The sequence below is a fragment of the Eleutherodactylus coqui genome, chromosome 11 (genome assembly GCF_035609145.1).
Source record: "Eleutherodactylus coqui strain aEleCoq1 chromosome 11, aEleCoq1.hap1, whole genome shotgun sequence".
Classification (NCBI taxonomy): domain Eukaryota; kingdom Metazoa; phylum Chordata; class Amphibia; order Anura; family Eleutherodactylidae; genus Eleutherodactylus; species Eleutherodactylus coqui.
Genome location: NC_089847.1, coordinates 120,642,910 through 120,714,998, shown reverse-complemented (window position 1 = coordinate 120,714,998; position 72,089 = coordinate 120,642,910). Strand labels below are relative to the sequence as shown.

The window sequence follows — 72,089 nt, the reverse complement described above, 5'->3', positions numbered from 1 at the left end:
ACAAAAATTACAGAACCACGGTTACATAGTAATCAATTGATGGAAACAATAGGGGTGAGGGTCCTGCTCCAACGAGCTTACATACTACAAGTAATGGGGGGATACAGAGGGTAAAGGGGCTGGCGGTGTGCACAGTATGGCGAGGTGGAGAGTGAGCGATGCTATACACATAGACAATGGTCAGACATTTAGCCGTGTGACGGCAGAAACGGTGTGACTGCAGGAGCGGTTTATGATGGCTAGCAGGGATTGCAGTCAGTAGGTCAGGGAGCATGTTATCAGGCAGAGTACAGAGAGGTTTTTTTCTTAGGGAATGCGGTATGCCTCCCTGAAGAGGTGCGTTTTTAGAGCACGCCTGAAGTTCTGCGAGTCCTGGATTGCTCGGGTAGCCTTTGGTAGTGCGTTCCAGAGGACTGGTGCTGCTCTGGAGAAGTCTTGGAGGCGGGAATGAGAAGTTCGAATGAAAGCGGCGCTCAGTCTGGTTTCGTTAGCAGAGCGGAGAGCCAGGGCTGGGTGATGGATTGAGATAAGGGAGGCGATATAGGGGGGTGCTGCACTGTGGAGGGCTTTGTGGATGAAGGTAGCGAGTTTGAATTGAATTCTGTATTTAACGGGCAGCCAGTGCAGTGACTGGCACAGGGCAGAGGCGTCCGAGTATCGGCTGGACAGGAAGATGAGCCTGGCTGCCGCATTCAGGATGGACTGGAGAGGGTAGAGTCTGGTGCAGGGGAGGCCGATCAGCAACGAGTTGCAGTAATCGAGCCGGGAGTGGATGAGGGCAACAATAAGCGTTTTTAACGTCTCCACAGTGAGAAAAGAGCGGATAGATATGAGATAGATAGATAGATAGATAGATAGATAGATAGATAGATAGATAGATATGAGATAGATAGATAGATAGATAGATAGATAGATATTAGATAGATAGATAGATAGATAGATAGATAGATATGAGATAGATAGATAGATAGATAGATAGAGAGATATGAGATAGATAGATAGATAGATAGATAGATAGATAGATAGATAGATAGATAGATAGATAGATAAGGTAGATAGATAGATAGATAGATATTAGATAGGCAGATATTAGATAGATAGGAGAAAGATAGATATTAGATAGGTAGATATTAGATAGATAGGAGAAAGATAGATATTAGATAGATAGATAGATAGATAGATAGATAGATAGATAGATAGATAGGAGATAGATAGATATGAGATAGAGAGATATTAGATAGACAGATATTAGATAGATAGATATGAGATAAACAGATATTAGATAGATAGATATGAGGTAGATAGATATTAAATAGATAGATATTAGATAGATATGATATAAATAGATAGATATTAGATAGATAGATAGATAGGAGATGGATAGATGGGAGATAGATAGATAGTGAGATAGATAGATATGAGATAGATCAGATAGATACATAATAGATAGATAGTTAGATAGGAGATAGATCAGATAGATAGATAGATATGAGCTAGATAGATATATAGATAGATAGGTATTAGATAGATAGATAGATAGATAGATAGATAGATAGATAGATATAAGATAGATAGATATTACTGATAATAGTGAAGGACATAAAGTTGAATTCCCAAAATTGGCCCACATGAGATGTGTATATTTGTCAGTACTGACTTCTCCACCAGTGAGGGTTAATCCCTCTCACAAGAGACACCTCATAATTACCGGCAGAACACTCTCTTTGAGGACGGGGTAGATACATGTTTGAACTGGTAATGGCTCTATAATTGAGGAGGGTGGCTGTATTTCGGCAGGGAGATCCTTCTCCTCCACCCTCCATATTTTTTTATTGTTGTACAAATTGCAGTTTCCTCTTTTCATTAGCCCGCACTCTAACCTATCAATGACTGAGGTCTCCGCTGACTGACACATTCCAGCCTCAATTACTACCAGATGGGATTCACGCTGAGGATGGTACATTCATCTTCCCACATTCTGTGGCACATAGTAACCAGTGCTGCAGAGATCGGAGAGGTCCTGTCCAGCAGAGGCTAGTCAATAAGAGAATATCCCATCACCATGCTGATAATTGTCCAGTTAATATGGATATGATGTGTAAAGAGGTCGGCTGCACTTCTCCCTGTGTAAAAAGGGAGGTATGCAGGCTACCAACGATTGCAAAATGAAGACCTGTCTTGTTTCGGCTTCTCTGCACGACTCGCTGCCGGACAATGTCAAATGCGGATGGGCCGCGAGAAGGACGGCTTCCATTGACTTTAGTAGGATCTGTCCATGCGGGAACTGCAGGAAAATGAAGCATTTTGGTGTCCGCTCGTGTGCATGAAGAATCATTTTTTCCATAGCATGCTATGGAGGGTTCTTGCTGAGGAACCTGGAGGTTGACACCCACTCTTTGGGATGAACTTGAAAGTTGGGTCAGGAAACATGAACAGCGTCCATCTTTTTTTCAGAGAAATCACCAGACTTTGCAAGATGAATGGAGGGAAATACCAGGTGAAGTAACTGGTCAACGATCTGAGTAGGGCATTTGAGTCTGTTGGATGAATGGTATGGCATGTCTCACCTCGCAAAGAGGTGCTTGTAGATGATACAAACAAGCATGGTTGTTGTTGTGACCGCGGTGGTGAAGAGCCACTGTGTGGAGTGCAGGGTTGGAGAAAGAGGTTGGGTGCTGCCAACAAGCATGAGCTGTGGAAAGCCCTGAAGTCTCCGAGAAAGTGGTTGGGTTCAGCCAAAAGCAGTGAGCTGTAAGAGAACCTTGGAGCCTCCTGACCGTGGAAGTAGATCGAGCTCGAGTCAGTGACTTGCTGTATTTCTGAGAGGTTGGAAGCCTTGCTACCTAATAGACTGTGAGTACATAGCCCCATGTACCAATCAGTGTGACCCTGGGCACCACTCCAGACCTGTTGAGAACGTTATTTGATCCCGTAAAGGATTGAAGGCCAAGACTGTGTTGTCAAGTTCTAAAGACTGTGTTGCCAATTTTGTTGCCAAGTAAAAATTGTTACTGTTACTGCAACATTTGTTCCATCTCTTAAAGGGAACCTTTCACCTGCCTAAACTTATGGTGCTAATAGTTGGGGTGACAGGGAGCCAGATGATGTATTTTTCATACTTACCCGTATATGACTTGTATAGGATAGCACGCACATGGGACTTTGAAAATAGTCAGATTTGCGGCCGACACATGGACTACACAAGTGGGCCCTGTGGGAACCAGAAAGCAGGTGAGTCTGAAAAACACAGTTGGCTCCCTGTCACCTCACCTAACAGCACCATAAGTTAGTGCTGCTGTGCCTTTTAACTTGCCTGCCTGAGGGGTCCCACACCATACATTGGCCAAATAACACCTCTAGACAGTTGTGTCAATAACCATACTATATAACAATGGTCAAATTAAAACACAAGCTACAATAAGGGCACACAAGGGGGGCCATTAACAAAAATTAGCTGATACACTTTCCCAAGGTATAGGATATCCGCTATAGGACAGACAGACATAAAATGGTGTGTTGGGGCATGTGCCCTAGATGTTGACCACGGGGACCCAGTATATATGATTGGTTATTACTGGGTGGTGGCCAAGACCACGGGCCCCTTCCTATGTATTCCCCATGTGGTGTCAGTCCATATTGGACATCTGAGAGGCTCACAGTGGTAGGTGCTTGAGCACTTATCTACTGTAAACTCCGATATGTAGAGTGTGGACCAAGTGACAGCGCATCTAGGTTATCGGAGTTGCATATTTAGTATTTACACTTCAACGTGTTTCTCCACAGATTAGGCGGGTCATCAGGAAGTAAAATGAGCCCTGTGAAAGACTGTTTTAAGTCTGTAGTGTTTTAGTCACTAAAGTCATCCAAGGCCCAAATTCAGGCCATAAAAGAAGTAGCCTTGGGGAAGCAGGCTGCTTGGATGACGTCATCTTTTATTCAAAAACTTATGAGGATCATCTGCTGCACCTGAGAGACGGTTTCCAGATTCTAGTGGATCATGGTCTCAAAATAAAGCCCTCCAAATGCCATTTGTTACAAACACAAGCCGGTACTTAGGTCATGTTGTTAGTGCTGACGGTGTGTATCCTGATCCAGAAAAGATTGATGTAATCAAACATTGGCCCACTCCCAGAACCCTGAAAGATGTCCATAGGTTCCTGGGGTTCGTAGGCTATTACAGAAGATTTTTTCCTAATTTCGCCCATATAGCTGCGCATTTGCAAGAGGTACTAAAAGGACATTCTAAAGAACCTCATAAGAGACCTCTACTTATTAAATGGGAAACTGAACAAAACAGGCTTTCCAGATTCTGAAAGAAAAATTAGTCACGCCCCCAATTCTAGCATATCCAGACTATACTCTACGTTTCAACCTGTATACCGATGCCAGTCTTGCAATAGACTACTCCTCTGAGGAAGTTCAGTGGGAAGAAGTAGAAATGCCAAATTTTGGAGTTCATCAGGCATGACAACTTTGCTACTCTACTTCAAATTAATCCCCCAATCCACCAGATTCTTCTGATACTTTTCAGAAACGGCTCTTGTTGCAGCAAGATAGTAGGACTTTTGGTGAATTACAAGAATATGTATTGTCTGGAGCCATCCCCAAAGGAATTCTTCGTAAATCTTCTGATCTGGAACTGCAACATTTATGGAGGCAGAGGAAGAAACTGTTACTGGGGAAAAACCTCCTCTTGAGAAATTCTACAGACCCTGAATATGGCAACCGTATTCATCAAATGCCGGTCTCCCACAGGGATGCAAGTCAAGTGTTGATGGCATACCATGACCAATCAGGACATTTTGGTGTACATAAGATGAAAGCTACAATTAGGCAGCGCTTCTACTGGATTGGAATGCGAGATGTCATTGAGAAAAGGTGTCAGGAGTGTACTGTCTGTGAAACACATAGAAGAGCCAAAATGACCAAAAAGCCGCTCTTCATCCTTTCGTTGCCAGCAAACCTCTAGAGCTGTTAGCTATTGATCACCTCAAGACAGAGACAAGTTCCACAGGATATAACTATGTGCCCACATTGATTGATCCCTACTAGAGATGAGCGAACGTACTCGTCCGAGCTTGATACTCGTTCGAGTATTAGCGTGTTCGAGATGCTCGTTACTCGAGACGAGTACCACGCGATGTTCGAGTTACTTTCACTTTCATCTCTGAGACGTTAGCGCGCTTTTCTGGCCAATAGAAAGACAGGGAAGGCATTACAACTTCCCCCTGCGACGTTCAAGCCCTATACCACCCCCCTGCAGTGAGTGGCTGGCGAGATCAGGTGTCACCCGAGTATGTAAATCGGCCCCTCCCGCGGCTCGCCTCAGATGCGTTGTGACATAGTTCAGGGAAAGTGCTGCTGGTGCCGGAGCTGCTATAGGGAGAGCGTTAGGAGTTATTTTAGGCTTCAAGAACCCCAACGGTCCTTCTTAGGGCCACATCTAACCGTGTGCAGTAGTGTGGAGGCTGCTTTTTGCAGTGTTGCACGTTTTGGTTTTTTTTGTATATCGGCCGTGCAGAGCATTGCTTCCTGCAGTAATTTTACATTGTCCAGGGCCAGTAGTGGTGAGGCAGGGACAGAAGACATATTTAGTGTAGGCAGTGGGCCTTTCCAAAAACATTTGGGGAAAAAAATCTATTTGGGCTGCCTGTGACCGTCCTCAGTGTACTGGGTCTCTGCTGGGGGTAGTTGTCCTAATTCATACGCAGCCAGCTAAGTGTTACAGCAGGCTTGCGCAAAATTCTTTCCTGCCTCTGTGTTGCCTCTTACATCACCGCTGTATTCCTGTCCATGTGTACTGGGTCTCTGCTGGGGGTAGTTGTCCTAATTCATATGCAGCCAGCTAAGTGTTACAGCAGGCTTGCGCAAAATTCTTTCCTGCCTCTGTGTTGCCTCTTACATCACCGCTGTATTCCTGTCCACAAGTGTACTGGGTCTCTGCTGGGGGTAGTTGTCCTAATTCATACGCAGCCAGCTAAGTGTTACAGCAGGCTTGCGCAAAATTCTTTCCTGCCTCTGTGTTGCCTCTTACATCACCGCTGTATTCCTGTCCACAAGTGTACTGGGTCTCTGCTGGGGGTAGTTGTCCTAATTCATACGCAGCCAGCTAAGTGTTACAGCAGGCTTGCGCAAAATTCTTTCCTACCTCTGTGTTGCCTCTTACATCACCGCTGTATTCCTGTCCACAAGTGTACTGGGTCTCTGCTGGGGGTAGTTGTCCTAATTCATACGCAGCCAGCTAAGTGTTACAGCAGGCTTGCGCAAAATTCTTTCCTGCCTCTGTGTTGCCTCTTACATCACCGCTGTATTCCTGTCCACAAGTGTACTGGGTCTCTGCTGGGGGTAGTTGTCCTAATTCATACGCAGCCAGCTAAGTGTTACAGCAGGCTTGCGCAAAATTCTTTCCTACCTCTGTGTTGCCTCTTACATCACCGCTGTATTCCTGTCCACAAGTGTACTGGGTCTCTGCTGGGGGTAGTTGTCCTAATTCATACGCAGCCAGCTAAGTGTTACAGCAGGCATGCGCAAAATTCTTTCCTGCCTCTGCTGTGCGTTCCGTAAGCGAAGTCAGCCTCCAACCACAGGCCAATAAGCGGCACATTTAATTACAGCTTTCTGTTTCTGTACTACTGGTAATACAGCATGCTGAAGGGTAGGGGTAGGCCTAGAGGACGTGGACGCGGGCGAGGACGCGGAGGCCCAAGTCAGGGTGTGGGCACAGGCCGAGCCAGTGCGGTGGCCAGGGGTAGAGGCAGGGCCAGACCGAATAATCCACCAACTGTTTCCCAAAGCGCCCCCTCGCGCCATGCCACCCTGCAGAGGCCAAGGTGCTCTAAGGTGTGGCAGTTTTTCACAGAGACGCCTGACGACTGACGAACAGTGGTGTGCAACCTTTGTCGCACCAAGATCAGCTGGGGAGCAACCACCACCAGCATGCGCAGGCATATGATGGCCAAGCACCCCACAAGGTGGGACGAAGGCCGTTCACCGCCTCCGGTTTGCACCACTGCCTCTCCCCCTGTGCCCCAACCTGCCACAGAGATCCAACCCCCCTCTGAGGACACAGGCACGAGTGCCTACCGGCCTGCACCCACACCCTCACCTCCGCTGTCCTCGGTCCCATCCAGCAATGTCTCTCAGCGCAGCGTCCAGACGTCGCTAGCGCAACTGTTTGAGCGCAAGCGCAAGTACGCCAACACGCACCCGCACGCTCAAGCGTTAAACGTGCACATAGCCAAATTGATCAGCCTGGAGATGCTGCCGTATAGGCTTGTGGAAACGGAGGCTTTCAAAAGCATGATGGCGGCGGCGGCCCCGCGCTACTTGGTTCCCAGTCGCCACTACTTTTCCCGATGTGCCGTCCCAGCCCTGCACGACCACGTCTCCCGCAACATTGTACGCGCCCTCACCAACGCGGTTACTGCCAAGGTCCACTTAACAACGGACACGTGGACGAGCACAGGCGGGCAGGGCCACTATATCTCCCTGACGGCACATTGGGTGAATTTAGTGGAGGCTGGGACAGAGTCAGAGCCTGGGACCGCTCACGTCCTACCCACCCCCAGAATTGCGGGCCCCAGCTCGGTGCTGGTATCTGCGGCGGTGTATGCTTCCTCCACTAAACCTCCCTCCTCCTCCTCCTCCAACGCAACCTCTGTCTCGCAATCAAGATGTGTCAGCAGCAGCAGCACGTCGCCAGCAGTCGGTGTCGCGCGGCGTGGCAGCACAGCGGTGGGCAAGCGTCAGCAGGCCGTGCTGAAACTACTCAGCTTAGGAGAGAAGAGGCACACGGCCCACGAACTGCTGCAGGGTCTGACAGAGCAGACCGACCGCTGGCTTTCGCCGCTGAGCCTCCCACCGGGCATGGTCATGTGTGACAACGGCCGTAACCTGGTGGCGGCTCTGCAGCTCGGCAGCCTCACGCACGTGCCATGCCTGGCCCATGTCTTTAATTTGGTGGTTCAGCGCTTTCTGAAAAGCTACCCACACTTGTCATACCTGCTCGGAAAGGTGAGCCGGGTCAGCGCACATTTCCGCAAGTCCAAGACGGACGCTGCCACCCTGCGGACCCTGCAACATCGGTTTAATCTGCCAGTGCACCGACTGCTGTGCGACGTGCCCACACGGTGGAACTCTACGCTCCACATGTTGGCCAGACTCTATGAGCAGCGTAGAGCTATAGTGGAATACCAACTCCAACATGGGCGGCGTAGTGGGAGTCAGCCTCCTCAATTCTTTACAGAAGAGTGGGCCTGGTTGGCAGCCATCTGCCAGGTCCTTGGAGACTTTGAGGAGTCTACCCAGATGGTGAGCGGGGATGCTGCAATCATTAGCGTCACCATTCCTCTGCTATGCCTCTTGAGAAGTTCCCTGCAAAGCATAAAGGCAGATGCTTTGCGCTTGGAAACGGAGGCGGGGGAAGACAGTATGTCGCTGGATAGTCAGAGCACCCTCATGTCTATATCTCAGCGCATTGAGGAGGAGGAGCATGAGGAGGAGGGGGAAGAGACAGCTTGGCCCACTGCTGAGGGTACCCATGCTGCTTGCCTGTCATCCTTTCAGTGTGTATGGCCGGAGGAGGAGGATCCTGAAAGTGATCTTCCTAGTGAGGACAGCCATGTGTTGCGTACAGGTACCCTGGCACACATGGCTGACTTCATGTTAGGATGCCTTTCTTGAGACCCTCGCGTTACACGCATTCTGGCCACTACGGATTACTGGGTGTACACACTGCTCGACCCACGGTATAAGGAGAACCTTTCCACTCTCATACCCGAAGAGGAAAGGGGTTCGAGAGTGATGCTATACCACAGGACCCTGGCGGACAAACTGATGGTAACACTCCCATCCGACAGCGCTAGTGGCAGAAGGTGCAGTTCCGAGGGCCAGGTAGCAGGGGAGGCGCAGAGATCAGGCAGCATGTACAGCGCAGGTAGGGGAACATTCTCCAAGGCCTTTGCCAGCTTTATGGTTCCCAGCAAGACTGTGTCACCACTCCCCAGTCAAGGCTGAGTTGGCGGGAGCACTGTAAAAGGATGGTGAGGGAGTACGTAGCCGATCGCACGACCGTCCTCGGTGACGCCTCTGCCCCCTACAACTACTGGGTGTCGAAGCTGGACACGTGGCCTGAACTTGCGCTGTATGCCCTGGAGGTGCTTGCTTGTCCTGCGGCTAGCGTCTTGTCAGAGAGGGTGTTTAGTGCGGCTGGGGGAATCATCACGGATAAGCGTACCCGCCTGTCAACCGACAGTGCCGACAGGCTAACACTCATCAAGATGAACAAAGCCTGGATTTCCCCAGACTTCTCTTCTCCACCAGCGGACAGCAGCGATACCTAAGCAATACATAGGCTGCACCCGCGGATGGAAGCATCGTTCTCTATCACCATCAAAAACGGGGACCTTTTTGCTTCATCAATCTGTGTATTCTATTCATCCTCCTCCTCCTGCTCCTCCTCCTGAAACCTCACGTAATCACGCCGAATGGGCAATTTTTCTTAGGCCCACAAGGCTCAGTCATATAATTTTTGTAAACAATTTTTATACATTTCAATGCTCATTAAAGCGTTCAAACTTTCACCTGAACCAATTTTTATTTTAACTGGGCTGCCTCCAGACCTAGTTACCAATTAAGCCACATTAACCAATTTTTTGGGGCCCTCGCCTACAGTGTAATCCAATAAATTTTTTGCCCACCTGCATTAAAGCTGACGTTACATCAGCTGTGATGGGCAATGCAATGGGATATATTGATGTACCGCCGGTGGCTTCCTGGCACCCACCCATGCTGTGGGTCCACAGGGAGTTGTAACTGCATGTGTCTACTTCTAAAGAACCCCAGTGTGACTGGGGCATGCAGTGTGGGCCGAAGCCCACCTGCATTTAATCGGACGTTACCTCAGCTGTGATGGGCACTGCAATGGGATACATTTATGTACAGCCGGTGGGTTCCAGGGAGCCACCCATGCTGTGGGTGCACACGGAATGCCCATTGCGGAGTTGTACCTGCCTGTGACTATTTATAAAAAACCGCGGTCTGACTGGGGCATGCAGACACCTTGACAGAATGAATAGTGTGTGGCACATAGGTTCCCCATTGCTATGCCCACGTGTGCAGCTCCTGATGGCGGTGGCACAGGATTATATTTCTCATTGCTTCTGTACAGCATTGTGGGCTATCGCCCCGCCCCTTTTAAAGAGGGTCACTGCCTAGCCGTGCCAACCCTCTGCAGTGTGTGCCTGCGGTTCCTCCTCATGGCAGACGCACTTATAAATAGACATGAGGGTGGTGTGGCATGAGTGCAGCTGAAGGCTGCGCAGGGACACTTTGGTGTGCGCTGTGGACACTGGGTCGTGCGGGGGGGTTGGGCAGCATGTAACCCAGGAGAAGTGGCAGCGGAGTGTCATGCAGGCAGTGATTGTGCTTTGTTGTAGCTAGTGTGGTGCTTAGCTAAGGTATGCATTGCTAATGAGGGCTTTTCAGAAGTAAAAGTCGTTGGGAGGGGGGGGGTCCACTCTTGCCGCTATTGTGGCTTAATAGTGGGACCTGAGAACTTGAGATGCAGCCCAACATGTAGCCCCTCGCCTGTCCTATCCGTTGCTGTGTCGTTCCCATCACTTTCTTGAATTGCCCAGATTTTCACAAATGAAAACCTTAGCGAGCATCGGCGATATACAAAAATGCTCCGGTCGCCCATTGACTTCAATGGGGTTCGTTACTCGAAACGAACCCTCGAGCATCGCGATAATTTCGTCCCGAGTAACGAGCACCTGAGCATTTTGGTGCTCGCTCATCTCTAATCCCTACACTAAATTCACAGTGGCTATCACAATCAAAGATGTAACTGCAAAAACCACCGCCGCCATTGTATGGAAACACTTCATCCTTTGTTACGCTTGCCCAGACAAAATTCTGTCTGGATCTGCGTTTGATTCTCAACTCTTTGGTGAATTATGTGATGTCTATAAATGTCGAAAGTTGAGAACCACTGCGTACCATCCACAAGGAAATGGACTTTGGGAGAAAGCCAACCAAACAATATTGGATCTGTTGAGAACCATACCCCATCACCAAAGACCTCATTGGCCTGCTTTGCTTTTGGAACTGATCTATACTTACAGTAATACTCCACACTGCTCCACTGGATATACTCATTATTTGATGTTTAGACGACAAGAAAAGTTACCTGCGGATTTGAGAGTGGAAATCCAAGTCACGGGAATCCAAGAGGGCATCTGCTACGTCTAGAGGAACGCAGGTTTCATCACCAACACAGAAGATGGTTCTTTACTGTAAGAGCAGTGAGACTGTGGAACTCTCTGCCTGAGGACGTGGTGATAGCAAAATCCATAGAGGAGTTTAAGAGGGACTAGATGTCTTTCTAGAATGCTATGATATTACAGGATATAGACATTAGGTGACCAGTGGGGATGATGATCTCAAATGTTGATCCAGGGATTACTCTGGCTGCCATTATGGAGTCAGGAAGGAATTGTCTTCCTCTGGACCAACAAGTTGAAACAGGCTGAACTAGATGGATATTGTCTTCATTCAGCCTAACATACTATGTTACTATGTTTATGTTACCTAAAACTGAATGGGTGCAAGATCATCAGTGTCATCTCAAGGAGGCTCAATACATTGTGGATACTCGCTTAGAGGATGTACGGAGTAAACAAGCTAGAGACTTTCACAAGAATACCCATGCCCCCACTACTCAAGTTAGAGATCAAGTAGGGCTATGCAAAGAACATTGTACAGGAAAACTAGATTCCCGATGGGAGTTGCAGCCATACATCATTTCAGCCGTGCCTTCCCTGGAGAAAGGACTCTATCACATCACGCGGCATAAAGGGCGTTCTCAAGTGGTGCACCGCAACTGTTTAAAAATGTGTTTGGCTACCCCATCAGCATCTGAATACACTGATTCTAGCATTGAAAAAGAAACAGAGACCATAACCCCGTCGGACACTGTATGTCCGTCCCCATTTGATTTGACTAACCAGATGTTGTGGTATCAAAATCCTTTTTTCAAGACTGTTATCTCTGCCACCACCACAACCACCTCAAGTTCCCGCACCAATTTTACCACCACCTACCCCATCTGTGCCACGAAGGAGACTATCAGGGATACCAGTTTTACAGAGATCAACTAGAAGCACCCGTGGACAACCACCCCTGCATTCCAAGATTAACATTGCTAACTTTGTTCATTGATTCCTATGGAATTTCAAATATCTTTAATTTATTGAAACAGTGTTTATCAAGGTTTACTCCCTGAGAGAGATTATTATTTATTATTATTTACTGCATTAATTTGGTTTATTGAAAAACTGTCTGAATGTGGGGAGAAGAATAATCTAAGGACCCCATAGATAGCTGGCACTTAAGACTCCATCTTAACCCAACATATTCCTTTAAGTGTACTGGCAAGTCTCAGAATCCCTAAAATAATGTGCTGTCACTATTTCCAGAAGGTACACCTTTCCGTCTCTTAGACCTTGCTTCACGTCGTGGACAGCTATGTATTAAATAGGGGGGAACTGTAGTGGCCCGGACGGTCTTACAGGATAGTCACGTACGCATAAGTTCAAAAATACATGGTTATGTGCTCCTGCAGAGACATAGAAGGTATCGTCTGGTGGAGAGACCCTGTCTGCCTCCCCTTCTTCTCCGGCTAAAACTAGTCTGCCCAATAACAGCTTGCTCCGGATTGGCTGCTGCCACAGAAAACCCCTCATTGGTAGAGTAAGGGTGAACACCCACTTGTGTTTTTCTCACGCATTTTTTTTCACGCGATATGGCTGCATTTTTTTAACACGATTGTCAATGGGACTTTCTAATGTTAAAAAAGCATCGCACAAAAAATTGCAAAGCACCAACTTGCAATGCGTTTTTAACCCTTTCCAATCCACTGTCTGACCTCTAAAGACATTATGATTTAAGGCTGTACAGCTCCGATGCTGGAAGACATCCGTCGGGGTTCTCTTACTGTATATTGCCAGCCTCTCTGCTGTCGGTGCCTATCCAACGTGTCACCTCATGCAGTACCGGCTTTAGCCAGCAGATAGCGTTGTTGTATAATGGCAGAAAAAGTTTAAGCCCCCTAGGAAAACCAGGATACAAATTGGATTGGAAAGGGTTAACATTAGAAAGTCCCCTTGACAATCACGTTAAAAAAACGCAGCCATATCGCGTGAAAAAAACGAGCAAGAAAGACGGAAGTGGGTGTTCACTCTTAGGAGGAGAAGGTTCAGGCGCAGGAAAGTGAGCAGGATGAGACAGGATGTGAAGTAGGGTTAGAGAAAAAGAGCGCGAGTAACAGGTGGAAGTAAAGGAGGAGTTAGAAGAGAGGTTGGAGGTTGTCGTCGGTAGGTGGACAAGAGAGGAGGTGTGCAGCCGTGCTACTGAAGCAAATGATGCTGGAACGGAGAGTATGAGCTCAAAAAGCTACAGAATCAAGTGCAGTGTAGAGGAAGGACAGAACTAGGAAACCAACTACATAACAGTGAGTTGTACGAGCCCCTGTAAATGAAAAGTCAGGAAAAGTGCAAGCAGCCCTATCCTAGTTACTCCATTTTCTGCTAAACTAATCCTTTGGAAACAAACCCTCAGATAACGTAGACTGGTGGGATTCTTCTTTGAATAACCTTAGATCAAAAAAAGAGCATTGAAGTAAAGCTGAATGTGTTATTCAAGCATTCAGAGCATCGTTTATTCAAATGTATGTCAAGTCTGTATCGCTGTAAGTTGAACTGTTAATACATGCCTTTATAAAAAGCTAGTAAACTGTGTACCTTCAGTTTGCTACAGAGGTACTTAGACTCGTTTCAGGTATTTCCAAACCATCAGGTGGAGTTCACTCACCAAAGGTACTGGCGTCACGTGACAACATTGTTAGAACTGTTACTGCCATTGCACCCTGTTTCACAGAGCTAGGCCCTGTTACGTGCTTTTGCCGGGAGATATCGCAGAACCACCCGTGACATCCATCTTGTTTTCGCCGTGGTCATCCCTGCAACTTCCAGTCTCCGGCTCGGACACAGCAAAGGGAGAGGGGAGGACATGATGGAAACCTTCATACATGTTACGGAGGGAGAGAAGGAAGGAAAGTCATGATGGTAACCTTTATATATGTTATAGGAGGAGAGAAGGGAGGGGGGACATGATGAAACCATTTATATATGATACAGAAGGAGAGAAGGAAGAGGGAGGACTTGATGGAAACCTTTTATATATGTGTGCTATTAGGTCAGTGGGGGACGGAAGCGGTGCAGACTGCAGTGACCGGGATGTGAGTATAAGCTGTTTTTAATTTTATTCAACAGCCTGCACATTGGTCCCAGGGCTCAAGTGGCCCACTGCAATTTCTCTCTGGGGAGTCTAGGGCCAATTGGCCCTGTATTTGGCATTGTATGGGAGTATAAACATTGGGGTGTTGACACCCAATCAGTAACTGACCAGCCTGGCCAGTAATCAAGTCTAAAGGCCAGTATTTACTTCTTTACCAGGCATGTTAATGGCCAGTAAAATATTGATGCCAGCTGAGATCACCTGTGGCCAGGCAGCAATCCTGCACCATCCAGTATGTCACTCGCTCTGTCTAGCTTCCATTTGGCTGCCACCATTGTAAACAGAAGCAGATGCCGGGAGGAGAAGTTAGGAGTCACGGCCTCTGATTACAATAGCAGCTGCTGGATGGAATCTAGACAGAGTGAGTGACATACAGGGTGCTGCCTGGCCGCAGGTTCAGGGTAAGTAGGGCACAGAATGAGGCCCTATTACTATTGGGGGCCACTGCTGGCAGCACTGTTACTTTTTGGGCTACTACTGAAGACATTGTTTCTTCTGGGGGCCCTAATATTATTGGAGCCACTACTAGGGACACTGTTATTATTGGGAACACTCCTGGGGCCATTATTACTATTTAGGCCACTACGGGAGCACTGTTACTATTGGGGCCACTACTGGGGTTACTGTTACTACTGGGGCCACTTTTGGGGGCACTATTATTACTATGGGAACTGTTACTATTGGGGTACTCCTAGGGGCTCTATTACTATTGGAGCCACTACTGGGGGTACTGTTACGATTGTGGGCACTACTGGGGGCAATATTATTATTTGGGCGACTTCTGATGGTACTATTACCATTGGGGCTACTACTTGGGACACTATTACTATTAGGGGCACTCCTGGGGTATTATTTCTACTGGGAACACTGTTACTATTGAGGCCACTACTACGGTAGCAACACTGTTACTACTGGGGCACTGTTACTATTGTGGCCACATCTAGGAGCATTATTACTACTGGAGGCATTATTATTATTCAGGCTACTATTAGGGGCACTGTTACTGTTGGGGGAACTCCTGGGGCACTATTTCTACTGGGGACACTGTTACTATTGGAGTCACTATTGGCAGCACTATTCTTACTAGGACACTATTACTATTCAGGCCACCACTGGGGGCACCATTACTATTGGGGGCACTACTGGGGGCACCGTTACTATTGGGGCACTTTTACTACTGGGGCACTGTTACTGTTGGGCCACTTCTGGGAACATTAGTACTACTGGGGCACTATTATTATTGGAGTCACTCCTGGGGGCATTACTACTACTGGGGCCACTACTAGGGGCACTGTTACTATTGGGGCTACTACCCTGGCACTCTTACTATTGGTGGCACTCCTGGGGGAACTATTATTACTGTGGGCACTCCTGGGGGAACTATTACTACTGGGGGCACTGTTACTATTGGAGACAGTGAGGGGGGGACACAATTACTATTGGTGCCACTACTGGGGGCACCGTTACTATTGGGGGCACTCCTGGGAGCACTATTACTATTGGGGCACTTTTACTACTGGGGCACTGTTACTGTTGGGCCACTTCTAGGAACATTATTACTACTGGGGCACTATTATTATTGGAGTCACTCCTGGGGGCATTATTACTATTGGGGCCACTACTACGGGCACTGTTACTATTGGGGCCACTACTAGGGCACTCTTACTATTGGTGGCACTCCTGGGGGAACTATTACTACGGGGGGCACTGTTACTATTGGGGCCACTACTAGGGCACTCTTACTATTGGTGGCACTCCTGGGGGAACTATTACTACTGGGGGCACTGTTACTATTGCAGACATTGAGGGGGGGGGCACAATTACTAGTTTCAGCCAGTAAAATAACAGAGGTAAAACCATTTCTTGTGATAAGCCACGCTTCTAAGCACCCCCCCCCCCTCCCCCTTTTACCTTGGCCGGTATGTTTTTTGTGATAAAAGAGCACATGGGATTGTTTTTTACATACACAGTATATATTGTATATCATTGAAAGGACAAGATGTTGCTTGGTGCCCCATTTTCTGACTTTCTGACTTGTTTAGCCGCAGTTTAGAGAGCCGGCATTGTCATGTAGAATACAATCATTGTTGCCGGATATACTGTAATCACACTTGTGGGGGTTAAATAGCTGATTTACATACATTTATGTTAGAGGTTGATCCTATAAAAATTCCACCTGTCAAGAGGCGTTAAAGCCGAAGACACTTGAGTCTGTGTGTTTTGAAGACCTTTCTGTTGTCTTAAGCCTGAATTGGTTCTCTGAGGAGCACATTTGGGTGCTGCGTAGTTGGCATCGCATGTAATTAAAGTACAAGCAGTGTTCATCTGAAGCCCGGCGCTCAGAATTATACCACATCAAAGGAACATTTTTTAAATAGTTTTTGTTGTTTTTTTTTTGCCTTTTTTCTACAAAAATGGTCACCAGACAGCATACAATTCCCAAGAGCGGACTTACGGCCCATTGTATAGTTGTCTGGAGGTTCCCATTGAACGTTTCACAAAGTGAGCTGAAGACTGGGGGGTCCTTTGATATTTTCAGAGAAGGTCACATGTCCTTTATTTAGAAAGAAACAATTAATGCTCCCAAGTAAATGCCGAGCCGCGCTCTCCAGCCCGAACACATAAAGCTTTGAAGCCTGAATGTCTTAAAGCCAAAGGCAGAAAAGACTTCAAGATGATGGCGCTAATTATGCAAATGGGAAAACGTAATGTGACCAAGATGGAAGCAATTTTTGGCAAAAAGTCATTTGTGCTCTTGTGTGCCCCTGGGATAGTCCGGGCCGCTTGTACGGTATACGCTATAGACCGATACGTTAACTCTTGCAATCTAGTAACGAATAGTATCCACATTCACAAAACTGAGAGTCTTCTGGAAGGAGTGATTGATTTCTGCTCCTCTATTTGATGTTCATTTGCAGCTTTGGTTTCCAACCTGTGGCTCTTCAGCTTGTTTCCAGGGCATGCTGGGAGTTGTAGTTTCCGAATAGTTGGAGACCTCTACTATAGAGAAATAACAACCCTATTGCCGCTGTTTAATTAGTTATAGTCCACCCATCTACTTCTTCACCCTCTGGCATCGAGGAAATGCCCTGTCCGCTCCTCCAGGGTAACCCGGGGTCTCCATTCTCCGGCACCATTTGGGGAGGAGGAAAATAGCACCCCTTGTCCAAATGGATCAGTCTTATGACGGAAGCAAACATTGACTACAATGGGACCTGTTCGGTTTCCGTTTGGGCTTCCGTCTTTCTACAGAAGGACATAGCTCAGCATGCCGTGCTATTTTGGCATGTTTTTAACCACTTAAGGACCCGGACTACTTTGGCCATAGGGACGCAACCGATTTTTTTATGGCTTTTCATCTCCACTTTTCAAAAGCCATAACTTTTTTTATTTTCCAAAACTTTTTTTTAAGGTTTTTCCACTTTTGCACAATAAAAACCCTCTTTTTTAGAAATCATTTTGTTTTTTACATCTTTGCATTCAAAGTCCCATAAGTGTCTTATGCTTCAATGGACTGGGCTTTGTGAGAGCTTGTTTCTTGCATGATGAGCTGTAGTTTTTTTTGTTACCATTTTGGGGCTTTTTTGATCAATTTTATTGCATTTTTTTTGGAAGGCAAAATGAACAAAACAAGGAAAATAAGTTTTTTAGGTTTTTCTTTTACAGTTTTTGCCGTGCAGGATAAATAGTGTGTTCAATTTATTGAACAGGTCATTATGGATATAATGATACCAAATATGATTTTTTGTTTTTTTTAGTGTTTTTTTACTTTATTTATATCATTTTTTTGCATTTTTTTATGTCCCTGTAGGGGATTTGAATCATAAACGCTCTGATTGCTGATACTGCCTGGCAGGTACTTTTGTACTGTAATGCCTTATTGCTTACATAACCTTACATCCTGTGGTGTTAAGGGGCTACATAGAATTCAGTGACACTGATGTGAATGATTTAATGAATTCCTGGATTTCTGCTTTTCCTTGTGTAGCGCGCTGCAGTCTGGGCGAAGCGGCACCTGGTCATGTTACACCTGTATAGCCAATGAAGTCATTTTCCAAGGGACTTCAAAACTTCCACTAAACTATTAACTCCAAACTGCGAAGACTTGAAACAACGTCGAATCTTCTTAGAAGTGGTCAAGTCAAAAGCATGAAGTCAAAAGGCACCCTACCGTGTTTCCCCGAAAATAAGACAGTGTCTTATATTAATTTTTGTTCAAAAAGGTTTAACTTTTTTACATGTATAGCTGCCTAGACACTATTTAAATTGACTTTTTTAATTAACTGTTAGTAGGGCTTAATTTTGGAGTAGGGCTTATATTTCAAGCATCCTCAAAAAGCCTGAAAAATCATTTTGCATCCTCAGAAATTCGGGAAAATCATGCTATGTCTTATTTTCAGGGTAGGTCTTATTTTCAGGGAAACCGGGTAGAAGAACCACAAGACTCTTCAGCTTAAAGGGCTGTACCAAAATCAGCTTTTATTACCTTCAAGAGGAACTGGACGTGCCATGTAGATCACCAGTCAGCAAGAATGGCCCATAGCAGGCTGATGCTTAAAGGGGTTGTCCGGCCACACAGGGTAAAAATTTTTATAATGCTGCTGCTTTCCTTTCAGTAAGGATAGTAACAGACAGCATACAGGGGCTCAAACCGGCCGGCAGATCAGCTGCAATGTCAGTTTCTTACCTTAGATTCTGATCTTCACTGCAGCTTTCAAAGATGGCGCCTCTGTGCTGCCTTTCCACAATGCTCTGCGCTCTCCCTCTTCTGTGTGCGCGCTCTCGATGGTAGTAAGAGACATGAAAAGGCAGGATTTCCCTCAGCTCACGTCCTAGCCCCGCCCACGACACGCCCACCTCTATTGAACTGCTTTACAGTCTCTCCCCGCCCAGGCCCCGCCCCCTGCTAAAAGTAAAGTAAAACAAAACATTTCCCTACACACACACATGCCCTCATAGTGCCCCTCCCACAGCGACCCCCCCACTTCTGTCAGCCGGGTCCCTGCACACACACACACATCACTGCACCCCCCCCCCCCTTGCACACATCCATCCATCTCTCCCTCTCCACCCCCCCCCTTCCCCCGGCACTTCTGACAGCCGGGTCTCCAGACACCACGAACACACACACATCACTGCACCCCCCCCCTGCACACATCCATCCATCCATCTCTCCCTCTCCACCCCCCCCCCAGCCAGGTCTCCAGACACCACGAACACACACACACATCACTGCACCCCCCCCCCTGCACACATCCATCCATCCATCTCTCCCTCTCCACCCCTCCAACTCCTCCTCTCCAACATTTCCAACATTTCTCCCCTTCTCCCCTTCCACATACTTTTCAAGTCCCGATGGTGTCTCCTTGGCTCTTCTCCAAGCAGCAGCGGCAGGCAGTCACTCACTCCGCTCTGGTATATGAAACCAGGAAGTGAGTGTACTGCGCATGCGCCGAACGGCGGCGCGCGTCCCCTGCAATGATTAGGGAAAGAGCGCGGTCCCGGCGGAAGAACGAAGGACTGCACATGCGCGGAGGGGAAGAGACGCGTTCCCGCTTGTCGTAACCTGGGATGACCGAGGGGCAACACAGGGGGGGGGGCATCACTAAAGGTAAGTGAATAACTTCTTTTTGCAACATTTTCCATGCACAATGTACATTACAAAGTGCATGGAAATGTGCAAACAGAAGTAATGAGATATGATGTTTATGGCCGGACAACCCCTTTAAATGGAGGTGTACCAAAATCGACTATTATCACCTAACCACAAGATAGGTGATAAAATTCTGATTAGTGGGGGTTTCACTGCTGAGACCCCCACTGATCTGAGAATCTGACTCCCACTTCTTATCACTGTGGGCTCACTGTACCCACTTGTAGTGATGTGGAGACTGAATAGAGTGGTGGTCATACATGTGCCATGCCCTTCCATTTATTTTAGTGGAGCCAAGTACAAATGTCTGGTTATCTTTGGCAGTCCCATTGAAGGCGAATTGGGTAGCATCATGCATGCACGGCTGATGCTCTGTTCCACCCTCTCCTTACTATGGGGGGTGCAGTGAGCCAGAAGAGTGGAAGACATGGGAACCCCATTCTCAGCAGTAAGACCCCCATATATGGGATCCTCCAGAAAGATCAGACTTTCCCCACCGATCAGACTTCTATCACCTATTCTATAAGATGATTTTGGCATAGCTGCTTTAAGCTAAAGTCCATGTTTATGACTAGGAAAAATGGGAATCATTGAAGAGTAGCAATGTGCAAAGCACTGTTACCCAAGATGGACACCGTCAATCCTCTGCTTCGGTATGCAAAAAGAGAAAAAAATAGCCATGATGCTTCTCCATGTTCTTTGGGCTGATGAGTCTAAATTGGACAACATAGGATCCATACTGCTGGACATAAAACAAATCCGTCTCCCCCAGGAATAAAAGCCTGGATACATCTCTTTCTGGGAGGAGGAAACTAGTTCGAACTGAACCAGAATTTCACCAATACCCCTGAAACTTGTGTATAGCACTGTCTAAGCCATAAAAGCCTTGTATGATACTTATAGGTAACCCATGAGTGTATTGAAGTACTCTTGAACTGTTTCAAGGCAAAGTTAATGAAGAAAAATGAGAAAAAAAGAAGAAATAGAAGGAAAAAAGATTTTGTTCCTTTTTTTATTTATTCTTTTCCTTATTTTTATTCTTTTTTTCTTCATTTTCTGTGTCAACAGCCATACTTACTGATATACTGATACAAAATACAAGGGCAGGTGTAGGGACTCGCAAGAGAACAAGAACTTGACATGGGTTTGCAGGCTTCCGTATTTTGGCCAAAATACTAACTGATACCTCATATTTATCATTATTTTTGCAGCAAGCCATCTGGTTTAAATGCTGGGGGAACCCAGGGTACCAGTTTGGTTCAGTCTTGAGGTGCAGGGCAAGCCACCGAACTGAAACATAAGTGGCGTCATTAATAGGTTGTAAGCCTACATGGTGCACCACACAAATCAGTTGGTCTAGTAACCTTTGTATACCTTATCTATGTGCAAGTATAACACTAGGCAGCCCCCCCCCCCTCCCAACATGTGACAGGTGTGTGAATGGTTGTTTATCGGTATTTTGCACTTGTAAAATGCTCCTCCATATAGCAATCTGGCTGTCTGCATGCTGAGGGATATGGTTCTACACCTGCATTTAGTATCGGTATATCCGTAAGTGTGGCCGGTGGCAGTGGTTGTTTTGAATTGATATGTCCTCTTTCTGTGATTTTTTTCTTCGTTTTTTCCATCTTCTTTTAAAAGGAAGAAGACAAAATAGAAGAAGAATTTTAGTGGGTTTGGCCAAGATGAACCACCCAAGGTTTGGGTTTGCACGAAATAAAAGTTTTAGCATAGTTTGACCCAATACAGGGTTTGCCTGTTTCAGTTCACTTAATTCTAATCATTATACACCATGAAAACGCAATCCTAGGCAGACGGCCGTGATTTGTCGCGAAATCACGTGCAGAAAACAAATCACGGCATGCTCTATTTCTGTCACTCCTCGGCGGCTGGCTCCACTCTGCGCATGCGCTGGCACAACAAAGAGCCGGAGCCGCGGGAGAGGTGAGTGCCACGCTGGTCCCTGCAGGGGCTCGGGTCGGGTCAGATGATGATGAACTGTTACCTCTCATCACATAGTAATCTTAAAGGAGATGTCCCGCGCCGAAACGGGTTTTTTTTTTTTTAAACCCCCCCCCCGTTCGGCGCGAGACAACCCCGATGCAGGGGTTAAAAAAACCACCCGCACAGCGCTTACCTGAATCCCGGCGGTCCGGCGTCTTCATACTCACCTGCTGAAGATGGCCGCCGGGATCCTCTGTCTTCATGGACCGCAGGGCTTCTGTGCGGTCCATTGCCGATTCCAGCCTCCTGATTGGCTGGAATCGGCACGTGACGGGGCGGAGCTACACGGAGCTACACGGAGCCCCATAGAGAAGAGGAGAAGACCCGGACTGCGCAAGCGCGGCTAATTTGGCCATCGGAGGGCGAAAATTAGTCGGCACCATGGAGACGAGGACGCCAGCAACGGAGCAGGTAAGTATAAAACTTTTTATAACTTCTGTATGGCTCATAATTAATGCACAATGTACATTACAAAGTGCATTATTATGGCCATACAGAAGTGTATAGACCCACTTGCTGCCTCGGGACATCTCCTTTAAGGGGACATCATTTTTTAAAGGCTATTTTTAATATTGGGAGTAGAAGTCCTCTTTAAATATTTGACCCTGAGAATTAATGTTTAACCAATAGAAGAACTCACCACCTCCTGTGGTTGCCCTATCCTCATTTGCACAGGGAAAGACTAGAAGCAATGGAGTGAAACTGAAAGGGAGGAGACACAGATTAGATATTAGAAAAGACTTTCTAACAGTAAGGATGATCAGTGAATAGAAAAGGTTGCCAGAGGAAGTGGTGAGATCTCCTTCAATGGAAGGAGAATTCACCACCTTCTTCCATTGAAGGAGAACGCACCGCCTCCTGTGACAACCACAGAAGGGGGTGAGTTATTCCATTGGCTAAACATTTGGTCATGCAATGGTCACACTAAGAAAACAAAAAATGACCGCAACCACTGCACAACCTCAATGCTTTCCTATGGGGTACATGGAGGAAACTCCTGCAATCATCACCTGATGCCTACTGAGGAGATACTAAGGTCATGCAATGGTTGCAATGAACTACAACTTTATCCTGGCTGATGTGCGCCCAGAAGTCGTCTTGGAGCCTTATTACTTCTGTAAAGGTTTATTCTAAGCTAATAAGAGGTATTAATGATTCGCACAGACTTCTTAGAGTATCAGACGTTCTCTTTAAGACCAACTGAGAAAGGTTTTGCCGCCATCTCAGCATCTTAATTGTCCTTGATGGTTCTAGGTCATGATCCAAGGAGATGAGGAAGAGGACGTTATTAATCACTTTCAGGATGTCTTCAAGATGAAAAGGAAGTCATTTGATGGAGTACAGTTATCTGCACAACACAAATAGAAGAGCAGGGCATGTATGAAAGGGGTCCTATACTACAGAGTCAAGTCACATTATGACCACAGCTAATATTCAGAGCAGCAGCTAGATGATCTGGGAGTGACTTAGAAAGGAGCTGGCAGGTTGTCCCAGGTATCTGGAGCCATGCTGACTGCAGTACATCCCACTGTTGCTGGAGGGTAGGTGGAGGAGGATCCATAGAGTGAACATGAGGTTCAAGGTGGTCTCACAGATGCTCCATTGGGTTAAAGTCTGGGGAATTAGGGGGCCAGAGAAATACTTGGAAGTCTTGGTCATGTTCTTCCAACCACTGTTGGACATTTCTAGCTGTGTAATATGTCCAATTGTCTTGCTGAAAGATATAATTTGCCCCAGGGCAGACAAATAGCATGTATGGGTTACGTGATCTGCAAAGATGGATTCATAACCAAATCAGTTCAGAGTGCCTCCTACATGGATGATTGGGCCCAAGAATGCCACAAAAAAATTCCCCAGACCATAATGCTGTCGCCGCCAGCTTGTGTTCTTCCAGCAATGGCTGCACCAGCTTGTGTTCTTCCAGCAATGGCTGCACCAGCTTGTGTTCTTCCAGCAATAGCTGCACCAGCTTGTGTTCTTCCAGCAATGGCTGCACCAGCTTGTGTTCTTCCAGCAATGGCTGCGCCAGCTTGTGTTCTTCCAGCAATGGCTGCACCAGCTTGTGTTCTTCCAGCAATAGCTGCACCAGCTTGTGTTCTTCCAGCAATGGCTGCACCAGCTTGTGTTCTTCCAGCAATGGCTGCACCAGCTTGTGTTCTTCCAGCAATGGCTGCACCAGCTTGTGTTCTTCCAGCAATGGCTGCACCAGCTTGTGTTCTTCCAGCAATGGCTGCACCAGCTTGTGTTCTTCCAGCAATAGCTGCACCAGCTTGTGTTCTTCCAGCAATGGCTGCACCAGCTTGTGTTCTTCCAGCAATGGCTGCACCAGCTTGTGTTCTTCCAGCAATGGCTGCACCAGCTTGTGTTCTTCCAGCAATGGCTGCAGAGTGTTTGTTCTCTGATGTTTCTCGTCTGAGATGCCAATGTCCATCCATTCGATGAAGCAGAAAATGTGACTTACCGGAGAAGGCAACCCTCTGCCAATCAGCAGTGGTCCATTCCAATACTGTCGTGCAAATTGAAATGTTTTATTCCAATGCACCTTTGTTAGCACAGGTATAGTGATCATTCTGCTTTGTAGCTCCATATGCACTAGGGTTTGCTGAACGGTTGTTTTAGACATGTCTGATAGCCTCCTGGTTCATTTTCATGGTGAGCTGCTCCACTGTAGGGTATCGGTCGGCCCTCGTGCACCTTCGTAGCTGACATTTACTTCTCACATCAATGACACATGGCGCTCTGCAGTTTCCATGTCGGTTATTCTCAATGGTGCCATTCATCCATTCATGATACACTTTCACTACAGCAGCACATGAACAGTTCACAAACTGTGTGGTTTGAGAAATGTTGCCATCCTTGGCCCGAAAGACAATATTCATCTCTTTTTTGCAACTCTGATTAATTGCCTTTTTTTTACCCATGACAATGAGTGATATGTGAGCAGACAGTCTATCGCACACCTTATATACCCACCAAGCCAGCCCACCACTTGTCCCTTCCTTCATGGGCTACGTGCTGCTGACGTCAAAAGTAGAAGGTGGTCATAATAATGTGACTCGACTGCGTTAATGGTCATTGCCCCTGTAGAAGTAACTATAGGGGATGTTCAGGTTGCAGTACACCTAGTCTCTTGTGCTTCAAAGTGCCCAGTGGCCACTCTGCCACCTAATAAGACACATGTACTATGAACAGCATGTGGTAACTTGTAGCCTTTGGTATAGCTTTTGAATCAGGGCCCAAGAGCTTCAACTTAAGGCCCATTTACACACAATGATTATCGCTCAAATTTGTTCAAACGATGTCTTATGTGTGATAATCGTTGCGTGTAAATGCAACAATCGTTAGCTTTTCGGCCAAACGATGATTTTTAGTTCAGCCTAAAAACCATTGTTCACCCGGCCAATGATAGCAGGGACCGCACTCTGTGATTCTCCACAGGAGCGCTGACAACATTGTTTTTAGCTGCTGTCCCACAGGAGAACAATGGAGTTGTATGCAGATAACAGACTACCTGCTGTTATCTGCATACAGTGAAGGGAGCTTTATTTACATGCAAATGAAGCTAATAAGCTACTAATGGGCATTAGTGTCCATTAGTAGTTTATGCAAAATGATCACTCAAACTGTCGTTCAAGCTATCTTTTGAACAAATTTTGAGCGATCATCTTTGCATGTAAATGGGGCTTTACACCTTCGGGTTCTTAAAGGGGTTTACCAGAGCTCCAAGTTATCCCTTTCCACAGGGAGAGAAGGCAATGTGGACAATTCATTGTCTTGTTCCTCTAACCCATTGCTAGTGATCAGAGGTTGATTACCTTGAGCATTGTCCTGTTGAACAATAGCACTATGGTTAGGGAAGACTTCCTGGGTGCAGATGGTCAGCTAACAGGTCCCTGTAGTGTTTACCATTCAAGGATTGTGGTATGATAACCGACGGTCTTGGGCCATGCTCGGAAAACACTCCCCAGACCATGACACTGCCACCATCAGCTTGCTGAATCCCAAAGGTGCATCCATGGGATGTGGCTTCTTGCTGTTTATGCCAGCTATGAACTCAGCCATTCCTCTGGTTCAGCAGGAAATGGGACTCATCACTCCAGGAGACCTTCTGGCACGTGTCTAAGATCCATTGACATCTTTTCTCGGCCCATGCAAGGCATTACTGGCGATAATGTGTGGTCATCAGGGTCACCCTTGTCGGTCTCCAGCTATTGAATCCCAGTCGATGCAAGGTATGCCGCTTGGTCGCTGTGGAAATTTGTGTAACTTTCCTGCTGTTGAACTGCTAAGATGCCAGATGTGCCATCCAATGCTTGATGCTAGGATCTGCCACTGTGTGTTCTTCTGTCGGATGTCTGTCCATGGTAAACCAGTCTTGGTACACTCTTGATCCGGAGATCCAAGAACTGCTAACAATTGCAACTGTTTCAGAAATACTGGCACCAAAAATTGGCCCATGCTCAAAGTCAATCAAGTCACCATGTTTACCCATGACTGCCAAATGTTGCCTTCTGCTGTACAGAGGAGAGGTCAGCATTTTATCTAAGAGTACATTGTGATGAGGCAATTGCAATACTGATCACAAAATGTCACATGTCAGCTGTTCCTAATGCAGTGATTGTTCAGGCATGTGAACCATCACATAAGAAATAGACCCTCATGGCACTTGATTGCCTTCATAGTCACTGGCAAATGAGATTGTCTTCTACTGGACCTTTGGGGAACATTATTGTATCTGAGCTTGGACCAATCTCGTAATCTAGTGGACCAGTCTGACCATGCTTACAGTATTCTAGCAAATTATCCTTATGTCGACATGGAGGGTGATTGACTGCAGCTCTACAGAGGTGAGAAGAATCCACCCCCGCTATACATCACAAGTATACAACTCCTCACAAGTTTAGATTGGTCAAGGCATGGATCTTGGTGAATTACTCTAGAGTGCTTTGAGGATTCCCCTCAAATTAGTCCATGTTAAGGTTAAGTACTCTTTGGATGAAGTGATAAGGATTACCGAGGACTCTCCATGAGTCAATAGTTGACTATCAGTCAAGACTTACAACATTAGAGAGGGTGGAAGGAGCTGTCAAAAAAAACTGGGCCCCTCAATAGCCGATGAGGCTGAAATCTTTTTTTTTTGTGAGCTCGCGAGTGACAAATGTTCCGAATGTTCATAAGCAGTACAAAGTTTTTATCATGTTTCTTGCTAAGCGATGAGTGAATTCCTGACTTGGCGAGAACTCCACAAGTGTAAGAGGATCTTGTAAGCTGTCTTACTCTATAGCAAGAGCGCCTTTCACTTAATGACAAACTAAAAATGGCACTGGATGATCAAGGTCAATGACCTGATTAGAAACAGTTCATTAAAATCAAGCGATGACAAGAAGTCCTATAGACTAGTGATAAAACAGGGGATAAATGGGGCAATTTCTCATTAGGGCAGACAAATGCCTATCCTTAGTAACACGTATAATAAAGATATCTCATCGGGCGATAAGTCTGAGCAGTGAACCTCTCAGAAGTAACTGGATTTGTCAGATCTAATAGATCGAAAATAACAGAACTATAGAAATATAGTACATAAAGCGAAGCTTAATCCCTTCCCGACACACATAGGCTATATTCATCTTTACTGCCTATGCCCTGTGTATTTAGCATGTATATACACATCTGCTGTATGTGCTGTGAACAGAGAAGGTTTAGGAGCTGGGCCCGCTCGAAACACGGCGGGTATCAGATACCTGCTAGCATTAGCCACAACTTCGGGTAACTCTGATCGAGGTTGTTACCCCTTTAAATGTCACTGTCAATTCTGCCCCCCAGATGAGATCGTGGGACTGCCCTCTGGGTATCATGACAACCTTGGGCCTATCAACAGGATATCCCAAGAACGGGGGTCCTAACAGTCCTTGTGAAAATAGAGTAAAGGACGCGCATGTGTGCCAAAACACCATTCATTTCAATGAAAGCGTTGGAAATTGCCAAGATGTCTTTGAAATAAATGGAGGGGCAGCGTGCATCCTCTGCTTCACTCATGTGGGGGCTGGCAGGACTCGCGCCCTTAAAGGGGTTGTCCCGCGCCGAAAGGGTTTTTTTTTTTTCAATAGCCCCCCCGTTCGGCGCGAGACAAACCCGATGCAGGGGTTTAAAAAAAAAAAACGGATAGTACTTACCCGAATCCCCGCGCTCCGGTGACTTCTTACTTACCTTGCGAAGATGGCCGCCGGGATCTTCACCCACGGTGGACCGCAGGTCTTCTCCCATGGTGCGCCGTGGGCTCTGTGCGTTCCATTGCCGATTCCAGCCTCCTGATTGGCTGGAATCGGCACACGTGATGGGGCGGAGCTACGAGCAGCAGCTCTCCGGCACGAGCGGCCCCGTTCGGAAGGGAGAAGACCGGACTGCGCAAGCGCGTCTAATCGGGCGATTAGACGCTGAAATTAGACGGCACCATGGAGACGAGGACGCCAGCAACGGAGCAGGTAAGTGAAAAACTTCTGTATGGCTCATAATTAATGCACAATGTACATTACAAAGTGCATTAATATGGCCATACAGAAGTGTATACCCCCACTTGCTTTCGCGGGACAACCCCTTTAAGATTGGTGGGGGCCCAGTAGTTGGACCTACACTGATCATACAGTTATTCCCTATGTAGCCTTAGAGTGCCATCTTTCTGATCCAGAGCTCCAAATCCTCTACAAAGCCTGAAGACCATTTTGGCCATCTTGGATGCCCAAAAAGAGGACCCAAAACCGGTTGCTGGTTTTAAATAAAGCATTATTGGTTTTTTCACACCATTAGCTTCCTATCCATTCTAACCAACTATTGAAGCACGGGTTCTAGTTTCTGTTTTCTCCTCTTCATCTGGTAATATCCATTAAATTGACCATTGGTCCTCCGGCATACTAGGCCGGCAGCCCCTTATCTGATCCCTGGTCTTGCCTCTCTATAGGTCCAGCAGACTGGTACACCACCCACACCTGGTTACCTCTTTCGGGTCGTTCTGCCCAATTCTTTCCTCTTCTCTCAAGCTCATTAATTAATGTAGCTTTAAAGGGCTGTTTTTCTGATACAGAGCCCCAAATCCTCTGAAGATAGTTTCTATCATCTTGGATGCCCCAAAACAGGACCTAGAACTAGTTGATCAGAGGGACGGCTGAGAAGACCAACTACAGGTCATACTCCCTCATCGTCCTGCCCTGGCGCAGAATTGCGCTCCGAAACCAGAGGGTTGCTTTAACTCCATGGCAGTAAAATATAAGTCCAATCTATTTAAGAGATTCATTAGCACAACACTGGGTCTTAGAATAACCCACTGATATAAGATGGACATTTACATTAAAGGGTTGTACCAGAATAAAGTTATACAACCATCCAGTGATTCAAGTCTGATGGGTGGGGGTCTCACCGCTGAGACCCCCATTAATCCCAAGAACAGGGGTCCTGTGTCCCCTCTGCTCCTCATTGCGGGCTCTCTGCACCGCCAGCAGTGAGGAGGAAATTGAATGGAATGGTAGTCACGCATGCGCGGTTCCGCTGTATTCATTGTCAATGGGACTGCCGGAAATAGCCGAGTGCTTTTACTTGGTTACTTCCATCAGCCCATTGGAATGAGTGGAATGGCAGTGGCGCATGTGTGACCACCACTACATTCAATCTGACTTCATTGCGGATTAGTTCAATGTACCCAGAGTGACAAGAATATGGGGGCACAGGATCCCCATTCTCACGATCGGTGGGCTGAGACCCTCATTGAGCAGACTTTTATCACCTATCCTATGGGTAAGGTGACAAAAGTCTATTGCGATATAACCCCAGGGTTATCTGCCCACATTTTTTAATGATGACCTATCCTCTGGATTGGCCATCAGTAGTTAATGGATTGCCGCTTCGGACCCCCGTCCATCACCTGATCGTCCGGCTCACGATGCAGCGGTCCATATGTTGTTATTACCCGTTGAGCACAGGAAGTGCATACACCGGCTTCACTTCCATTGAAATCAATGGTAGAGACGGTTTGCAACACCATTTTCGGCTTCTCCATTGGTCAGCGGGTGACATCCAGTCCTGACCAGGAGAAGAGCAGGAAGTGCCGTAGCAGCGCGGCTCTCCCGTTGACTTCCTGTGCATGCACTTCCTGGCTAATGACAACACCCTACCCACTGCACTGCACAGCGGTCCGGACGATCAACTGATCCCAAGTAGCGAACCCCATCCATCAACGACTGATAGCCTATCCAAAAGATAGGTCATCAGTGAAAAAGAGGACAGCCAACCCCTTAAAGTGTCAACCTGCGATGGGCATTATTAATGGGCGATCTACAATGACATCTCCAGTTCCTCTTGAAGCTAATGAATAAACACTTCTTTTTCTTCCTCCTGCCCAGTGAAAGCTCATTAGTCTCAGTGATACTAACAAATTGACCCAAAGGAAAGCGTCTTTACAATTGAAATAAATTGCCTTTCAATTTGTGTTGAAATGGAGACACAGCTCCTCCAACAATCCACGTCTGCCGCCTTTTTATATGCGCCTTTCGCATGTGCATTTTTAAGAGTCAGGTTGTTTCTTTTCCAGCATCCGTCATCCTGTTTGTCATGTATTGTGACCCGGGGATTGATAGATGTAGGGACCATTCTCTTAAAATCCCCAATGTATAATTTTCATATGCATAATTGTTCTTTTTTTGGATCTTTGAAAAGGCAGCGCTGGGCTCAGACCCTTCCCTCCGATGGGCTGCTGACTCTTTGTGATGTGGCTTTTCTTCTCTTCTTTTTTTTTTCTTGCCTTTGCACCGAGCCACTGTAAGTAGTGCTGTGTAATTTTATCCAGCCTGCACTTTTAGTTCACACAAGACTGATACCTTGCCTGCCTCCTTTGTATCAATTGGTCGGGATCTGTCTATTGTTGCAAGGGGAGGGGGGTGGCTTTTATTTCAGCGCACTTGAGCACCACTATTTCTTGTAAACTCATAAAATTCAGAAGGCATCATCACGTTTGGGAGATTGGTTAAAGCCCGGCTGCTACTACTCCATGAACCTGTGGCCTTCCTTGACATCTATTTCCTTAGAAGATCAAGACAAGACAGATAAAAGGTCAGATAACACTTCCAATGTCTCATGCATCACAGTAGTGTGACTTGCTACTTTAAAGAGCTGCTAACAAGACTTCTTTAATGGGACCCCTTGTGACATTTGCTTCCAGCCTTCCAGCCTTCAGTGTTTTGGCCATGCCACAATGGTTATAATCTGGATCTTGTTGCTCAGTTGTTTCGATCTTGGTCGGCAGGTATCCTGGGCTAAGAGTTTGTCTGGTACTGCTAAAGTGCCTTGTGCCAGAGGCAAACTGTGTGACCCCAGGCTAAGAAGAGATGCAGGAGGACGCGGTGGGGTTTATGAACACCTTGGAGGAGCACCTCGACACAGGAAGCTTTATTGTGCAACTAAGTATCACCTACAGATACATCTGAATGGCAAAATTAATGGGACACTCGAGAAGAACAGCGTCTTCAGTAAGTGCCATTGTTGAATGGTTAGAATGTATACATATATATTAGTATCATTTCAATGTATGTTCTTTATGTGTAATTCATATACAGTATGGTGCAGGTGTGGAATAAAATGCTGCAAAGTAAGAATGCTTTCAAAAATAGAAGTGTTAACAAAATGCAAAGTGAATGAACAAAAGCGAAATCTATTTCACATCAATATTTGATGTGACCACCCGTTACCTTCAAAACATCATCAATTCTTCTAGGAACACTTGCACACAGTTTTTGAAGGGACTCGGCAGGGAGGTTGTTCCAAACACCTTGGAGAACTAAGCACAGATCTTCTGTAGATGTCGGCTCGCTCCAATCCTTCTGTCTCTTCGTGCAATCCCAGACAGACTGGATGATGATGAGATCCACTTCCAGGACTCCTTGTTCCTCCTTACACTGACAGTTATTAATGACATTGGCCGGATGTTTGGGGTTGTTGTCCTGCAGCAGAAAAAAAATTGGAGTCAAACAGATGCCTTCTATTTTACTTTGCAGCATTTGTTCCACACCTGCCTAAAACCTTTGCACAGCAATGCCTGTTAGAGCTTATATAGGATCAACCTTCTATAAGGCAATGACATATATGTCTGTCTGTTATATACAGTAATCTTTAACCTTCATAATGACTATTCATAAGTCCTCAACCTATGCTACATATACCCCAGAGGATACACAGCATGCCTCTAGGGGGTACTCATACCATCTTCAGGGACTGTGATATAATTTATTGTAATTAGGGGTAATTGGCATTGGAGAATTGAGAACCCTGCTCTGAATGACAGGTCAACTATAGATTGCACTACATTGCATGATTAAGCATCAGTTTGCTTTGACAGACAAGGCTGCTTTCACATCGGAGGTTCCGTTTTAGTGCTCCGTTATGGGGAAAGGAAATGGGAATCTCCTATCCGAATGTGTCTTACGACAGAACCGAATGGCGCTGAACAGATGCCATTGACTATAATGGGGTCCGTTGGGTTTCTGCTAAGCATTTCATCAGACGAAAAAGCGTTGCATGCAGTACTTTTTTATTTTATTTTATGCCAGATCTGCGATGGAACAGCGCAAATGTGCAAGCGGACTAAGATAGCCATAGAGATGATGATAATCATAAAGAATCCATCCATAAACCACAATCATATCATTGTGTCCATGGATGGAATGAGTTCACAACATGTTATGAATTCCTACCTCCTTAAATGATACATTTTGTAAACATGATGGAATTTGCAACATTGTAACAATTTGTGAGCCAGAGCATAATTCCCTTACTAGTCTGATAGTATATATAGGACTGCACTATATATAGTATCAGATATGGCCAGCCACGCTTCTATCCAGGACTGGACGGATTATGAGGAGCTTATTTTATGAGGTCTAGACGTAAAACCAAACATAGTGGGACATTGTAAGTCTCTTTTTTTATGCTGTCTCTTATTTCATCCATGAGATATAGGGATGGTGAAGCATTATTTCCCTCTCACTGTGCCTTTCTTAAACCTGGAGGGTAAAGACGTATCTTCTTCATCCCTCCGCTGGTTCTCCGAAAATGGCATTTGTTTAAGAGCAGATAAGCGTGTTTTCTTATATATAAAAAAAAGGCAGTCGGCAAGAACAATAGATGAGTCCACCATGCTGTTACTACATTCACGGAGTTTTGTCCACCTTCTTGGCTTTCCTGAAAGCTCCTTGTCAAAATGCTGAAAAGGCAGGATAAAGTTTCTGCTGTTAATCTCAGTGGTCACATCCCTACTGTGGGCATTAAACTCTATAGCATCTTAGTAAATACAGGTGTAGCAGAGCCGAGTTTGCCACTTTGTAAAACCCATCACAATGTGAAGGAATGCGTAGGAACCGTATTTTGTAATCGTAATGGAGTGAGTTATCACCAAGTACTAAGCAAACAACATGATGACAAACTCAGCCCTACTGCATCTACATGATCACATGATTGTATATCAAAATTGAATCCTGTATAGATCAAATTGAAGATCGGTAAAATTCATAGTGTGTTGGGGGTTTTATGAGTTTATATAATTTCAGTTGGAAAAGTAAAAGAAATCATCTATATAGATAGATAGATGAGACCGATATGAGATAAACTGATAGATAGATAGATAGATAGATAGATAGATAGATAGATAGATAGATAGATAGATATGAGATAGATAGATATGAGATAGATATGAGATACATATAAATAGATAGATAGATGAGACCAATATGAGATAAACTGATAGACAGATAGATAGATAGATATGAGATACATAGATAGATAGATAAATAGATAGATAGATAGATATATGAATGGATAGATAGATAGATAGATAGATAGATAGATATGAGATACATAGATAGATAGATAGATAGATATGAGATAGATAGATAGATAATGAGATAGAAAGATAGATTGATAGATAGATATGAGATAGATAGATAGATAGATAGATAGATATGAGATAAACTGATAGATAGATAGATAGATATGAGATAGATAGATAATGAGATAGATAGATAGATAGATAGATAGATAGATAGATATGAGATACATATAAATAGATAGATAGATATGAGATATAGATAGATAGATAGATATATAGATATGAGATAGATAGATAGGAGATAGATAGGAGATAGATAGATATGAGATAGATAGATAGATGGATAGGAGATAGATAGATAGATAGATAGATAGATAGATATGAGATAGATAGATAGATATGAGATAGATAGATAGATAGATATGAGATCGATAGATATAAGATAGATAGATAGATAGATAGATATGAGATAGATAGATATGAGATAGATATAGATAGATAGATCGATAGATATGAGATACATAAATAGATAGATATGAGATCGATAGATAGATAAATAGATAAATAGATATGAGATAGATTGATATGAGATAGATAGATATGATATAGATAGATAGATAGATAGATAGATAGATAGATATGAGATAGATAGATAGATAGATAGATAGATATGAGATAGATAGATAATGAGATAGAAAGATAGATAGATATGAGATAGATAGATATGAGATAAACTGATAGATAGATAGATATGAGATACATAGATAGATAGATAGATAGATATAAGATAGATAGATAATGAGATAGAAAGATAGATAGATAGATATGAGATACATATAAATTAATAGATAGATATGAGATATAGATAGATAGATAGATATGAGATAGATAGATATGAGATCGATAGATAGATATAAGATAGATAGATAGATAGATAGATATGAGATAGATAGATATGAGATAGATAGATAGATAGATATGAGATCGATAGATAGATATAAGATAGATAGATAGATAGATAGATATGAGATAGATATAGATAGATCGATAGATATGAGATACATAAATAGATAGATATGAGATAGATAGATAGATAGATATGAGATAGATAGATATGAGATCGATAGATAGATATAAGATAGATAGATAGATAGATATGAGATAGATATAGATAGATCGATATATATGAGATACATAAATAGATAGATATGAGATAGATAGATATGAGATACATATAAATAGATAGATATAGATATCTAGATATAGATAGATATGAGATAGATATGAGATAGATAGATAGATAGATAGATAGATATGAGATAGATAGATATGAGATCGATAGATATAAGATAGATAGATAGATATGAAATAGATAGAAATGAGATAGATAGATATAAGATAGATAGATAGATATGAGATAGATATAGATAGATAGATCGATAGATATGAGATACATAAATAGATAGATATAAGATCGATAGATAGATAAATAGATATGAGATAGATTGATATGAGATAGATATGAGATAGATAGATAGATATGAGATAAACTGATAGATAGATAGATAGATAGATAGATAGATAGCTAGATAGATAGATAGATAGATATGAGATACATAGATAGATAGATAGATAGATAGATAGATAGATAGATATGAGATAGATAGATAATGAGATAGAAAGATAGATAGATAGATATGAGATACATATAAATAGATAGATAGATATGAGATATACATAGATAGATATGAGATAGATAGATAGATATGAGATCGATAGATAGATATAAGATAGATAGATAGATAGATAGATATGAGATAGATAGATATGAGATAGATAGATAGATATGAGATTGATAGATAGATATAAGATAGAAAGATAGATAGATAGATAGATATGAGATAGATATAGATAGATCGATAGATATGAGATACATAAATAGATAGATATGAGATAGATAGATAGATAGATAGATATGAGATAGATAGATATGAGATAGATAGATATGAGATCGATAGATAGATAGATAGATAGATAGATAGATAGATAGATAGATAGATAGATAGATAGATAGATAGATATGAGATAGATAGATATGAGATAGATAGATAGATATGAGATTGATAGATAGATATAAGATAGAAAGATAGATAGATAGATAGATATGAGATAGATATAGATAGATCGATAGATATGAGATACATAAATAGATAGATATGAGATAGATAGATAGATAGATAGATAGATATGAGATAGATAGATATGAGATAGATAGGAGATAGATAGATAGATAGATAGATAGATATGAGATAGATATAAATAGATCGATAGATATGAGATACATAAATAGATAGATATGAGATAGATAGATATGAGATACATATAAATAGATAGATAGATATAGATATCTAGATATAGATAGATATGAGATAGATATGAGATAGATAGATATGAGATCGATAGATATAAGATAGATAGATAGATATGAGATAGATAGATATGAGATAGATAGATATAAGATAGATAGATAGATATGATATAGATAGATATGAGATAGATATAAATAGATAGATATGAGATCGATAGATAGATAAATAGATATGAGATAGATTGATATGAGATAGATAGATATGAGATAGATAGATAGATAGATAGATAGATAGATAGATATGAGATAGATAGATATGATATAGATAGATAGATAGATAGATAGATAGATAGATAGATAGATAGATAGATAGATAGATAGATATGAGATATAGATAGATAGATAGATAGATAGATATGAGATAGATAGATATGAGATAGATAGATAGATAGATAGATAGATAGATAGATAGATAGATAGATAGATAGATAGATAGATAGATAGATAGGAGATAGATAGGAGATAGATAGATAGATATGAGATAGATAGATGGATAGGAGATAGATAGATAGATAGATAGATAGGAGATAGATAGATATAGATAGATAGATAGATAGATAGATAGATAGATAGATAGATAGATAGATAGATAGGAGATAGATATAGATAGATAGATAGATAGATATAAGAGAGAGATAGATAGAATTTGATTAATACATTATAGTTTTATTGATATATTTGTTATTTCGGTTACAGATTCTCATTGCATCCTACATGCACCAAACTGTGATCAGTACAAACATACAGTGCCCTTTAGGAGTTTCTGTCATTCCAATTAAATACCAGAGTTAAAAAAAGTAAAATTAAATCATCTATTTACCAGAACAATACGTATACAATTCGATTACCATTATAGCTTTACTGATATATTTGATAATTCAGTGAAAATATTTAAGCCTTGTTCATAAAAATGACAAAAAGTGACGTAATGGACCCAGGAGCGTCTGAGCATGGTCATGTAAGAGAATACTTAGACATTGATCCATAAAGCTAGATCAAGCTCAGCTCAGGCGGGTTTGATATCCCACACCAATCGATTCTCCACATTTGGACATGCTTTTTAAATAGCCGCAGAAACACGATGAACGAGTCTCTGTAACAAATTACAAGGTGATTTCCCCTAGGAGGCCTTGCTGCAACAATATACAAGACCCTCTGGCATTGAATATGCTCAGCTCTAGCTAAAGCTTCTTATACTCCATAAAACAAATGAACTGTGCCGCCTATTTGTTGTCATGCATTATCCTAACATTTGGGATTGTCAAGATTAAACCTGACTCCTCTGCCCCCATCGATCCAAGTGTGCCGCTAATACCCTGCCAAAAATTGCATTGGTTTTTCTAATCCCCCAAAAACTTTTAAAACATTTATACTCTTCCTTTTGATGGCAAACTGAGATTAGGAAATCTCAAAGGCTCAGGAGGAGTGCGGGGAAAACCACGATTTCCTAGAAGGAAAGTTGTCTTAGGGAAAGCTTTTAACAGAATGGATGTTAATGCTAGCACATCAGATGGGAGGGGGCACTTACTTTTACTACAGTTACATGGGGGACAACCAATTTTAAGAAAGTTTACACAAAGTTTAAAAAACAGATGGGTTCACAAACTTCTTCATTGATGTAGTGTAAATGGATTAAACAACTGTTAAAAAAAATTATTGGAGCAAGTACTGCCTTAGCCGAGTATCTCCCCGCTCGTCTCTAAAGATTCGGGGGCCGTCGGGGGGGCAGGGAGTGGCGGGGGAGAGCTGGGAGGAACGGAGGGGAGATCTCTCTCTCCCTCTCTCCCCCCCAACCCCCCACCCCCCCGCGCTCCCCGCCGCAAATGGGCTCAGACACATGAGCGATACAGGAAATAAATTGCGGCACGTTTTATGCAGCTGCAAGATCTTGCATTGCAGCGCCCATTGCTTTCAATGGGGACGGCAGCAGCAGCGCCGCCCCATTGAAAGCAATAGGAGAAACTCCGCAATCCTCTGCAGATTTTCTGCATCAATTCAGCATCAATTTCTGCAGCAAAAACCGCATCAGAATCCGCACCACTGGAGCCCTAAGGGCGCGTTCAGACGAACATATGCCCAATATCACACACTTCAGTGCAACGCATTGGTGCCGTGAACGAGGCGCTTTTGCGCACATATCGGTGCGTACTACTGTACTTTTTTTTTACAAGCGGGGCATTTTCACACACGTGATACACTTTCACTGTGATTTAAAAGACTTAAAGGGGTTGTCCCGCGCCGAAACGGGTTTTTTTTTTTTTAACCCCCCCCCCCCCCCGTTCGGCGCGAGACAACCCCGATGCAGGGGTTAAAAAAACAACCCGCACAGCGCTTACCTGAATCCCGGCGGTCCGGCGTCTTCATACTTACCTGCTGAAGATGGACGCCGGGATCCTCTGTCTCCGTGGACCGCAGGGCTTCTGTGCGGTCCATTGCCGATTCCAGCCTCCTGATTGGCTGGAATCGGCACGTGACGGGGCGGAGCTACACGGAGCCGGCATTCTACACGAGCGGCCCCATAGAAGACTGCAGAAGACCCGGACTGCGCAAGCGCGGCTAATTTGGCCATCGGAGGGCGAAAATTAGTCGGCTCCATGGGAACGAGGACGCCAGCAACGGAGCAGGTAAGTATAAAACTTTTTATAACTTCTGTATGGCTCATATTTAATGCACGATGTACATTACAAAGTGCATTATTATGGCCATACAGAAGTGTATAGACCCACTTGCTGCCGCGGGACAACCCCTTTAAGCTTAATAAGGTCCAGATGTGCTCTCTTTTTCACAGAATTGCGCAGTATATTGCAAATTCGCACGTGCATTGAGCACGCAAATGTGCTTCTCCCACATTCTCCCACTTCTATGAGGCCTTTGGTGTGCAAACGGGCACAAAAATAGGGCACGGCACGCAAAAAAAAGGGAGTGTTAACGGACCCATTGACATTAAAGGGTTCTATACGACCGTCGGAAGAAGCCCTAATGGAAGTCTCTGGTATCAGTCTGGTGACGAAACGACACTAGATAGTATCTCTTAGAGTGCACACTTACCTATGGGGAGCGGTCCCGGCCAGGGTTGTCAACATGAATTTTTAATTAACAGGCAGTTGTTCATAAGTGAGCGACTGCCTGTTCACATGGGCCAATGTGTCGTTCAGTTTTATGCATGCAGAAATTGAACGGTGAATGAGAGGTGAATGAATCCTCTTTCGTCTGTCAGTCGCTACATGCATTCACACTGACAGATAATCGTTCAGATTCCTGCTGGATTCTGGGAATCTGAACGATAATTGGCCTGGATAAAAGGCCCTTTACCTCTTGCTGCTTCCTGGAAGCTTCCAACACCCCGGGGGAAACACTTCTGCAGACCAAAGGTTTTTTTATAGGCTGCCTCTGAGAAATCAGTTCCTTATTGGTGAGAGCCCTCCTGTAACCCAAGTTAACATTGCAGCCCTATAATAATGTAGTTATTGCTAGTAGCTCCTTGGTGCAGTAATCGGCAATTTTTAGAAAATGCTTTTCAGGCAGCGGCCGCTGTCAGTACCAAAATATACCAGGGTCGGAGCAGAAGCCACTGCTCCGATCACTGTGCTGTGGCTGGCGCTCGTAGGGTAGGGAAGGCCGCTGCTCCGACCCTTGTGTAGTGGCTGGTGCTTGTAGGGTCAGAGCGAAAGCTGCCATTTGACCCCTGTGTAGTGGCTGACATTCGTAGGGTCAAAGCAGAAGAGACTGCTCCGACCCCTGTGTAGTGGCCGACGCTTGAAGGGTCCAAGTGGAAGCCATTGCTTCGACCCCTGTGTAGTGGCTGATGGTCATAGGGTCCAAGCAGAAGCCACTGTTCTGACCCCTGTGTAGTGACAAACATTCGTAAGGTCATAGCGGAAGCCACTGCTCCGACCTCTGTGTAGTGGCCGACGCTTGTAGGGTCAGAGCAAAAGCCACTGCTCCGACCTCTGTGTAGTGGCCGACGCTTGTAGGGTCAGAGCAAAAGCCACTGCTCCGACTCCTGTGTAGCGGCTGATGCTCATAGGTTCCAAGCAGAAGCCACTGCTCTGACCCCTGTGTAGTGACCGACATTGATAGGGTCAGAGCGGAAGCCACTACTCCAACCCCTGTGTAGTGCCTGATGCTTGTAGGGTCAGAGCAGAAGCTGCTGCTCCGACCCCTGTGTAGTGAACGACACTTGTAGGGTCAGAGCCACTGCTCCGACCTCTGTGTAGTGGGTGACGATTATATTTGCAGGCGCATCTTCCATTGATTTCAGTGAGAGTTGCGCCTGCAATTACGAGCTCTCGCCACTACACAGAGGCCGGAGCAGCAGCTTCTCCTCCAACCCCGATTCTGGTACTGACAGCGACCAATGCCTGAAAACCCCCTTAAGTATCTGTACTTGCTCCTGTTTGGACTGAGGAGGATTAACTAACGTGTTTTGTTTATTCCAAGGTATTCTAGAAATAACCGCGGTGGATGTGGGAATTGTTGCCATCAAAGGACTGTTCTCCGGGAGGTACCTGGCAATGAACAAAAGGGGGAGACTTTACGCCTCAGTGAGTACTCTGAAATGCACAAACACCTTTTACTCCTAGAAGCTAAATCCCAGGAACCTAAATCTTCCCTTTTGCAACAGTAGCTCCGTCCTGCATCCTCTTGTGTTTGTTTTACTTCCTCGGCTCAAGCAGGGGCGTAATTATAAGGGGCGCCGAAGATGCCGTTGGATTCCAGGCCCTGGAGCTTAAGCTTAGTTTATCCATAATTGGAAATCAGTTTCAGGAAACGTTTTGAAAATTGTTTATTTTGTTTACAAACAATCTGCAAAAACTGGAAACATGTTTGGGAGAAACATCTTGGTTTGCCAAAGATGTTTGTGTTTTAAAGGGGTAAGCAATTGATGCCTAGTCTGGGGACATCAGTGGTTTCTGCTGCCTGGAACCCCCACTGATCAGCTGGGGTGATATGCTTGGGCACTCAGCTGATTTCTGCAAGAAGCAGACAGCTCCATTCTTTCTGCCATGGCCAAGTTTGGTATTACAGCTCTCTTCCATTCATTTCAATAGGAACTTTGCCTGTAATACCAAGCCAGCCCTCTATAGTCAGAACAGAGCTGTCTGCTTCCTGCAGAAATCATCTCAGTACATGAGTGTACCAGCCTGGCGAATAGCTGATATTTAAGGATTCTGCATGGCAGACCCCCACTGATCTATACTGTGAATAGGAATCAATAGTTTACAAGTGTACAACCCCTTTAATGTTCAGACCAGCCGTATCAGTTTGTATCCAAACCACCTACCTTCTTCAGAGAAGATTACTGTTCAAAATATGAGTTTTCTAGTGCAAATTGCACCACATTTACTATATCTTTTTAGACACTTCTGGAAAGGTTTTCTGACTTGTTCAAAAAAAAGGGCATGGCCTAAATTGTGCCAAAAAGTGCACCAAATTGTTGTGAATTGCACCAAATTTTTGGTACAATTTTGGCTTAAACTAAACCAACTAATAGGCAGTCCAAACTGAGACTACACAGTCTTAAAATTCAACAGATTTACCATTCGGCAGAGCGACTTTGATAAATCTGGCACATTTACTGTCTAACCTCAATTTGCACTGTCTAACGTTTAGACAGTATTATTGAATAAGCCCCCAATTCTTTCTGATATGCTACTAATAGCATATCCCTATCTGCACACGAGTGGCACAGTGCATATTTTATATGTTACTGTGCTTCCCCGAAAATAAGACAGTGTCTTGTATTAATTTTTGTTCAAAAAGGTTTAACTTTTTTACATGTATAGCTGCCTGGACACTATTTAAATTAACTTTTAGCAGGGCTTAATTTCGGAGTAGGGCTTATATTTAAAGCATCCTCAAAAAGCCTGAAAAATCATTTTGCATCCCCAAAAGTTCTGGAAAATCATGATAGGTCTTATTTTCAGGGTATGTCTTATTTTCATGGAGACAGGGTATTACACCTTTTTCTATTTAAAGGGATTGAACAAGCGTAGAAAAAGAACTTTTTTGTAAATCTAGTAGGACCAGGATGAAAATACAGGCAGCTCATGCAGTTGATGTGGGGATGTTGGAGAAATAGGTCCCAGTGGTTGGCCCCATCTATTTTCATATTGGGTGGTGAGGCGAGTCTCCATTCTACAGTAGAACTGGATTGTTAACAAATACTATTGAGTAAACCAAACAAGTAGAACCCTGTTTTGGGTTGAAGTTGGGTTTGGCATGAACCGGAAACAAGCTTTTAGCAAAGTTCTACAGGGTTCTACTGGTTCAGTTCGCTCAACACTAGTCTTGAGCAGTGGTGTATAATGTTTAAGAGCCATGTATAGCACTCTCAGAGTATTATACTGGGCTTTTATGGCTCTTCGACCAGTTTTAGGGAGTTTGGTGAACTTACGATTCATATCAAACGAATTCAGAATGAACTAAACTTTTAGCAAAAGTTTGGCAAACTGGCTGAACCGAATTATTCAAAAGTTCGCGCATCACTATTAACAGAAAGGGGGTAAGAAATGAACAAGACCCTTCTCAAGGCTACAACATTTTTCGGTTAAAAAATCGCTCACAGCCATCTTTTGAGCGATAATCGTTGTGTGCAACTGCACTGACATTGCGCAGTTTTCGTTAAGGAATCGCTGATCTTTTGAGCATGCTGAAAGACAACGATGAGCCTTATCAGGAGTTCACAGCGGGATACAGCTGATACTATTGTTTCAGCTCTATCCCGCTCCCTGAACACAGGCTGGGTATGAAGAACACAGCGGTCCAGCAGTGTTCTTCATACTCCACACGGAGCGCACAGCTGTATACCAGCTGAGCGCTCCATGAACAGCCAGGGTATGAAGAACACAGCGGTCCAGCTGTGTTCTGCATATTCTGCTTGGAGCGGTCAGCTGTACAACAGCCGGGCGCTCCGAGCAGAGAACAGCTGGATGCAGAAGACAAGCAGCCCCGCTTGTCTTCTGCATGCCCCGCTCAGAGCGCAAGATGATCGCTCAACGTCTCTTTTATTGAGACTTTTACGTGCTGACCTCTATTTTTCTGTTAAAGCCATACACCAGTTTTCACCCCATGATGCCTCTATATGCTTTGACTACTATATCTGCTCATCCCATATCTTTAATATCTAGATTATTGTGTATTTTGAGATAATAAACCTCTTTATATGAAAGTAGAAAAACAAAAGTAGAAACCAAAACATAGCGCCACACTAGCCTATAGGCTGTGTCTGGTATTGCAGCCCCACTCCCGTTTAATTCAATTTTCAATCTACATTTGAAGCAAAGCAAAATGAAATTGTGATTCTAGGTTTAGCCACCCGTCTATAATTTCTGGCAGTGTTGCTTACCCTTTTATTGGAGTTGGGGTTGTCTGGGCAATAACCGTTTGTGTGTTGGTTAGAGCAGGGGATTGTCATGTTGATGAGATGACAAATGGGATGGTAATGTTGTCATTTGTTCCTGGAGATGTCAGTCTATCACACTATAGTGACCCCTATGGCTATATAGGGCAGAAAGCCATCACTGTGAACCTCTATGGACACCATGATGTAAGCAGAAGCTTTGACATGACTGAAAACCCATTGTAGAATATAGCAATTACTCAAATGGTGACAGCTCAGTGGGTTTAGTCACCTTATCTGTTTATGGAGATAAGGTAACATGAGCCCCTCCTGGTATCTTATCAGCTAATGCCTTATTAGGAGGTGAGAATGGCTCACCTCCTTCCATCAGTAGAGGACATCTGCACGGAGATTTGTTGAGACCCGAGTCTTTAAACAGTGAACCAATGGACCATATGAATTGATGCCAGATACCTCTTGGGACGACTTACCTCCCTTAAGAATGAAAGGATTGGCATGTTGAAATCCAACAGGCCCGATTCTTCTCACCCCCAACATCTGCTATTAGATTGAGTCAGGACACCTCCATGCCCATAAGAATGTCATTCTGTCTCGATGTAATCAATGAGTTTGGCCAAGATTCATCTGTGTATGGGCACTTTTAGTCTGGACCTTCATCAAAGAGAGCAACTACAAAGAAGGCTTCTCAGGGTGCGGGCAGACGAGCGTAGGCGTATTTACGTTTGCACGAGCGCAACGTATAATCGCCCGAGCGATCGTTTTTCACCGATCACGACCAGAGCTAGAAAGCGTATTTTCGTTTGTTCCTACTTTGCAAACGGTCTTTTCGGCGATCGAATATGCGTTGGTGCGTATTTCGGTCGCATATGTTCCGTTTTTTTTCGAATTGCCGTTTTTACGCGCCGTAAAATCGCCCATGTGAACGAATACATTCGAAACCATTGCCTCAGATGGTCACGTATATACGTTTGGTCGCAAAAATGCGCCGTTTATGCGCTCGTCTGCCCGCACCCTCACTCTGCAGAACCCAGCATGGATTACATGAATACCTATTTGATTTCAATGAACAGCATGTCATACTTCATTTCACCTGTAATGGTGTTGCAGAGGATCCATGGGCATATCTGCAAGCTCATGGGCCTGAGTGCAAGAGTTTACTGTGGGCCCCCAAAAAACTGCCTCCTCTCCCCATAGCTAATTGGTTGAAACCATGGTAATAATATAACCCCCCGTGCCCCTTTGTAGTAATAGAGCCCCCCTATATAGTGATAGAGCCCCCTGTGCCCGTATATAGTAATAAAGCCCCCGTGTGCCCCTATGTAGTAATAAAGCCATTTAATGAGTCATTTCAGGCATTCAGCAGAGCCAATAGGGGTTATGTGACCCATTTACAGATGTAGCAATCGTTAATATGACTGGCATATCATCATAACCTGATTAACAGCATTGTAGTACATTGCAGTTGTTATCATAACGCATTAAAGGGGTATTTTGGTTAGAAAACGTTTTTTTCAAGTGTTTACCTATCTACTGGATGGGTGAAAACTGATTTGGTGGAGTCCAACTCCTAGGACCACCACAGATCCCAAGAATGGGGATCCCATTTCCCCCATCTCTCTTGCTGTAGTCCCCGCAGTAAGGAGGAGATTGAATGGAGTGGCAGTTGCACTTGCGTAGTGCGGCTGCATTTACTTTCACTGGGGCTTATGGAAATAGCCAAGTACAAAGCACCTGGCTATTTCTGTCGCCCCAATGGAGTGGCGGCTGTGCATGCATGACCTGCGCTCTATTCAATGACACCACTGCAGCTGGGAGAAGTCATGAGGAAGTGAGGAGGACAAGGACAATGGAACACCGTTCTCAGGATCAGTGGCAGTACCAATCGTCAGACCCCACCGATCTATCAGTTTGGATAGGTGAAAACTTGAAAAACCGACCCGTTACCAGAATACACCTTTTGACCCTTTGCAATCCAATTTTGGATTCAGGGTTCCCTAGGGGGCTTTCTCTTTCTCCCATTATACAATGGCGCCATCTGCTGGCTAGAGCCAGTACTGCGGTATGTGACATGCTGGAGAGGCCCCCGACAACAGAGCGGCCAGTAATATTCAGTAAGAATACCCTGCTGGAAGTCTTCCAACATCAGAGCTGTACAGCCTTCAATCAGAATGTCTTTAGACATCAGACAGTGTATTGGAAAGGGTTAAATGTCAGGTTAACATTTACTACACCTATAAAGTCATCACTGTTTCCATTTGGGGTGAAAAGGGGATTTACCGCTTCTTTCTACTTTGGGCCAACTTGTATATGGAAGTGTACTCTAGTCAATAAAGCATGGACATTGTTCTCACTCGCTCCTTCTCACTCATTCATTCTTCCTGTTTTATTTCAGGAGACATACAGCCCTGAATGTGAGTTTGTAGAGAGGATCCATGAACTTGGATATAATACATATGCCTCCCGATTACACAGGACAGTTCCAAGCGGAGCTGGAACAAAACGCAAGGCCAATGCGGAAAGACTCTGGTATTTGTCTATCAACGGCAAAGGACGACCCAGAAGAGGTTTTAAGACACGGAGGACTCAAAAATCCTCCCTTTTCCTACCAAGAGTTCTGGACAACAAAGACCATGACGCGGTGAGGTTATTTCACACAAATGTAAAACATAGAGAAAGTATTCCAAGGTCACCGAAAAACAATGGGAGACAGAGAAGAGGACAATGAAAGGACTTGAGTTATGGAGAACGTCTTCCTGCTCCGGTAGTCATGAACCTTCAACAGCCGTTACATTGTGTAAAGCCTATAATGGATTACCTCACTTTTATGACTATGTATTCCATTGGTTTCTTCATGGTACATGGAGACTTCATAATTTATTCTTCTGTCTGCTATCATGGCAAGCCGAGTAGAGGTCATTGGGCATTCTATTCTACATCTTGACTAGACAGTGCCTATCATAAGCTATGCCTTTGAATGTGCCTGTTCTCTAGGTGCATCCTGGCGAAGGACCAATATTCAGCCTCGGAAATTGTACATGCCACCTGTTCCCCTTGGGGGCTTTGATACCCTATTACAGTGATCCCTCACTTTACAATATTAAGTCAACCTTTTATTCCAAAGGTTTACTATTTTCCGTTCTACACTGCACTACGCACACGGTAGCTTTTTTATGGTTCACTTCACATCATCTGTGTAGAAGGTCTATAGTAGTTTCCTCTATGCACCTCTGCCAAGGTCTTCTCTACCTCCATCAAGGGTCTTCCAAGACAAAGCTGATGATTACTGTAACCCTCCATCTAGAAGAGAATTTATAACCCAACACTGGTGTAGAGTTGTGGCACCAACAAACACATTGGTGGTTGGCTTTTCGAACCACCTTGGGCACCATTGTAGGCAGCCACTTAATGACGGTTAAGCCATTGTGCGGTGGGATTGTAAAGCGAGGGATGACTGTATATACTATATGAATTCTAGGAACATGTGGGACCACCCTGCCGTGAGGTGCCCATACGTTATTTCTCAATCAGGTCACATGTTCTTCGTGAATTGGCTCAACCCATAAAGTGTCTTCCCTCAGAATGACTGTGAGACAAGTTCTCTGGAAGTGTTGTTGCTTTTACGTTTTTTTCTGTATGTTTTTCCTGATCTGATCCATGCTAACGGGACACCATGCTCTCGACGGTCGTTCGGTCTACCTCACATTCCATTAGAAGACTGTGTCTGCTGATTGTTCTGTGACCGTATAATGCTAAAACATAACTAAAAGGGTTATTTCCTCTAAGTCACTAACATTAGGTATTGGAAACAAAGTTAAGGGTTGTACAGGAGGGCAAGTATTAAAGTATATTTATTAATATTGGCTAATTTGATCATATGGGGTAACCAACACACGAATGGTATTTGTAATTGTGTCCGAGGTGAAAAACTGCAATTGTGGCCATAAAACCTTGAACAGGTGGCATCAGTAATACTCTTAAGTAGTGTTGAGGGAACTCAGTCCAGTAGAACCTTGTTTAAGGTCAAATGTTGCTAAAAGTTCAGTTTGGCACAAGCCTGAACCAAGCTTTTAGCAAAGTTCTACCCAAGACTAGTTGGGTTCGCTCAACAATAGTCCTGAATACTGTCTAAAAGCCATAAAAGCCCCGTATTTCACTCTCAGAATATTATAAAGTGGTTTTATGGCCCTTGGTCAGTGTTATACACCAGTTTTAGGTGTTTTGGTGAACTACCTCTTTGGCTTGAACCAATTCGGAGGAATCGGCTGAACCACACTTTTCAAACATTCGCTTATCATCACTCTTAGGCAATATAAAACTCTGAACAGTGGTTTTTAGGGTCCCTATAATAGGCAAAATGGGTGTTTTAAACAGAAAATATTATACACTTTACTACATGTAGGTCATTCAAACATACTACATTAGCATATCGTTTACTCTACAGACCATCCAAGGATCTCAAGCCACTGGTAACGTGAATCATAGTTCACAAGGTAGTCCAGCAACACAAAAAATCCATAGTCAGGAGCTTTATTGGCACATAATAAAATCACCTATTAGATAGGTCTGACGTGTTTCAAGTTTGCTAAAAACTGGTGTCAGCTCGAAACGCGTGATCGGCTACCTGATATGTGATTCTCTTATAAGCTACTGGTTTCATGGATGTTTGTGATGCTGGACTTTCTTGTAAAATATGGATTTAGATGCCCAGTAAATATGTGTCAAAGGATCTTCCTACTGAATCTCCCCATGTTGAAAACCTTGCTGCTTGCAATACAAATCGTAGATGTGAGCCATAAGGTCTATAGCTTAAATGGGTTATCCCAAAATATACAGTTAGGCCTTATCCACGGGATGGGGAATAACCTAATGATGGATGGAGTTCTGACCACTGGGACCACCACCGTGTGTCCTAAAGTGAGGGCAGCTGCGGTTGCCAAGTGCACCACGGCTCCTTTCACTTCAATGAGACCATCATAGATATCCAAATGAGTTTATTTGGCTACCACCGGCAGTTCCATTGAAGTGAAAGGAGTAGCGATGTGCATGTATGACCACTGCCGCCATCACTTTAGGATGTGCTGGAACCCCATTCTTTGGATCTGTGGGAGTCACAGTAGTTGGACCCACTGCATTCAGCTTCCATTCAGTCTCCTCCTCATCACAGGGGGTGCGGTACCTTCGCAGTGAGAAGGAAGGAGGACATGGGAGTCCCGCTCTTGAGATCAATGGGACTTGCAGCAGTGACACCCCAACTGATCAGCAAGTTATCCCCTATCCTCTGCATAGGGAATAACTTGTAATTGTGGTGTAACCCCTTTGAAAGCATTTTTCCTAGAATTGACTTTCATCATCTATCTACAGGATCTCTCCCGGTCTCATCACTGGACCCCTATTGATTCCAAGAATGGGGGGTCCATTGTCACCCTTTCCTCTTCACTGTACCACCCGTAGAAAGGATGACCTTGAATGGAGTAGCAGCCGAGCATGTGAACGGATGATCCATTCACTTCTATGGGACTGCCAGAGTCAGCCAAGTGCTTGAAATTAGCTATCTCCAGGAATCCCATCTTCCCATCAAGGGGTGAAGTAAGGAGGACAGGGGGACCACCATTCTTGGGATCAGTTGTTATCCCAGTGGTGAGACCTGTAGAGATCCTGTAAATAGGTGATAAAAGTCAATTCTGGGAATACTCTTTTAAAGGGGTATTCTGGGCTTTAGCCCCTTGATGATTTATTCTCAAGATAGGCCATCAATAGTGGATCGGCTGGGGTCCACCACTTGAAATGCCCAGTGATCAGCTGATCTCAGCCTCCACACTCACTGCAAAAGAACAGGCGTTGACAGCTCCGCCTGCATAGGGGTTGGATCCTGAAGCGCAATAGAAGGTATAGCTCTGATTGATTTTAATGGGGGCTGTACCTTCTATGGTACCTCTGGCTCCGACTCCAATGCGGATGTTGGATATTCCACTGCAGTGAATGTGGGGGCTGAGATCAGCTGATCACCTGTGTCCTGAGTGGCGGACTCCCAACGGTCAACTATCGATGACCTATCTTGACAATAGATCAATGCTTCAAGGGGTTATATGCCCAGAACACCTCTTTAACAGTGACTTGTAGACCCAAGAAAACTCAGTCTGACAGTGAATGAGGGTTCAAGGAAGGGCATTTTGAGATCATGAAAATAATAGAAAGCTGGTGATAAAATACGTGAATCCCCCAGCTTGTGGATACAACATGCTATTGATGAGGATTGTAAGAAGAAACAGAAGTACAACCGGACACGAGAACCTTATTCCAGTAACGTCTCAGTGGAAAAAAACTGTTATCTGATCTATTATCAGCAAATAATCAAAGTCCCACATGACGTAGCGAACCCTCATTACAGGTTTTGCTGCGAAGCCAATTTCCCATACAAGCCTCCATAAGGGTCTTATTACACCCTCTGTAAACATACAGCCTGGAACATTTTGTTTAAAGCTGAAATCTGAAGATATGTGGGGAACAGAGGAGCTCAGAAGTGTCAACCACATGGACAGATCCACATCTCGCTGAGGGTTGTCGGCTTTTTTGCTTTTTTCTTAATTTTGACATCTGTAGTGGAGCAAGTGGTCACATAAGAGTTAAAAGAAACAGGAGGCATCAAACATGGGAACCATAGCGAAGTCACTGCGTCCTGTTACACGGAGCGTTAATAAATACTTCCAGCAAAGCTGCAATTCCCCCTCTAATTCTCTGTAACGACTTCCTTTCTGTCGCTTCAGTTTGCATTGGTGCAACGTTTCATTACGGTATATCGCTTTTTTATGGGTTTTTGAACTATTTAGAAGAGAACAAGTTCAAGTTTCCTTACTGCGAGGAGGGTGAGATGTGGACTTAGATAGAACAGCTGATAGAAACAACCATTAGAAAGTGGGACTTCAGGCTGTAAGTGGAACCCCGGAGCTTGCTGAATACAATGAAGGGAAGGTTGCCAAATACCCTTGTGTTCCTGCAACTGTCTGCAGAGAGTTGTTACCTGACGTTCTTGAGCCAGTTAGTGTTTGTAGGATCCTGATCTTAATTATATTACTATTATACAGCAAATGTTAAAGTCAAACACATAGTAAAATCCACCAATATAATATTAAGGAAATATGGACTTAGTCACTATCTTTTAGGGGATGTTTATTTTCCCATCCGTTCATCCTCCATATGTCTCCCAACCATCCATCCATCATTCTCCCATTCATCCATCCTACATTCTTATCCGATGCATCCTCTATCCTTCTCCCATCCATACTCTATACTTCTCCTGTTCATCCTCTATCCTTCTCCCATCCATTCATCCTCCATCCTTCTCTCATCCATCCTCCATCTTTTTCTCATTCATTCCTCCATTTTCAATTGTTCTCCCATCCATCTGTCCTCCATCCTTCTCCCATCCATCCTTCATCCTTTTCTCATCCATCCTTCCATTCTCAATCCTTCTCCCATCCATCTCTCACCTATTATCAATTCATCTCCCATTGTCAATCCTCCATCCATCTTCGACAGTGGAAAAATGGGTGTTGGCATGACCATTTTGAGATAAAGAGGCACAAAACATCAAGCTAGTCAGCTCAACTTCTCCATTTTATTAAACCCATATGAATAGATATGTTTTGGGGCTTTGGAGCCCCTTCCTCAGTATTTGTTGGGAATACACTTTTCCAGCAGTTAGTAATTATTCTCCTAAATTCTGTATTTGGATTTAGGCACCAGTGAGTAGACCTTACAGTTATTATAACCTCTGTATTGCTGCAGGAAGATATTGGTGGTGCCAACTCTATGTTTTTAAACTTCTTATATTAAATATTGGTTGTAGAATTTATACATCGACATCTTGATAGCCCATGTCACAGCAGCAACTAATTCATATGTCCTCTTCCCTACATCGGGCTGCATTGTGAAGGCAGTGTATTTGGATTTAAAGGAGATTACATGATCGGTCATGAATACGAGGTGTATATTCCCAATGCCGCCCACCAATATCTCAGCAAATACTGGGGAAGGGGGTCCAAAGCCCCAAAACACATCTATTGATGCTGGTTTTAAAAAATTGAGAAATTAAGCTTACTATCTTGATGCCTACACTCATTTTGTCCACTTCCAAATATATCTCACACTCATCTCCCTTTGGGCGGAAACAATCATTGGGTTGGCTCCATCTGTTAAGAGGTACCCTTGAACGACCTAGGAAAGAGAAAAGACACATTCATGTAGATGGGTGTAAATATTTATATATGTATGCATATATCTATGTCTACATAGATACATTTGTTTCTTTCCCAACAAATTAGCCTGTTTGCATCATCCTGGAGGTAATCCCCCCTCTTTTTTGCTATTCTTTGACGAATCATATTCCGTCCTTCTTCCACCCATCCATCCTCCATCTTTCTCCCACTCATTCATCCTCCATACTTCTCACACCCATCCTCTATCCTTCTCCCATCTATACTCCTCCCATCCATCCATTCTCCATCCTTCTCACATCCATTCTCTATTCTTTTCCCACCCATCTATCCTTCTCCCAACCATCCTCCATTCTTCTCCTGTCCATCTTCTATCCTTCTTCCATCTATACTTCTCCCATCCAATCATTCACCATCCTTCTCACATGCATTCTCTATCCTTCTCCCATCCATTTTCTATTCTTTTCCACACCCATCCATCCTCCATCCTTCTCCCATCCATCTTCTATCCTTCTACCATCCTTCTTTTTTCCACTCAGCCACCCTACATTTGTCTCCCATCCATCCTCCATCCTTCTTCCATCTATCCATCCACCCTCCATACTTCTCCCACCCATCCTCCATCCTTCTCCTATCGATCTTCTATCCTTCTACCATTCATCCTTCTCCCATCCATTCATCTTCACCTGACAAATTCACAGCTCTGGGAACTGATATTAAGAAACTGTATGGGTGATCGGTTGGAAGTAGAGGTAAAAGAGAAACTTCAGTGGAATAATCAGGGCTGTAGCTGCAGAGCTATGCAGCTAGCCTCGCTGATATGAAGACATGACAGGTCCTCTTTAAGGCCCACATACACCTTCAATCTAACAGCTGTTCCACAGGCTCCCCCATACACATCAATGTTCAGATCAACCGAGCATTCAGGTGTTTAGACAGGTAAGCCATAGACAGATTGCCCTGGTGATGGCTTATCTCCCAGGAAACAAAGGGATTTGGGCATTGAAATTCAACATCCTCAACCCTTTTTTCCTATGACAACATCTGTTTAGGGAAACTTTAGCTGCCTCCATATATATTAGAGGGTCCTCCAATGCTATGCACTGCCTTTAAAATCGGCATTCAGATTCAGAGGCGCAAAGGCCAAAAAGAATTAATCCTTACAACTGCGTCAGCCTGGAAAACAATAAAAAAAAGTACCACTGGACAACCTGTTTAATCCCCCAGCTGTACCTCAATGACAGATGGCATCTGAAACAAGGATAGAGTTCATCATTATTCTAGATTCTCTGTTGTGTTGGGAGAGAAACCCACTACCAGAGGTAACTGGCATCAGCTTGTCTCCCTCTCCCCAAGCCAAGTCTTAGTATTTATCAGGAGGTGAGGGGAGCAGAGAGCTAACATAGTAATATGGTATGTAAGACTGAAAAAAGACATATGTCCATCCAGTTCAGCCTATTCTCCCCCCCCCCCCAATGTTGATCCAGAGGAAGGCAAAAAAAAAAACAATGAGGTAGAAGCCAATTTTCCTCATTTAGGGGAAAAAAATATTTCCTGGCTCCAATCTGGCAATCGGAATAATCCCTGGATCAACAATCCTTGAAGTTATTATTAATTATAACATATAATATTGTAACACTCAAGAAAGACGTCCGGACCCCTCTTGAACTTTTCGAATTTGCCATCACCCCGTCCTCAGGCAGAGAGCTCCATAATCTCACTGCTCTTACAGTAAAGAACCCCCTTCTGTGTTCGTGTAGAAACCTTCTTTCCTCTAGACATCCTGGGTATAAATACATGATGGGAGAGATCTCTGTATTGTCCCCTGACATATTATACATAGTTATTAGGTCGCCCCTCCGCTGTCTTTTTTCTAAACTAAATAACCCCAATTTTGATAACCTCTCTGGGTATTGTAGTCCGCCCATTCCATTCATTATTTTTGTTGCCCACCTTTGTACCCACTCAAGCTCTGATATGTCCTTCTTGAGTACCGATGCCCAAAACTGTTCACAATATTCCATGTGTGGTCTGACCAGTGACTTGTAAAGAGGAAGAACAATGTCCTCATCATGTGCCCCTAGACCTCTTCTGATGCTCCCCGTGAGCTATTATATTTTTTGCCCTGAAACAATTGGATGTGTGAGCATTAGGTATAAAGGTTATTATTACACAGACATATCCCAGTACAGACATTATCAGGATGCCCCCAGGTGTGGAGCTGACAACGGGGTCTGGTCGTGGGATGTTACCAACCAATCAGTACAGGCAATGCATCTCTTTTGGACCTTCCAAAATCCACTGTCGGCCATGTTATTGGTGTGAGCGGTGCCGCCACGTTCAGGGAAACCTCGTGAACTGGCAGAATGTAGACAACGAAGCCTTGTACCAGCTGTGAAGCTATCATGCATATTGCCTGCTGAGACAATTGCTCAGGAGGTTTCATGGGCCGTTGGAACATCTATTAGCATCAGAACCATTCCTAAGGAACTGCATGCGAAGGGTTACCATGGGCAAGCGGCTGCGCACAAGCCCAACATTACAGCAGAGAATGCATAGCGACGCCTGTGATGGTGCTTGGAGTGGTGTCTTTGGAAACAAGTGTTATGGACATATGAATCACGGTATACCATCTTCCAGTCGGATGGCGGCACTTGGTTGTTGCCTGCAGAGCAGTTTCTACACGACTGTATCATCCCAACAGTGAAGTTTGGAGGTGGTTCTGTTATGGCGGGAGGAGTGGGAGTGTTTCTGCTGGGACAGACTTTTACCATTGGTTATAGTGAAGTCCACCTTCAACAGCAATGGGTATAGAGACCTTCCGGACAATGTGGCATTGTGTTTCTACCAACATGACCAAGCATCATGTCATACAACACGCAGTGTGGAGGAGCAGAACATCTGCAAACATCACTGTCCAAAGTCCGGATCTCAATCCCATCGAGCAACTTTGGGCCGAACTAGAATGCTGTATCCATGCACACCCAACACATCCATCATCCCCGCAAATCCCTCCACACCTCTATGGGAATTTGGTGGAAAGCAGCCTAGGAGGGTTACAGCAGTCATGGAGGCCAAAGGACTTCCAACACTGGATTGAAAAATGTGACTAAAATCGAATGTCATCCCCTTGTATGTGTCCCAATACTTTTGTCAACATTGAGTATTTTCCCAGGGTCTCTTCAGATTGTCTTTCCAGGAAATCTTCTATGTGTGAATATAAACAAGCGAATGCCAAAATACACAACCCTCATGGCAAAATTATTAACGGTAATCCACTCCATGATCTCCGATTCTGGCTCTCATATGATAAGGTTATAATAACAATATGATTAGGCACATGTAAAGTAATGTCTCTTCATATATCCAGAACCTATAGCAGCTGACAACACAGTAATAAATGCCGTATACCATAGCCTCCATAGATGTGCTGGGAATGGCGTCAGAAATTATATGGACAGGATTATCACAATGTATCTATTTCTATAGAGGGGGTTAAGCACTAATAAAAACTAATAAGCACTTCCACTTACTTATCCCGCTGGCTCTGCGCGGCACAACAGGTGGTGGCTCTTTTTAAATAGTGGCAATCCTATTCAGCTAGATATAGATATTATTTTCCATTAAGTTTAATAAAAGCGCTGCGGCGATGATAGTCTATCAGCCTTAAAGGGTATGTCCACCTTCGTGCCATTATTTTAATTGCTCTAACATACATGAAATAAAAAAAGGGAGGTAAGTAAATAGAGTTGATTACAATTCTCTTACCAATTTGACTATACACTAAATGATCATTGCATAAGGAACAGCTTGTAGATCAAATCATGGTATTTGTATAGCGCCAACTTATTCCACAGCGCTTTCAGGTAATTATTACCCCCCACCAAGCTGGGTTCTCATTTTACCGACCTCGGAAGGATGAGTCGACCACCTGAATCATGCGGGACTCGAACTTGCAACCTTCAGGTTGTAGGCAAGAGCTTACACTCTGCACCACATGAGGCTAATATTGTAGATGACATCTTGTGATCAGTAATGCCGTACCACGTGATGGCCGTGTCACAATCTGCTCTTAGATAATGTGCTGATCTCTCCTTTGCAACATGTGGCAGTCATGGGTAAATGTGGTGACTTGAGTGACTTTGACCACAGGCGGATTGTTGGTGAACGGTGGTGTGGTGCCAGTATTTCTGAAACAGTTGCACTTGTTGGCAGTTTCTGACTATGGTATTAAGAGTGTACCAAGACTGGTTGAACCATGGACAGGCAGTTGTGGTTGATCCTAGAGGTGAGCATCGTCTGGTAGAAAAGCAACGATGTGTCACAGTGGACATCTTACCCTGCAGAGGACAGGTTAGATAAATTTCCACAATACCCATGTGGCCTACCTTGCTTCGACTAGGGTTCAATAGCTGAAGACCAACGAGGGTGCCCATGATCATTCCACATCATAGCCAAGAATGTCTTGCAAGATCCTAGGAAAGATGTCAATGTATCTTGGACACATGGCAGAAGGTCGTTCGGAGTGATGAGTCCGTTTCCTGTTGAACCATATGGATGGCTGGGACTGCATTTGGCATAAACAGCAATTGAATTCCATTGTAAAACTATTAGGATTCAAGAGGCTGCTGGTGGTGATGGTGGTGTCATGGTCTGGGGATCATTTTCCTGGCATGGCCTAGGATCGTTGGTCATCATACTACAATCCTTGAATGGTGACCGCTGCATTGAACATGTTTGGGATATGTTGGAAAGGGCTGTGAGATCTTCTCCCACTTAGCCACAAAATGTGCATCAACTGACAGAGTTGTTGCGGCGGGCATGAGTCGGGCAGGAGAAATGATAGAAGATGATGGGGGGAAAGGCAAATCTATTAAACAGTTTTTTCTCAAATATATTCACGAGAGAAAAAGAAATGTCACACGTGATGCAAGGGGATAAAATGAACCCCCCACTAAATATCCCCTGCTAACGCCAAATTCCCATCCCCTGTATTCCATTGGATCTCACCATGCAGTATCAAAGGGAATGGGACCAACCAGGGACAGGTACCTTCTCTCTAAGAAGCTCATATAAGCTGCATGATCTGTCAGTAAAGTATGTATTTCCTTGCTTCACCTCTCTCCTACTTAGTGCTAATGTGCATTTGCTAAGTAGGGGATAGATAGACAGTAAAGGCCCCTTTACACACAACAATTATTGCTCAAAATTCGCTTAAAAGCCATCTTTTGAGCAATAATCGTTGCATGTAAATGTGCCCATTTTTCACTTTTCTGCCGGACGATGATCTTCAGTTCGGCATGAAATCTATCATTCGGCAGAAACGCTGATAAGATAGACGGCACACTGTGTTCTGTCTGGGGAGCGCTGATTACATTGTCTCAGCTGTCAGCCCCGTGGCAGAACAATACAGCTCTCAGCAGCTCACACACTACTAATTGGTACTAATAGGCATTAGTGCCAATTAGTAGTTTATGCAAAATGATCGCTCAAAAGCCATCTTTTGAGCAGTCATCTTTGTGTGTAAAAGGGCCTTTAGATAACTGCAAAATCAGACTACATAGTTTGTTGTCTGTTACCTTAGAGACATATAGGTCTGCATAGAAGCTGTATACACAAATGGTAGAAGATTTTACTTAGAGCATTTTATAAAGTTGCTTCATATTTTACTTGAGGTGTATGAGAATGTAGAGAGGCAGCAGACTGTTATGAGCATTCTGTGGTCATTCTCACTTTAATGAAGCTAAACGAAGGAATCTAAGAGATACATAGTTTATATAAATGTGATCTTTTGGTGCCACCTAATGGTCCATATGGGAAACAACAGGAAAATGCAGTTTTGCATGATTAATTCACTGATTGGAAGGCCGGGTCATGTGTTGCTGGGAGAGGAAACTGGATAGTGGAGAGTTACCTTGGGTTCTGTGTGAGGCACTTGATGGAGAGAGCAGCAGAGGACTTGGTACAGTTGCCTGGGAAAAGAGGATCCGTGAGATAGCACGGCTGCTGTGTAGGAGAAAGCAGCCCGTTAGAGAAACGAGGTGGTGCTTAAGTAAGCAGCGCATCCTGATCCAGCGCTTGTGAACTGTGCAGAGAAAAGAGGATGCTGGTGCTGATCTAGTTCTGTGAGGAGATTCTGCAACTTCATAGAGTGCCCGCTACTTCCCACAAGACTGAGAGTTACCATACCTGCTAGAGGGCCCTCGGTACAATCCAGAACTATGCCATGCAGACAATAGATCCAAGACCGCCATTGGACTTTGATAGTCTCCTATGTCTGATGTCTGCCTTGTATCCTAAATTCTGTGTTGTCTACCACCTACTGCAACAAGAGCAATAAAGAAGGTTCAAAACATACAAACAATTAGTCACATGGGCATTTGCCGCTCAAAAAGAGTGCTACCCGCTATCCCCTGCTGCGGCTGTTACAGATGCAGCAGGGGATTCCTTGGATGTGAAACCCCTGGATGCTGTCACATCCAGGGGTTTCACCTGTGGTCAGTGGGGCCGGCAGAAGCTGCGGCGGTCCCATTGACATACAGAGAAAATCGCGCTCCTCTGCTACAGCTGTGACAGCTGTGGCAGAGGGTTTCTTCATCTCCGCGGGGAGTCCCTTTGTCCCTAAACATGGTGACAGCATGAATTCATGAATGGGTCAGTGCTGCCTCTGATTGGCTGAGTGCAGGGACTAATCAGAGGCAACTCTCAGCTGTCATTCAATAGCTGAGAGCTGCCTCTGATTGATCACAGTGCTCAGCCAATCAGAGGCAGCCCATTCAGCAGGTGGGTGAGCAGTGCAGGAGAAGAGCCGGCTGGATGCACCTGAGCCCCGGCAGCTGCACAGAGGTGAGTATAGATTTTTTTTTTTTACACATTATTTGATTGATTTTCAGGAAAGGGCTTATATTTTAAGCCCATCCCTGAAAATCACTGCAGGGCTTGCCAGCAGCCCATTGCTTTAAATGGAGCCAGCTGTAATGCCGTCTCCATTGAATTCAATGGGAGAACATCGCTCTCCTCTGTTACAGCTGTGGCAGAGGATTGCGTTCTTCAGTATATGTTCTCACTGGATTCGGCGCTGCTGTCGCCGGCCCCATTGAGTGTAAGGTGAAAACCCCTGGATGCGACAGCATCCAGGAGTTTCACAAACGCAGAACACCGGTTTGCCACAGTTAAATGCGTTCTGCGAACCGACGCACCATAATTTTCGCCGCAGGCGTTTTTCCGCATGTAAAATTCGCACATGTGACCGCTGCCATTGAAAAGCATTGGTTCTATCTAGTGCAAATTTTTTGACGCGCAAAAAACACACAATAAAACGCCCGTGTGACTGAGCCCTGAAGGAGAACTCACCACCTCCTGTGGTAACCTGTTCCACTCATTGATCCCCCTCACTGTCTAATGTCTAATCTGCATCTCCTCCCTTTCAGTTTCATCCCATTGCTAGTCTTTCATTGTACAAATTAGAATACATCCCAGATATGTGTTTGCCTGTTTTGCTGCTGCATCACACTGTTGACTCATGTTCAGTCTGTGGATCAGTTATGGGTTTGTAGTGCTCTCTGTATGGAGTTTATTGCGTCGGTCATGTAGGAACTCGTACATAATGTTACAATATTCCTGTTGCATTTGTATATGAACCTTGTCTCACATCTCGGTAAGTCGTTCTCATTACCTTTCTTTTCTCAATGATTTCAAGAATATTCCCTTTTCAATGATTTTGCTGCTATCCGGAGAATAGAGAAAAATTGGCCTGAAATAAAGTTGTGAAGATCTGATCCTTCAACAATAGGCCTGTTATACTCCACGACATATTAACCCCTTATTGACAAGCCCATTTTTTGGTTTCAGGACCAAGCGACTGTTATTGTCGCATTGCAAGAGCCATAGGATGGAGTGTTTTTTGCTTTTGTGGTGACAAGTTGTATTTTTTAATGGCCCCACATATAATATGTTGAAGAACTTTTATTACATTTTTTTCAGGTGGAAATAGAAAAAACTTCCAGAAATTCAAACATTGTTTTCAGGATTTGTTTTAACAGCGCCCCCCATTCAGTAAAAATAACCCGATAACGTTCTTATCTGATCATCATGATGACTGCCATACCAAGTTTATAGAGATTCTTTATTTTTTTTACTACTTTTGCACAATAAAAACACAAAAAAAAAGAAAAACAATAAAATCTGCATCGCCACATTCCAAGATCGACAGCATTCTTATTTTTGCAGCAGTGCGGCTCTTTGAGGTCTTTTGCGGAAAAAGCTGCAGTTTTTAGTGGTACCATTTCGGGGTACATGTGACTTTTAAATTGCTTTTTACTGCGTTTTTTTGAGAGGCGAACAAACGAAAAGTAGCAATTTTGGTGTTGGTTTTTTAAATTATTTTTTTGTATAAAATCTTTATTTATAAATTTTGGGGTGGGTACAGAAAGAAAAAAGGGAAATCCACTTATCCGTATAAATTATATTTACGGCATTAAATAATTTCATTGTTTGGGTCATTCCGAATGCAGTAATACCTGTTATGTGTTTCCTTTTTACAATTTTTTTTGATATTTTACCCATTTAAAAAAGGTGTTTTTGTAGAAAAAAAACTGCATATTTATTTGAAAGCATGCTCCATTTTCCTGCGGTTCACGCACTCACGGCTTCAATTGAAGTCAGTGGAAGTCGTCCGACCCGTGGCCCGACCACACAGGGTCGAATTCCACTGCGGGCTCCTGAATGCGGAATCCGACCTGCCTGTGTGCATGCAGCCTAAATCAAGCTTTTTTATCGCTTTTTCTTGTCTCAGAAGTGACTTGAAGATGTGATCGTTCGATCGCTGGGATAGTACACTGCATTACTTATGCAGTACCTTCTACTAAGTCTATAACAGCAGCCTATTAGACTGTGCCGGAGGCAAACAGAGGACTTTGTCAGGATTTCAGCTGCTATGGCAACCCATTGGTACTTTGCAATTACACTGCGGGGTGCCAATGGGTGACAGAAGAATCCTCACCCCCTACCGTGTTTCCCCGAAAATAAGACAGTGTCTTATATTAATTTTTGTTCAAAAAGGTTTAACTTTTTTACATGTATAGCTGCCTGGACACTATTTAAATTGACTTTTTTAATTAACTGTTAGCAGGGCTTAATTTTGGAGTAGGGCTTATATTTCAAGCATCCTCAAAAAGCCTGAAAAATCATTTTGCATCCTCAAAAATTCTGGAAAATCATGCCATGTCTTATTTTCAGGGTATGTCTTATTTTCAGGGAAACAGGGTATAATCTGCTTATACACTGCAGTTGCTATTGATTGTGGCATGTAAGGGGCTAAACTGCCAGGATCTGTGGTTTCACTGCATCTGGCGGTTGGAGCAGGAACCTGGCTGTCCGCAGTCAGCGAAGCCACCGCCTTAAGATCATGTATGCACAAATTAAAGGCCCATTTTTGAGGTCGGTAATAAGGCATTTTGGCCTAAAATATAATCATGCTCTTCACTACACAGCAAAAAGCTGCAAAAACAATCACTGAGAAGGATAATAGCAACTGTACAATGTATGGAACATCGTTTTATACTTCCTTAACGGGCCAAGAAGCTGCAAAGGTGATGCTTTCCCTTTAAGAACGTTACTATTTCGACAATTTAGACTATTTTCGGTCCCAGCACTAAGCTTGGGATTTCTCTTTCAGGGGGTGGCGGTTGTATTTATAGATGTTAGCAGCTGTAATTAGCTTTACATTACAGCATTTTAATATTCAAACATTATGCTGCATAGGAAAGTCGAAGCAGTGACCTGCAGGTATGTGAAGAAGTCTGTGCATGTGGATATATGTTTCATGAAACTCTATCTACGGGCACAAAAACTATCTGTTTATAACTGTATCTGATATCAGAGGCTGGATACGTTTACACCTCTCTGGGATACTACATATGTCGCCTGCGCATTTTTGTTACATGCTAGAAGCAGTAATCTGCAGAAACAGAAAAATGAAGTACAAAATATAGTCTAAGGCCAGGCTACGAAATCCGTAATTCACAGCGAGACACGCAATCGTATGTGTATTTAAATAAATCTTGGTATTTGCATAGCGCCAACTTATTCCGCAGCGCTTTCAGGTAATTTATTTATTACCCTCCACCAAGCTGGGTACTCATTTTACTGACCTCGGAAGGATGGAAGGCTGAGGCAACCTGGCTACCTGAACCATGCGGGGATTGAACTCACAACTCTTCAGGTCATGAGCAAGAGCTTAGGACTGCATACTGCTGCCTTAACACCCTGTGCCACACCACCAATTGCCATGCACTATCTGGGCATGTATGCATGCATAATATGCTCCAAGATAGAATATGCTGCAACTATTCTTGCGCGCCTATGGGAGATTGGTATATCGTATTACATGCGCAAAACCTGCATACGAAATACGCTGTGACCACAGACTCCTGTGAGCCCGGCCTAATGCTGATAAATATTCCCTATCTTCTTTGTAGTTTCTTTGGAGAGTCCTGTGTCAGGCAATAGCAAATGGACCCCTTTCTCTAAGGGCCCCATAGCCGCAGCATGGTCTGCCTCTATGGTATGACCCAATTTCTGGACATGCTTAAAGGGAACCTGTCACCCCCTTTTCTGTAGTGAACATTAGTAACCTTCCCTATACACGTGCAGCCTGTGACGTAATCTGTGTGAGGCGGCATCCTGACAGCGCTGCAGTCTAATGAAGCTGTATGTAAAGCAGCCGTCACTTAAGTTGGGGAGGTGTGCTACCGAGGGGCTCGGGTTCTCCATAACTCATCTCACATAGATAGGACTCTTTTTTCTTAATTTACATACAGAGCAGGAAAAATTCAAGAAGGTATTAAACTTTTATTTGGGCTGTTCTTGGCTTAAGAGGGGATATTTATACAGCATTCCTGAGCCCTATCTGCCAATACTTTTCATTAAATACCCTAAATGTTGATGACAGGTTCCCTTTAAGAAGTGAATCGCACCGGAGCTGTATACACAAAACGGTAGACTTGTAAAGTTGAAGACTTTTGGCTCCTTTTTATGTTAGATGTGTTGAAGCAATAAATAGTTGGATACAAAAATGCACATAGTCTCTAATGGAACACCAAATATAAAAATGCCCCCCCCCCCCTCCTCCCGTTACCTTTGACTTTATTATGTCTAATAATATGATTAAGTATATATAAGTCTATGAAGGAATCTTCTATGTGTCCGAGAAGATCAGTCATCTTTCCCTCTTCTGCCTCACCATTTTGTGTCTGACTGTATGATAACTAGTTGCAGCAGGAGCCTCCTCCGTTTGTTGTGTCTTCAGCAGGAGCCTCCCCCCTTTGTTGTGTCTTCAGCAGGAGCCTCCCCCCTTTGCCATGTCTTCAGCAGGAGCCTCCCCCCTTTACCGTGTCTTCAGCAGGAGCCTCCACCCTTTGCCATGTCTTCAGCAGGAGCCTCCCCCCTTTGTCGTGTCTTCAGCAGGAGCCTCTCCCTTTGCCATGTCTTCAGCAGAAGCCTCCACCCTTTGCCGTGTCTTCAGCAGAAGCCTCCCCCTTTTGTCGTGTCTTCAGCAGAAGCCTCCCCCTTTTGTCGTGTCTTCAGCAGAAGCCTCCCCCTTTTGTCGTGTCTTCAGCAGAAGCCTCCCCCTTTTGTCGTGTCTTCAGCAGAAGCCTCCCCCCTTTTGTCGTGTCTTCAGCAGGAGCCTCCCCCCTTTTGTCGTGTCTTCAGCAGGAGCCTCTGTAGTACAAATGACTCTAGAGCTCCAGTGTTGAGTGAACAGAAACAATCGAACCCCGTTTCGGGTTGAACTTTGCTCAAAGTTCAGTTCACTATGAACCGAAACCTTGGGCATTCCATCTCAGCCGAACCCACTAGAATACCACCAACAACTGCTTGGTGTAGTTGTAATTGGTTTTAATTGGTTCAAACTAATTTAGGCCAAAATTCAGCGAATCGGCTGAACCAAACTTTTGAAAAGTTTGTTCATCATTTCCTGCCATCTTACTTAAGACTCGCTTCATTGGCCATTCACAAGTCAAATATGGAACAGATCAGCAGGAGATTAATCTCCACGGATCTGTTGTCTGCTTTCTAAAAGCTAACCCTCAATGACTTAGACCAGGCCTGACTGTAAACCTTGTAATACACTTTCTCACCCAAAGTTGTTTATACTACCTAGTGTTGCCCTTTCTCCCCATGCCACTGCAGATCCACTTGTTCCTGTGTCCCTCCTGTGATGTTCCAAGAGGGTCACGGTGCTCCTGTGACTACTCAAAGCACACTGTGCATCGGTAGTCGAACACTGCATGCTGCTATCAGATTGGCCGGCGCTGCGCCCACTGGCCAGAACAGTGTATAATGTCTTAGGGCTCATGTCCACGGGGAAAATAGGATTTAGGATCCGCAGCGGATTTCCTGCATGCGGATCCGCATCCCATAGGGATGCATTGACCACCCGCGGGTACATAAATACCCGCGGATCGTCAATAAAAGTGATTTAAAAAAAAATGGAGCATGAAAAAATCTGGACCATGCTCCATTTTCATGCGGGTCTCCCGCGGGGACGGCTCCCGCGGGCTTCTATTGAAGCCTATGAAAGCCGTCCGGATCCGCGGGAGACCTAAAATAGGAATTTAAAGCATTTACTCACCCGCAGCGGACCGCGAAGCTCTTCTCTTCCTCACGGCCGCATCTCCCTTGCTTCGGCTCGGCGGATGTGCCCGGCGCATGCGCGTGGCACGTCGACGACGTGCCGGCGACGTGCCGCCGGCCGAAAATGAAGATCCGGCCGTGAGGAAGAGCAGAGCTTCGTCGCCCGCGCCGGAAAGGTAAATGCTTTAAATTGCTATTTTCGGCGCTCATGTCCGCGGGGCAGGAGGGACCCGCTGCAGATTCTACATGGAGAATCTGCAGCGGATCTGATTTTCCCCGTGGACATGAGGCCTTAGACTACCAATGACTACCAGTTCTCATTGCTCATTGGATAGCCTAAGAATCACTACGGCCATGTTGTAACACCACAGATGGGACCCAGAGGAGAAAGGACGGCGGCAGGTCATGTAACTTTTCCCCTCCGGTTGTGGGGACAAGCTTAGTCCCGGGATTGGAGAGCTGCATTTATCAAAATGATTGCTCACAACTATTCATTCAGTGTCCCAACTCTTTTCAGAGCTCTTTGAACTCATAGTTTAACGCCTTCCTTTACCCACCAAAACATGGCTCACCTGTCATGTGTCTTCCCATTCGCTAAACAAGTCTGCAAGCTCCACCCCATAGTCAGTCAGTCCTAGCAGAGGGGTGTTCTGGTCCTCAATGCAACATTGTGGATGTGCTGCTATCTAGAACATGCTATTTATAATACTGGTGTCATCTTATATGGTCCAGGGACCTTTGGGCCCCCTTTAGGCACCAGGGCCCAGATACGATCCTCGACTGAACAATCCCTGCTGGTCTTCCAAAAAACACTCGCTGCTGCCTTCTTCATCTAGTTTTGGCCCAGTGCGAGGCGGCAGCAGTGACTGTTCACTTGAGGGCTGCCTGCACATATCTATGTGGGTTCAGTAGACTCAAGACCAATATGTGTAAATTAAGTAGGGGTCAAAATTTCGAATAGACACCTGGCGAAGAACTTCACACCCCCTCGCTAGGCGAAGATCAACATTTTGGCCAGTGTAAATGGTCCCAACAATTTGATTGGTGATCGCAAAACTGAACAAGTGAACAAAAACCGCTCCGTGTGGAAACGCGAATGATAGTTGTCCCATGTAAGGGCGAGCACCCACTGGCGTTTTTTTACCTGCGTTTTGCGTTTTTCCTGCACAGGCATAGAGATAACATGTGTTCCTGTCCACTGGCGTTTTTTTTGCGTTGCGTTTGCGTTTTTAACATAGGAACTGTCAGTTGCATATGTGTCCTTATTTTTCTCCTAATGCACCCATGATTGTCAATGGAAATTAACGGAAAAGCCGCGAAAACGCCGCGAAAAACGCGCGGAAAAATCGCGGAAAACGCAAACGCCAGTGGGTGCTCGCCCTAAGCACCCACTGGCGTTTGCGTTTCCCGCGGGAAAAAAACGCAGCGTTTTCGCCGTGTGTCCCGCGTTTTTTCCGCGCGTTTTCCGCGGCATTTTTCGCGGCGTTTTCGCGGCGTTTTCGCGGCTTTGCCATTAATTTCCATGGAGAAAAATAAGGACACATATGCAACTGACAGTTCCTATGTTAAAAACGCAAACGCAATGCAAAAAAAAACGCCAGTGGACAGGAACACATGTTATCTCTATGCCTGTGCAGGAAAAACGCAAAACGCAAAACGCAGGTAAAAAAACGCCAGTGGACAGGAACACATGTTATCTCTATGCCTGTGCAGGAAAAACGCAAAACGCAAAACGCAGGTAAAAAAACGCCAGTGGGTGCTCGCCCTAAAGATGCATTTTACTCCCAATCTTGATGCCACCCTGCATGCTCTTGACTTCAGTGCTATAGACGTTGCAGTAGTCACAATTGTAACCCTGCCCCTATGCCTGGGGGGCCAAATGACCCCCACCCCACAATTTAGGCTGCTGCACAACTCATTGACAGCGTCTCTGAGAGCATAGCACGGACCAGCTCCTCCTCCTGTCTCCTGCTCTCAGTGCAGTGTATGTGCGCTGGAGAGGGGGAGGACCCAGGCTTTTGGGGGGCAGTATGACTACAGGGAGAAGGGAGACCACAAGGAGCATAAGGGGAGCGCAGAAGAGAGGCCACACTGAGTACGGGGGATGGAGAGTGCACAAGGTGGTCCACATTGAGCATGGGGAGACGGCAAAGAAGGGAGGCAGCACTGAGCATGGGGAGACACAAAAGGGACGCCACACTGAGCATGAGGAGCAGGCATAGAGGGGAGGCCACACTGAGCATGAGGAGCAGGCATAGAGGGGAGGCCACACTGAGCATGAGGAGCAGGCAAAGAAGGGAGGCCACACTGAGCATGGTGGGGTGCAGAAGGGGGGGAGGGAAACCCTGAAAAGGAAGAGGACACAGAAGGAGGGCCACCCTGACCATGAGGGGAACTCAGAATTAGATTTTGTGGTGGGTACTATTGGTTAACGCGTTAGAGACTGCAATATGCCTTTTTATTGAACTCACTATTATGCTTTTTAAGCAGTGGCTTGTCTGACTACTGACAACCAGGTTCCTGCTATAACAGCCAGTAATAGAAAAACAACTCACAATAAATAGCTACTGTGGCATGCAGGTGACAGGGGGCTCTTTCTGTCACTTATCGGCACTCGGCAAGACGATCGCAAAGTACCAATGGTTTCCCATGGCAGCCCGAAGCCTGACAAAGGCCTCCATGTCTGCCACGTAACTCAGTCTAGTAGACCCCGCTCAGGCACAGTCTAATAGGCTGATGTCATAGGCATAGTAGAATGCACTACTGAAGTAATGCAGTGTACTATCTTAGTGATCGAACGATCGCATCTTTAAGTCCTTTTGAGAGACTAAAAAATAGCATTAAAAAGTTCAATAAAGTTTAATTTAATTTAAAAAAATTTAAATGGATAAAATACCAAAGAAAAATAAAAAAAAAAAGCAGACAATGGCAAAGTTTTTGCACATTTTTTCCATCTTCCCCTAAAATTTGGAAAGGGATGTCACCGGTGATCACTGGAGGTAACTGCACTGCAATCACTATCACTGCAAAGAACTGCTATCCAACTATTATATGGTGACAGCATTATTTAGCGCTTTACTAGTACAGATCTGCAGTATCTGAGCCCTCAGTGTTATAAAAGCTGTCTAAAAATGTGTGTATGCCTATTTTTGTTTGCAGGGATGGGGGTTAGGGCCCACCGCCAGTATCATCCCTGGCTGCTAGTGCTGCATTGATAGGTCACTTAAAAGACCCAAGGATGCAGCATAAAGTTATTTGCAAAGTTTTTTCGGCACCCATGAAGTTCTAAAGGGGGCCCCAAGCTGAACTCCCCTCCCCCCCCCCCCCCCCCCCCGGGGCCCAGGAGCCTTTAGCTACATCCCTGCTTGACTTTTATGCTTCTATTGCATTATTGCAGTATTGTTGAACACCTGTACATTCAAGCCGCAGTCGCTGACCACCCATTGAGAAAGACATTATCACAGAGGAGATAAGTGGTCTGCAAAGGATCTGTAGAGGTCCGCATGGTGGATGTCAATAAGGCCGCCATGCTGAAAATGGCAGCTCGTTGTTATACCCATAGTTACTGTTTGCACCTCCTGCCTAGATAGCAAGTATCTGCGGGTCTCCGTCCCTATGATGTCACTATTATGACGTCGTTCATTCATCGTTGTTACCTGATTCCCTTTCACAACATGATAATAGCCGGCTGCTACTTTTCCCACCTGTTTTATAGCTTCGCTGGTCGGCACCAAAGTCATTACTGGGTGTTAAAGGCTCTATTTGTAAAGAAATGAGGTATTTCCAGTGTGGTGATAAAAATAGGAAGACTAAGGAGAAGTGTAGACTAACCTTCGGTGAACTCTCAGGTACTTATCAGAGAGGTACATATTCGACAATTCTCTAATAGACGTCAATTACTGCAATCCTGACCGGGAATTACTGATTAAAGGGGTTTATAGAATTAGAAAAAGTCTGCCTTTTTTCAGGAACAGCGCCACTCTTGGGCTGTATCTGGCATTGCATGAAACCCCTTCCCATCACAGGACTTGGGTGGGAAGTAGTCCTGCAAATGGGCCTGTTGTAAACCCCTTACATGCCATGATCAATGTTAATTGTGGCATGTAAAGGGTTGACATAGGGTGAGCACTATGTAATTGCAGAGGGGCAATGCCTTGCAATAGCAATCAGACAACAGATAATGGCATCCAGGTCTGCCATGGCCTATGATCACTAATAATCGCAACAATACACTGCAGTATAAAAGTACTGCAATGTATTATCATAGTGATCATAGGTTTATAGCACTGATGGGGAACCTTTTAGAGATTGAGTGCCAAAACTGCAACCCAAAACTCACTTATTTATTGCAAAGTGCCAACATGTCAGGGGGCGGGGCTTATCACGACGTATGATTTTACCTCCAACGTTATAAAAAGAACGGGCTGTTTCAAAATAGACAGGGTGCAGATTTTATCTGCTTTTGGATACGGAAATGCTGCGGAATTTGCCAAGGAAATTTCTGCTGAGGACATTCTACAGCATTTCCGCCCAGTAGTAATAGTGACCTCCACAGTGGCCTCAGCAGTAATAATGACCCCCCACTGTGGCTTCAGCATTAATAGTGACCCCCCACAGTGGCCCCAGTAGTAATAGTGACCCCCACAGTTGCCCCAGTAGTTATAGTGACCCCCACAGTTGCCCCAGTAGTTATAGTGATCTCCACAGTAATAGGGACCCCCACAGTAACCCCAGTAGTATTAGTGACATTCACAGTGGCCTCAGCAGTTATAGTGACGTCCACAGCTGCCCTAGTAGCTATAGTGACCCACTCAGTGGTCCCAGTAATAATAGTGACCCCCACAGTAGCCCCAGCAGTAATAATGACCCCCACAGTAGTCCCAGCAGTAATAGTGACTCCCACAGTGGCCCCAGTAGTAATAGTGACTCCCACAGTAGCCCCAGTAGTAATAGTGACCCCCAACAGTGGCCCTAGTAGTAATGCTATTACTATTGGGGCCAATATAGTGGACACTATTACTAATAGTATGCCCTATATTAGCCCCAGTAGTAATAGTCCCCCCCTGAGACCCATATGCTAACCTTCTCCTCCTCATTGAAGTGCCGCTGCTCCTCTGCTCGGCGCTGCTTTGGACGCCAGTGTGTGCATCCAAACGCCTCCTCACCTCTGCTCTTGCAGAACCAAGGGGGAGTCGACAGGGAAGGAGGATCCAGGGTGCACACTGATGTCACTGTGTGCGCCTGGGATCAGCTGTGCTGAGTGAATACCAGACAGGGAACTGCAGCACCCTGGCCGATATTCACTACTGTTGTGAGCAGCTGCAGGCGCGTGTGCCAGAAGAGAGGGCCCTGTGTGCCACCTCTGGCGTGTGTGCCATAGGTTCACCACCACTGTCCTATAGCTACATCTCTAATTGAGAAGAGATGTGTGAATGTATAAAGCATCCGGTGGAGATGTCTTGAGCAAAATGAAGTAGACCGAAGACAAAGAAAAGCAGTGTGAAAGGGAAGAAGAAACTTGAAAAATGGGGCAATGGCTGGATGTAAAAATAAATATTGAGGAGAGAAGAAGATGACAAAAATGAGTTTAAGGGGTTTCCCCACCTTAGAAATGAAGTGGGTATCATACCTCTGGGACCATTATTGATTAGGAGAACTGGGGTCACATGACCACCTCTTTGCAATTTGAGGTAGCCAGCCGTGTCTACATACAGGAGATCTTCACAGCAGATTTTACCATTTGCAGAGCTAAGGGTGAAAATTGATATGAGGCACCTTCAGCAAAATCCATGGCTAATTCTTTATGTAATGTGTGCAAATTTTGCTTCACATTGGCCACACAGTTGCTGCATCTAGACTCATATTTATAGCATTCCTGAGGTTTCAACAAGTTTTCTTAAGTACACCAGGTTCTCCTTTACCCTCATTGGCTGTGTTTGTCACCCTCTTTCATGTCTATAAGTTCTGATTTTCAGGTGATCTTCTCCATTTTTCTGTTGTTCTGCTGTTTGCCATCCACTATTAGGAAGGAGGTGTTTAGCAAGCCTAGCATTCTGCCAGTAGTTCACTGTCCTGACTTCCTTACCCTTACTTCCCATCCTGCATTGTATTGCCTCTAGTCAAATCCACAGGAAGGCAGTATCTGAATGCCCACCCTTCTGCTTTCCCAAGATAACCAGACATTTAGAGACATTCTTGTCAAATGGTTAGCAAACCCACTATAATGTGCAACAGCAGGAGATGCAGAGACTGTGGAGATCATTATCACAGTGTCTGCAGATCTGTCAGCCTACAGCCTCTAAGTGACTGTGAAGAAAGCCTCTCCTGTTGCTATGCAAACGTTCCTGTGTCCTAGTTACAAAGAAAGCTCTGTACCTGACTACAGAGAGTGGATTGCAGAGAAACCGGAAGGGAGACCCCTAGTGGCAGCCATTTCAAATTTGATTTACAGTGGTAAAGCATTAATCAATTTTTAATGCAAGTATATTACAGAAATGATGAGACGAACACAAGCTAGTAGATGAGCAGAAGTTGTCTGAAAGTTTTGCGCTCCTTTAAACTCACAAAGTACTGCAGCTTTGGATAATAGATTCCTGTAAGTGTATGGCGTCACCTTCCTCTTTATAAACCATAAATCATTGGCCAATCAGCACCAAAATTGATGGGATTTGCTGACAGCAGTCATATTTATGTATGATATGGGTGATAGTGCAGGCTACTAACACTGACTTCACATTCAGCACCATGGACAGAGGAAGGAATGAGCTCAATGAGAACCGTTGTTCACATTTCATAAGACATCGCTGAGTCAGCAGTGCTGATCTATCTGCCACTGAAGGTGGATGGAAAGTGGGCAATAAACCTTATGGACATATTAGCACTGTAGTGGCTACTATTAGTAGTTGCTCATTAACAACTGCTGAGTATTAAGTGATTGACTCAGGGACTTCTAGTTTTCATCATTTCATTACTCATTTGCATGGCTTTTTCCCAGGGAGCATTGCACAGCCTATATAAGACTCCCTACACCCTTGTGGTGCTCTCCATAAGGAAAGGCTTTTTTGTCACTGGATCTTCTATATTTCACATGTCAAACACAAGGCCCCGCAGACTGAATTCGGCCCTGACGCCTCATTTTATGTGGCCTGCCGGCCATGCATCAAACCTAACCGGGGTTCTACTCACCGTGCCTGCATTGCCGGTCGAGTGGTGACAGTGCAGAGTCTGTGACTTCCACGCAGCGTAGACACCAAGGTGAGAGGTCGTTATTACTGCGCATTACATTTATTGCGCAATACATGTGCAAAATTGCGCACGTAATAGGCTCATGTGAACGAACCCTTGCTACACAATTGTAATCGGCCCTTTAAAGGCAACCATAAGGCTGAAAATGAGTTTGACATGCCTGTTCTAGATAATTCTAGGTATAAGCTGTAATTGTACATCTGAGGTCAAGTAGGAAAATCTGTGGGTGATCTATGTATATAGCTATTCTTATATCCGTACTTTGGCTCTGTGATGCAACCCAGATACTGAGAGGGTAAAACAGTAGTGAAGAGGTTAATGATCATTTT

General features: G+C 44.5%; 1 protein-coding gene across 1 annotated transcript; it reads left to right on the top strand.

Moving 5' to 3' along the window:
- The first annotated feature begins 31,055 nt into the window (after window positions 1-31,055).
- On the top strand, window positions 31,056-47,465 carry FGF3 (fibroblast growth factor 3). The gene is made up of 3 exons (XM_066582453.1): window positions 31,056-31,524; window positions 40,744-40,847; window positions 46,059-47,465. Exons 1-3 carry the CDS (start codon window positions 31,251-31,253, stop codon window positions 46,389-46,391), a joined length of 711 nt encoding a protein of 236 aa, XP_066438550.1. The 5' UTR covers window positions 31,056-31,250; the 3' UTR covers window positions 46,392-47,465.
- Window positions 47,466-72,089: the final 24,624 nt, after the last annotated feature.

Excerpts from the sequence above, each read along its gene's own strand:
- FGF3 (XM_066582453.1), top strand. The coding sequence starts at position 31,251 with ATGGTTATAATCTGGATCTTGTTGCTCAGTTGTTTCGATCTTGGTCGG. Across the intron at positions 31,525-40,743 it reads CGAGAAGAACAGCGTCTTCA|GTATTCTAGAAATAACCGCG; the intron begins GTAAGTGCCATT and ends GTTTATTCCAAG. Across the intron at positions 40,848-46,058 it reads GGGGGAGACTTTACGCCTCA|GAGACATACAGCCCTGAATG; the intron begins GTGAGTACTCTG and ends GTTTTATTTCAG.